A 72,089-nucleotide genomic window follows, 5' to 3' on the forward strand; every position below is an offset into this window, starting at 1 on the left:
AGACTCTTGAGAGTCCCTTGGACTGCAAGGAGATCCAACCAGTCTGTTCTAAAGGAGATCAGCCCTGGGTGTCTTTGGAAGGAATGATGCTAAAGCTGAAACCTCAGTACTTTTGCCACCTCATGAGAAGAGTTGACTCATTGGAAAAGACTGATGCTGGGAGGGACTGAGGGCAGGAGGAGAAGGAGACGACAGGGCATGAGATGGTGCGATGGCATCACTGACTCGATGGACGTGAGTTTGAGTGAACTCTGGGAGTTGGTGTTGGACAGGGAGGCCTGGCGTGCTGCAATTCATGGCGTCACAAAGAGTCGGACATGACTGAGCAACTGAACTGAACTGAACTAAAGACATCAATATAACATTATTCATGGGGATGTGTTTGGTTTCTAAATGCATTCAACCCTCCAAAGAGAGATCAAGGATACATGAGTGGGTTGCCAATCCTTTCTCCGGGGGATCTTCTGGGCCCAGGGATTAAAACTGAATCTCTTGCATCTCTTGCATTGGCAGGTGGATTCTTTATCATTGAACCATCTGGAAAGCCAATATACATCAAAATATATGGTTAATGTCTCTATATATTATACATGAAAGCTTGCACACGTGTGTTCTCTATAGCTGTAATGAACACACACCTCTTGCCATGCCAGTGATGTGGTTTCAGTGTGGCTAATAAATTTGTAGTTGTGTGATTTTCATGACACTTGATATGTGAGGTTTATATTACATTTTCAGAGTATTATGTGTGAAGAGATTTAGGAATCATGCTCATCTAGCTTCCAATATTCTCCACACCAAAAAACCCCATAAATGTTACGGATGTAATTGAAAGACTCACCTAGTTTAGCAAGCTTTGATAACTGATCATGTGGGGCTTAAACCATGTCTGCCCTCTGGGGGCGATGCGGTTCTTCCAGTGAGCCTTCACATGCTGATGGAGAGCAGGTGGAGGGTGGGGTTATTGCCATGGTTCTCCAGACCTGAGCTTGGATACTGCGCAGCTTTTACCTCGGGGTGGGGTGGGGGGAGGTGGTCTCCTCCCTCCACAGACTGGCTTTGTCCAAAGAGATGTTGGCAGAAGTGATACAAGTTGAAGCTTGAGATGCGCTGCCATTGCCAGGACCATGGCACGCTCGCTGGCCCCTGGTCCTGTAGGTCCCTGGAGGCGGAGACACAGAAGCCTCCTGACCAAGCCTGCAGCTCAGAGCCAGGCCCTGACGGCTCATCCCCAGACACACAGACACAGTAAACACTTATCATTTTAAGCCATAGGATTGGGAGCTTGTTTACTGTCGGTAATATTGGGTCAATACTAAAACTGGATAAGAAATTATTAATTACAAAACAGAGTCACAGATGTAGAAAAAACTTGTTACAGAAAGGTAAGGCCAGGAGTCGGGGGAGGAATTAGTACTTGGATTGGCATTGACATGTACATGCTACTATATATAAAATAGATGACTAATAAGGATCTACTGTAGAGCTCAGGGAACTCTGCTCAGGGCTCTGTAATGACCTATATGGGAAAAGAATCTAAAAAATGAGTGGACATATTTATGCATGTATATATGTAACTGATTCGCTTTCACTTTACTGTACAGCAGAAACTAACACAGAACTGTAAATCAACTATATTCCAATAAAACGTTTTAAAGATATGCCTAATAATTTTGAGTTTGATAGTCTATTGAATTTAAGGCATAGCATGTTTTGTATTGATTTTTCAAGAAGTTGATTTTTATGGTATCTTTTCATTATTCAATTATTATAGGACATTTGATTTCCTTCTATTTAAGTAACTGTTCAAGCCCCTTGATTATCTGTGTCAACAAACATTAGGTTTTTAAGTTTCAGCGGTATGCTGTTGTTTAGTCACTAAGTAGTGTCCAGCTCTTTGCCACCCCATGGACTGTAGCCCGCCAGGCTCCTCTGTCCATGTGATTCTCCAGGCAAGAATACTGGAATGGGCTGCCATGCCCTCCTCCAGGGGATCTTCCTGACCCAGGGATCGAACCTACATCGATCATATCCCCTGCCTTGGCAGGTGGGTTCTTTACCACTAGAGCCACCTGGGAAGCCTGGAATACTTCATAAAGCTTCTCAAAAACTAGCAAGTTAGTAAGAAATTATAAGACCAAAATCTAAGGGAAAGATCTCTGATCTTTAAGATCAACATTCAAAACTGCTTTTGCCTAGACAGAATTTATTACTATTAATCCAAAAGGAAGTCTGGAACTTTAAACGGGCATCCATATGGTTGAAAGAAAACCCATACCCCACACCACATGCATAAAATCACTTCATGCACATCAAAGACCAAATGGATCCATCAAAAACCTGAAATTCATATTGGAGCATATCTTTATGACACAGATAATCAAGGGGCTTGAACAATTACTTAAATAGAGGGAAATTGGATGGTAAATAAAGATATAAAAATGTCCCCCATCTCATCAGAACCTGGAAATGTGCCTCGAATCTACATTGAGATACCATCCCAGGGTCACGAGTTTGTTTAAAGTTAAGGAGCCTGACCACACAAAATTGTAAATTTCTATCCAAACATTAGTTACTCTTATGATCTAATATGTTTGTAATTCATTTAAATAAATATATTCCAAATCATTTAAAAACACTTCTATAATAGTTTCCAAAGAAATCTCTAAGGTTATCATTTACACATTTCAATATTTCCAGTATGTTTCTCAGCCCAACATTGTCTAGTCCTGAAATGTCCCTGCAAGCACATCTCAAAGAACAGAAATCAACAGAGCCCCAGCCGACATTCTGAGTTCAAAGCTGACCCATGTATTTCCCCAGACCCAGCAGGAGATGGGGACAATTCCAGCACTCTCCTCCCATGCTGCTGTCCTGAGAGGACTCTGGATTCTGACGGTCACTGTGCAGATTCCAAACCTGGGTGTGATCAGGACCAACTCTGTCCACTTGGCTTCCTGGAAAGGGCTAACCCTTGGAAAGGTCCTCTTTTGAGTCATTTCAACAGTTGGAATGAAATTAAATTAATTGAAACAGCTGTATGTATCCATATCTAAAGTAAACACCTGGTAGTTAATGACTTTGAAAGTTATGACCCAAAACAATCTGAATAGCATGTCTTACTGTCACCCCAGGGTTTTTCAAAGGCTTCCCAGGTGGCACTAGTGGCAAAGAATGCACCTGCCAAGGCAGGAGATGTAAGAGACGTGGGCTCTTCATCGCCGGACACCTGGTTTTACCCAATCCTCTTCCACGTTGCTTCCATAAGGATCAGATTTATTGGCAGGCCTTTTCCTCTGGAAGTATGTATGCAGAAATATGATGGCAATTTAAATACAGCCAACTAATAGACAGCATGAAATGCAATTCACACAAACACTGTTTTAAGAGAAATGTATGTTATTGTATATGTTGGATGTAAAATTTAAGTAATAACCCCAAGAATGAGATGGCTAAAACCTAATAAGGCACTTTGATTGGCCCTCTGTATGTTCTGCTGATCTGTTTTCCCACTGAAATTTTTTTGAAGGGAAATGATATTCTAGAACACTAAAGCTTGCACTGTTTGGGGGCAATTTACATGCTGGCACACCTACTGTTTATGGCTTTTGAAATTAGCTTTTGCATCCATTTTATCTTTTTAAGTATGTCTAGTATAAACGCAAAAAAAAACAAAAACAAAAACACAACAACATTGCTATTTATACCGCCCTGGTGTAAATTTCTAGTTTTCTGAAAAATATCAACATATACTTTATTTACTCTCTCTTTGCCCTGAGCTTTCAATTGCCTTGAGCATGCAATCCACTTTCTAAGGAGCTGCTCCAAAACCCCAAAGTCTTCCCTGACTTGATGAGTGAGAAATGCACATCCATCTTTTTTGAAACAAATTTTTATATCATCATTAATTTCCCCACGTTGTGCAGCTTTTACTTGTAATTTTTACCTCCTGATTAAAAATAAAATCAGGCAGGCAGGGCAGTGGCTGTCATCCAGCCTCATGTTGACAGTAGAGAAATATTGACAAAATATTCTTTTCAGGGTGTGAATTTTCCACTTTAGAGCATTATAAGAATAATGCTTGCAGCATAATTGAGACTTCACTTTTTATTACGGGCCTCACAGCAGGTGACCACAGCAAAGGATGTGTTGCCTATGAAAATCTTTATTTATATGAAAATGATACAATCATTAAAATGCAGGTGGAACATTGTTATCATTCAACATATCAGATTTTAATATAGTGAAAAATCACCTTTAACTTTTCTGCAAATTATGACCTAGAGGGACCCTTCACATAATGATTGTGCTGTTTCTGTCAAAGTCATAGTCAATTCTGATACACTGTAGAAATTAAAATGAGATCCAGAATGAACTTGTGAAGGGTTGAAAGATGACTGGAGGTGTGAAATGAAAATATCTCTTACCATATAAATAAACAAGAAATATCACAGCTATCAGTGATTCCTGGCCTCCAAATGTGAATGAGCGCTCCCGAAACTGTGACCCAGGGAATTCTGCCACTCCCTCCATGGTGACCACTAAGGAGTTCGGGGAATGTGAGAGGCAGCCACCTGTCACTCCTCCAGGCAAACAAGGAAACAGGATTGGCCCCAGATAGCTGAGGTGCACGTGAAAGGAATGAATTCAGTGAGCTTGCATATTCCATACACAGAATGTGAAATTTCTTCGCTTGATATCTGATCTTTGATATTCAGACCACCTGCTACCTTTGTTGCAAACTTGTATATAGTCTGACTCCACCTCCTGCCTCCTTGGAGCAGTTTTCTCGGAGCAACTGAGATGCTGTCTCCTGGGCTCCGAGTCCCACCAAATAAACCCTCCCACCAAATAAAATAATTCTCTATTTTCAGGTTGTGACTAATTTTTAGTCTACAGAGGTTGAGATTGCATCCCATTGGCAAGTTTATCCTCCAGGAAAGAACAAGATGCTGAGTGTCCTTATCCTTGCTTTGCTAAGCTTTCTGGGAGGGTTGAAGGTTAAACCTGGGTCTGAAGGTAGGGTCTAAATGCACATGAACATTGGAAAAAAGAGAAAATGAATTGAGATGGCTAAGCTGGAGGGAACAGATGCCAGCACATACCTTAGGCGACAAGCCTGAAGCTGTTGCCACTTCCCAGTATCAGAACAAAGCCACATGCGGCTGTAATGGCCATGTCTGGGGTCGCAGGACATCATAGATAGCTGCTTGAGTGCGGGGGCAGGGTTGTGACTGGGGCTGCATCTCACAGCAGAGGGCTCAGCCAGACCACACAACGTGGAGGGCAGGGTCCCCCCTGCCGGACAACCTTGGCTCTAGAAGCCACCATGGGCTTGGTTGGCTCATGGTTCTCAAGGGAAAGGCTGAGGTCCTGGGCATCTGACTTGTTAGGGTGCAAGGAGCCACATTTAGATGTAGACGTTGTAAAGGAGAATAAACCAGAGCCGCCGGCTCCTGGGGCCCTGTAGCCACATCAACAGGGGCAGCACAGACAGCGTGCTGCCATCTCCAGGATGTAAGTGCTTTCTGTCCTTGAATACGGAGCTCTGTCACTACGTGAACTACTGTCAGCTTCCAGCTCCTGGGCGTGAGGCCACTCCTGGGGAGAGGCAGGGTTTCCTTAAATCAAGAGGGCACTTTGACAGAAGTAGGGCCATTGAAATATGTACTTTTGAATTAAATTTAGCATGTGATTCAGACAGTAAAGAGTCTGCCTGATATTCAGGAGACCTGGGTTCCATCCCTGGGTCAGGAAGATCCCTTGGAGAAGGGAATGGTGATCCACTGCAGTATTCTTGCCTGGACAATCCCATAGACTGAGGACCCTGGTGAGCTACACAGTCCACGGGGTTGCAAAAGTTGGACACTACTGAGCGACTAACACTTTCATATCTAATATGTGTTCAAATAACCTCATTCAGTTATCTGCAGTTATGTAGATACAGAAAGAAAATGGTTTACATACAGATTGTACATGATTTTAGCAATTTAAGATTTACAATCTTACCAAAAAAATTAGTATTTTTCAACTGCCTTGTGTACGTGTGAGTGAAAGTTGCTAAGTTGTGTCCGACTCTTTGCAACCCCATGGACTATATAGTCCATGGAATTCTCTAGGCCAGAATACTGGAGTGGGTAGCCTTTCCCTTCTCCAAGGTTTCTTCCCAACCTAGGGATCGAACCCAGGTCTCCCACACTGCAGGTAGATTCTTTACCAGCTGAGCCACAAGGAACCCTTTGTGTACATGTGATTGACATACATTTATTATACTATAGAATTCCAATCCAACAGGTGGCATTTCAGATATTTGTCAAATAAACTAGCCAGCTTCAGAGTAAAAGTAGAGCAAGTCAATATTTATAGTTCTATATTGCCATAAATACAGTATAAATCCATGGGAAAAAGTTATTCTATGGAGGGCTGAATAGGAGGGGGATTATAAGAAGGAAACTGTGACTACATTTACCTCTTAGCTCTGCTATAAGCCTGAGCCTGGAACTTCAGTTGCTCAAGTTTGAGAATAGCTCTTCATTTGCTACTCATAGTTTTGCAAGTAGCTGAACCTCAGCTTTAGTGTCAGTAAAGAGAGGATGATAGAACTCAGAGGAGTGCATGACGTTTAGAAACAGCAGCAGACATAGCTATTATTACTATTACAATAATAACAATAGCCATTCATCAACATCATGATGGTTGCCTTCCTGTGTCCAGGCAGCTGTGATGTGAAAATGCCTCATGTTAAGGAACTTTACAAGAACATGGCCACTTCCTGGTAACCTACGACTTGACAAATGATTCTTGTACATCAGAAAGTAAGACTGCTTCTTTCGAAGGTGAATAAATTGAGGTGTGTTGGTCCAACACAGGCACTGAGTGCAATGCTCAAGAGAATAAACACACATCTGAAAGGCAATAAACTTTCACAAGTCATTGAATTTAAACGTCAGTTAAATTACTTCATAGTGTACCTTGTACCAAAAGACGTGCTGCTTAAAAGATAATTAAAAGTCTGTAATGTGGACGAAGCTGCATCTCCCTCTCTAAGTAATTTAAACTGTATTAACTTGGATCTCAGCAGGAAGCACGGAGACAAACCCGCGTGCTCTTATGCTCTTGGAGGCCTGCGAGCCTGCTGTGGCTTGTTTCTGATGTCAGTGTGTGTGTGTGTGGTGTGTGTGTGTGTGCACCTCCTTCAGGGTGGCACTCTGTTCTCTAGCAGGCACTGTGCTCAGGTAAGCATATGGCATCTGCGTTCTCATATCAAGGCCACACAGAATCCCTGTGATGGGAGCGTCCTACGCAGCTGGCCTCGCTAGGTGCTTCTGTGATGAAATGTGACCTGAGCTATGGGAGGCACTTCTGAAGAACAGGCTGGGACTGTTCAGCCTTGTAAGTGCCCCTGGGCGATCACCTGGGAAACACCCTTCTTAGTGGAGGGAAACAAGGTGAAAGACAAAACCCTACTATTTACTGACAGCTGTTCAGCAAAGACTTTTGGTGCAGGGGAATCACGGTGACTCTTTGTTTTTTTCTAGACGCTATTGGCTTACAAATGGCTAAGAAAAGGAAGAAGAAATGACCATGTACATGATTTTCCTACCTGCTTACACTTAGGATAGTTGCCTGACCCACGTGTTCTGAGTAAGGAACTGGTGGTGTTCGATGGGCAGTCTTTAGCACACAGGGTTCCTTTTCCCCTTAGCTGAACCACAGACATCAATACCTTTAGTGGGCTTTCTAGGTGGCACAGTGCCAGTGCAGGAGATGCAAGAGATGTGGATTCAATTCCTGGGTCGGGAAGATACCCTGGAGAAGGAAATGGCAACCCACTCCAGGATTCTTGCCTAGGGAATTCCATGGGCAGAGGAGTCTGGTGGGCTATAGTCAGTGGGGTCACTGAGAGTTGGACACAACTGTACGCACACACAGCGGCCAGAGACTCTGACAAGAGCTGTGACACTTTTATCAGAAAGATGCATGTATATGCTCCCATTCAACTTACATGGCTCATAGGACCCCCCGTGTTCAAACATTTCAAGGACCCACCTGATGCCTGTGTGTATAGCACGTAACATGCGTAGCCCCCTCCAGTGTAGACCTGCCTTTGTTCATCGTAATGAAAGCTAACCAAATTAGGAGTCATACTGACATTCACGTGACAGTCTGTATATTCAAGGTAAATGTTGATTAGAATGGAAGGTAGGTTAAGTGCAACTTCAGGGAAGTAAATAATTAGAGTTGACCAGCTGTTCTCTTGATGCGGAAATCAGGTACTTTGTGGTGATCGCTGTCAGAGTAAGCCTGAGAAGCACATTCTGAGCTTTCACAAAGGATACAGTTTCCCATTGCATCTGAGCAGTAAAGGGGACCAGACTGTGCTAGCCCAAATCATGCCAGGATGGCATGGCAATTCGTGAGAGGTGAGGGCAAGTGAGCAACGGTGGCAGAGGGGGACCCTGCCCGCCCCCGTGCTCAGTTGTGTCCATGAGATTTTCTACGCAAGAACACTGAGTAGGTTGCCTTTTTCTTCTCCATGGGATCTTCCAGCCCCAGAGATCAAACCCATTTCTCTTTCTTCTACCTAAAAGCAGAGCATAAATTCCTCTTTGTGAAGGGGTCCTTCTCTACAGCAGAAGAACAGAATAACTCTTATTCGAGGACACTGTTTGTCTCTGGACTCCTCGCTGACGTGAGTCTATAAGCAAACTTCCCGAAATAACTCTTACCTTCTATTAGCTATCCTCAAGAATTTCCTCCCACGATTCACCATCCCTCCACGCCACACCCCTCTTCCTCCTCCAGGCAGTCTCCATGATGTATTGTCCTTTGTTAAGAGGGAGTATCAGCTGCCAGAACTAAGGGCTTCTTTGGGGGGCTACTCCTTTTCTGTGGAGCCACCCACACACATGTAGCATAAACCTTTTTGTGAATCTGTGAATCTGTCTTTTGCCAGTTTAAAGAGCAGGCTCAGTCACTGAACCTGAGGAAGTTGAGGAGACTTGTTTTTCTTTCTCTACAGTAGCTGGATACAGTCCTCTCCTAGAAATATGAGACGATTAACAACACTGCAGCTCTCCCTTCTGCCAGCTTGCCCCCTTTCCTGGTGCTTTCTCCCCTTTAAAAGTTAGCACAGACAGAATGCATTGATTTTATCTGTCTATCTCGTGGCCAATAGTGTAACCCCACATCCATTCATCGAGTCAATTCACAGAAGACAGGTTGTTTTAGTCCTTCTTAGTTTCCTCATGTTTGAAGATTCCTGCTTCATTTAAAAAATGTTCAGTAATGATTAATTCAGCCAAGCTTTTGATGGTTTTGCAGATAAAATCATGCTGGCAAAGGTCAGATGGTTGAAAATTCTGTAAATTAGTGTATCACCAGTTGACTTGCCTCTGGATTTAAATTAATAATTTGGGCAAAGTCATACATTAAGTTTAAAATCCTAAATTTATTTTCCTAGTAGGGGTTATGTTAGATGTTTGTGTTTCCTTCCCTCCCTGGAGTTCAAATAAACTAACAGCTAAGGATCTGGATGAACCGTTTTGCCTGATTTAGCGCCATGATTTCTCGCCAGCACCACGTGGGCTTCTGCAAGCCTTTTCTCTGTCCTCTAATGTCAAGAACTTGAAGGGTCTGAGCATCTGCCCTCCCTGAAGCTAAGTGAGCCTGTGCACTTGAAGGATGCTGGCCAAAGATTCAAGACTGGAGCCAGAAACCAGGGGCGTTTTACCCAGGACACAGTGAACAGAAGGAGCCTTGGGTTCACACCCTTTTCTCTTGTCCTTCCGCCCACAGGGATGCTGCAGGTGGTGGGGCTGCTGCACACACTTTACACAGGGCAGGTCTGTGTTACAGTGGAGAAACTCACGTGATCCCTAGTTCATAAAGCGGCTGCAAGCAAACCCGCTCAACTTCTGCCTCCTCAGGGGGACACTGTCTTGATTATCCTGGTCAGGAAATGTCTTCCTTCCACCTGGAAGAAGGCACTCTGCCCCTCTGCATTCCACGGACATTTGCTGTGCAGACATCCTTGAAAAACTGAGGCAGGACAGAAGCTGTCCCCAGATATGTAGCAGCTCCACAGAGAAACTCCCCATCCCAACACCTACTTCCCTTTCTCGTAGTGGGGATGAAAGACACTTGCCTTTTAAATCAAAGGTGGGTGTGGGTAAGGAAGAAAGAATCACAATAATTCTTATAAAAATGTTCATTTTCTACCATCACTATGTTACTATGTTATAATTTTTAAACATACAAATTCTTCCTCATGAATATTTCTATGTCACTTCTGATCCAAAGGGACTTCTATTCTAAATGATTTTGAATTTAACATGACAGCCTAGAGCAGACACTCATGCCCATTTTTTCTATTCCAAACCATTACTTATTTGTTGCATAAAAATTCAGAAATAAAATATGTGTATAAACATATATTTGTCTCCAAAACTGGGGTAGTATTAACTAGGCTTTAGATGGAAAGTAACTCTAATTATTAGTATGAGACATAGTGTCTCTCTTCTCTGTGCATGAATTCTAGGGTTTTCTACTAATTCTTGAAAAATATTTGCTTTTCTCTAGGTAGAATGCATGGAGGCAAAATAGCAAATGTTTAAGACTCTATACAAAATTTCTACCCATGAGGCCAAGGGTCCTGAGGAGGAGATGGGGTTAGGGGGCTCACTTTGCAACATGGACTTGATTAGCTATGTTATTTTACTTATTGGATCCTTGATTTGAGGGAACTTCCTAATAATGAAATAAAGCATTACTAAAGTCTTAATTTCTTTCTGTAACTAGAGTAATTGCCATTGATCCATTTATTTTTCCCTGAATTCTTTTCTATTCACACCCTCCTGGCTATGTTTTGTGGCTGGGTGGGAAATGGTGGGGGGTGTATCAAGGCAGTGTGATGCTCTCTCACCTGCACTGTCCTTCACTGGGAACCCAGGACTGGCCCCGCTCCCTGTGGTCACTACAAACAGGTCTCTCCTCCACTGCTGCTGATTCTACACTCAGAAAAGTGCCCAGCATTATTAGTTACCTATTTTTATATAGAACAGGGAAATGCTCAATACTCTATAAAGACCTGTATGGAAAAATAATCTAAATAAAAGGGGATATATGTATATACATAACTGATTCACTTTCGGAGAAGCCTCAGCAAGAGAAGCCCCAAAGAAAGGCAATGGGAAAGAATGTTCAAACTACTGCACAATTGCACTCATCTCACACGCTAGCAAAGTAATGCTCAAAATTCTCCAAGCCAGGCTTCAACAGTATGTCAACCGTGAACTTGCAGATGTTCAAGCTGGACTTAGAAAAGGCAGAGGAACCAGAGATCAAATTGCCAACATCCATTGGATCATCGAAAAATCAAGAGAGTTCCAGAAAAACATCTATTTCTGTTTTATTGACTATGCCAAAGCCTTTGACTGTATGGATCACAACAAACTATGGAAAATCCGTAAAGCGATGGGAATACCAGACCACCTGACCTGCCTCCTGAGAAATCTGTATGCAGGTCAGGAAGCAACAGTTAACACTGGACATGGAACAACAGACTGGTTCCCAATAGAAAAAGGAGTATGTCAAGGATGTATATTGCCACCCTGCTTATTTAACTTATATGCAGAGTACATCATGAGAAACGCTGGGGTGGAAGAAGCACAAGCTGGAATCAAGACTGCCAGAAGAAATATCAATAACCTCAGATATGCAGATGACACCACTCTTAAGGCACAAAGTGAAGAAGAACTAAAGAGCGTCTTGATGAAAGTGAAAGAGGAGAGTGAAAAAGTTGGCTTAAAGCTCAACATTCAGAAAACTAAGATCTGATGGCATCTGATCCCATCACTTCACGGCAAACAGATGGGGAAACAGTGGAAAGAGTGATAGACTTTATTTTTTTGGAGGGGCTCCAAAATCACTACAGTTGATAACTGCAGCCTTGAAATTAAAATACACTTGCTCCTTGGAAGGGAAGTTATGACCAACCTAGACAGCATATTAAAAAGCAGAGACATTACTTTGCCAACAAAAGTCTGTGTAGTCAAAGCTATGGTTTTCCCAGTAGTCATGTATGGATGTGAGAGCTGGACTATAAGGAAAGCTGAGTGCCAAAGAATTGTTGCTTTTGTACTGTGGTGTTTGAGAAGACTCTTGAGAGTCCCTTGGACTGCAAGGAGATCCAACCAGTCCATACTAAAGGAAATCAGTCCCGAATATTCATTGGAAGGACTGATGCTGAAGCTGAAACTCCAATACTTTGGCCACCTGATGTGAAGAACTGACTCATTTGAAAAGACCCTGATGCTGGGAAAGATTGAGGGCAGGAGGAAAAGGGGACGACAGAGGATAAGATGGTTGGATGGCATCACCAACTCAATGGACAGGAGTCTGAGTAAACTCCGGGAGTTGGTGATGGAGGGAGGCTTGGCGTGCCACACTCCATGTGGTGGCAGAGTTTGACATGACTGAGTGACTGAACTGAACTGAACTGATTCACTTTACAGCAGAAACTAACAAAATTGTAAATCAACTATCTCCAATAAAAGTTAGAAAGAGAAAAGCGCTGGCAAGCGGTCTGCAGAGAGAAGTCACCCAGTATCATTTGCTAACTGGCTGCTGAATAAAGAGATGAAGGGACACAATGAGTGACTATCACAAGGAGCTGTTCTAGACTATTAGAATCTCACAAGAACCAGGGGCTGTTTAAATATAATAGGGATGCTGCTTATACAAGTCTTCCCAGGTGGCTCAGTGGCGAAGAATCCACCTGCCAATGCAGGACACTCAGGTTTGATCCCTGGGGCAGGAAAAGCTTTTGGAGAAGGAAATGGCAACCCACTCCAGTATTCTTGTCTGGAAAATCTTGTGGACAGAGGAGACTTGAGGGCTATAGTCCCTGAAATTGCAAGAGCTGGACTCAACTTGACAGGAGCATGTACTTTCCTTATAAAGACAAACCCTGATTATTAACATCTTTGAAACTTGAGATGGCAGAGTATGCTCTTAGCACAATTTGGGAAAACATCAGAAGGCACAGACAAATTTTGCTTTGTACACAGACATCACTGCTGGTTCTGGAATCTTTGTCTTGCTTTTTTCAGTATTTTTCAATATAGAAGAGAAACTAGAAAGAGTAAGAAGAGAAGGACGAGGAGAGGAAGAAGAAGGAAAAAGCCACAACAGAATTATGAAAATGCAGAAGAGAAGAAGGGACTGGGAGCAAAAGTAAAGGAGGAAAGACAAAAATAAAATAAGATTGAAATATAAACTTCTGGATATTACAGATGGTAAATAAACATCAGCCAGAAATCTTAGTACAACTTTGAGAAATCAGGACTCCTCTTGAACATGAAAATCTGTACTCAGAGGAAGAGAAGTAAAAAATTTTTCAACTAATTAAGAGTGTTAATAAAAACATAGAGATATAAAAACTTATAGAACATGCATTTGCTTGGCATGAAAATATTTCTCCAACTGTATTCATATACTGTAGTTTATATGTATAGTTTTTATAGAGAAACTATACTATTTAAATTACACACACACACTCTAAAATGAACTTTATTCCAAGATGATAACCACATTTGGCCTTTATTCATAAGGTTCTGCAGTGCTAGGGGATGGCTGGGCTGGGTCAGTGTTAGCTGAGAGGACCTAGCTCTACCAAACAACGTTTCTTTCCCTCTAACTAGCTTGTCCTTTTTTTCCTGGTTGGAAAAAGTTCAAAAGAAGACCAAAGGGTTCAAGGGCTCTGGACACCCAGATCTGGCAGAAACACACCATCACTTCTGGAATTATTGATAACAGCAAATCCTGAAATGACACTGATTCAAGGGGTGGAGAAATAGATCCCAACTCTTCATGAAAACTGCAGAGTATCATTGCAAAGTATGGATACAGAGGCTATTGATTAAATCTGTGAATTCAATCAATCCAATTGCTAGGTAAAGGTGGATGGATGTGCTTTATACATGGGCGTGTTTCTGAACTGAAGGTTGTCTGTGGTCTGTTGTGTAGACAGATTAGAACTCAGGCAACTCAGTTTGCCTCCCTGCCAGAGGTTGGTTTCTTTACTTAAGAGACTATGACAGGGCAACAAATCAGTGTGAAAAGACAGCAATATTTGTATGCAATCCATAGTTATGGGAATCCATCACAAATTTAAATTTTTATATGTTGTCCTTGGTATTGTGTTTGGTTCCAATAATTATGGAAAATATGTATGTATTTTAGAAAAGCAAAAAAAAAAAGACTTTTTGTTTCCTTGTCTTTTCTTTTAAACTGTCTGCTATGAAAACCTGAGTGAGTTTATGTTTGGAATGATCTTACTTAAAATAGATCTGAACTTTCCATGGAGGAACTGAGGAGAGAACTGAAAAGACATTCTGTGCTCATCACCCAGAGAAGCGTGGCTGGGAATGTGCTTTTACCTCACTCAAGTGGCATTTTGGGGGTGATTTGACTTTTTTTTTTTTGGTGTGTTCTAGCATTTACAGAACTCGCTTTTGGGGGACTGGGAGTAGACTTTGACAAGACAGATGGTTATCCTCGTGAATGGTTGAAAATTTAATATTACAAGAGGTGTGTAATGTGACAACACATATTAAGATGTGGAAAAAGCAAAAGAACAAATATAAGCCCACAGAGAGAGTCTCAAGGACTTGAAATCAGGCTTCATCTCACATTATAAACAGTGGGTCCTGGAGAGAAAAACAGCAAAGCAGCATTTATTAAATCACGTCCATGAGGTTCACGGTCAGTGATCTCCCCAGTGAGGCAGGGTGGTCAAGTAACTTCCTCTCTTACATTCTCTCTCTGTCTCACTCACACACACACACACACACACACACACACACACACACAACCACACACACACACACACGGCATATACTGTGAACCATAAAACAAGCAACTACTTTAAACCAGTATTTATATTTCTTTGGCTCTCCCATCCACAAAATCATGCAAATAATAGGGAAGGTATATTCATGAAACTCTTAATATAAATAATATAAAAATCCAGTCTATGTCCTAAAATAAAGATATGACCAATTATGTTACTTTCACATTATATGTAGCCTTTAAAAGTGAGGACAAAGATCTTATAACAACAGAATAAAATCTTACATATTTTATTACATATTAAAATCTTACAAACTGAGTATTAGTAACAATTGGAAGTAAGCTGTGATACTTTAACAGGGGTTGAGATGATGCACTGAAACATGTTTAGGAGAAAATACATAAAAATTGTGATGTAATTGGTAAGGATGTGCCAGGCTGTTTTCTTCATTCTTTCCTAGTTTTTCCATAGTCATTATACTTGCTGTTATAATAGTAGATGCATTTATAAATAAAAATAATTACATAACTATTCTTTATACAGAAACAAAAATAACAAAAGCATAACAAATGCAGAGCAAAGAGAATTAGGGGAAGGTTGAAAATAAAATCTCTGCCTATGTTCTTACTTTTGTTTTCTCCAGACAATGAATAATTTTTGTAATTTTAAACATGAATATCCATCTAGCTAATTAGCTGAAGATTGTAATTATGGAAGCATATGAAGTGAAATCTCTTTAAAAATAAATCCTTATTAAACCTTGAAAATACACCTTTGATAGTTTCAAAATAAATGAGCATATTTTTTTAAAAAGCTATTGTTATAAAAAAAAGTAACCACAGTGTTAAAGCTCTTACTCCTATAAATAACAAATATTTTGCAGTTCTGAAGAACAAAGACATCATTTTGTTTACTGTTGTACTCTTAGCAATTATCACAGAGTTTCCACTGTTAATCAATTACTAACTGTTTATGGAACACCCGCTGTGTGCTGGACACTGTTTTTCAGGAAGGGGACTCAGAAGGCACCAAGGTTTTGCTTCCCTGCTGTCCAAGTTATAGTAGGAAAGAACAATCAATATAAAAAAAAGCATTAATATGTTCCCAGAGTAGTACTTGTTATAGACCTTAAAACACCTTGATGGATGTTCAAAGGGACTAGGGGGAAAACTTGAACTGGCTGGTCAATGGAGGCCTCTTTGATCATGTGACCTCTGAGCTGAGACTTGATGGCAAAGAAGGAGACAGACTTGTCAAGATCTGTGGCAGGGGGGGTGGGTGGGGGAGTTACAGTTCAGGTTGGGCGGTGTATTTCAGGCAGGACTGAGCTTGGTCAATACGAGGACTTGGGATGAAGGTGACCAGGAGAAGGGAGTGGTTGATGAGAGCCACATCAGGCTGCCATAGCAAGGTGTTGTTCCCAGGGCACTGGGAAACCCTGGGAGTGTCTGAGCACAGGCGTGACATGGAAGGATTCATGTCGTCAAAAATGCATTCCTGCTGCTGTGCAGAGAAGGAGTCCCAGGGAACAGCGGTCATCCTGAGATCAATGAGTGGACTATGGCCTTTGGATAGATAAGAAATTACAGCACCTCGCTGCTGCTGCTGCTAAGTCGCTTCAGCCGTGTCCAACTCTGTGCGACCCCAGAGACGGCAGCCCACCAGGCTCCCCCGTCCCTGGGATTCTCCAGGCAAGAACACTGGAGTGGGTTGCCATTCCCTTCTCCAATGCATGAAAGTGAAAAGTGAAAGTGAAGTCGCTCAGTTGTGTCTGACTCCTAGCGACCCTGAGCCAGAGCAAAAATGTTATCCTAGAGGAAGGGGGTGGGTTGGAAATATTTTAGGAACAAAAGCAAAAGTCCTTGCTGATTGCTTGGACATGTGGGGGAGGGAGGACATACACTGAGACGTGGGTTGTTGACTGTGAGCTTTAACTGAGCGTGAGGGTGGGGGGTGCATTTACTCCATGAAGACTGTGGTCAGAGAAACAGCTTTTCTGGGGTGACGACTCCGTGCTGATTCAGGCAGGTCAAGCTTGAATGCTTCTAGACATCTCAAGAGATCTCAAATATGCAACTCGTATCTCTGTATATTTGGAGCTCAGTGGATGGATTTAAGAGTCAATGTCATATAAATGATATTAAGAGTGGTGGCATTTGAGACTGGATGAGATCACTTAAGCAGAGATGACAGAGTCAGAAGAGGCAAGACCCAAGAACTAAGTCACGTGAATTTCCAAAGTGAAGGGGTTTGAGCATGAAGGTACCAGCAGGGAAGACCGAGGAAGAACAGCCGCAAGTGTGAACAACTTCACAGAAGCTGGGGGTATTGAGTTTCAGGGATGTACTCACCAAGTGGGTTGGAAGCATGCTCTGGAGTCTGGTAAGAGAGCTGAACACAGTGAAGGCAGAGTGGTGACTGATGGGTTGGAAATAAAGCAAGGACTGGTGACTTTGACAGAGGAGTCTAATCAGATGGGTCCCAAAAGAAGGCAGTACAAGGAAAAGAGAAAGAAGAACAGCTGTATATGAGACTCTCTAGCTAACATTTCCAAGACATTTTTCTGTAAATGATTGGGCACCAGCTAGAGGTGTCAATGTCATATTTATTTATTCTTATCTACATATATAGACATATAGACACAGGCATGCACCATCATACAAACACACTTTTTTTTTTAAAGGAAATTACTTGTATAAAGCACAAGTGTGTGTGGGTATGCAGTCATGTCCATCTCTGCAACTCCATGAACTATTTAGCCAGGATCCTCTGCCCCTGGGATCTCCCAGACTGGAATACTGGAGTGGGTTGCCATTTCCTTCTCTAGATCTTCCTGGCCCAGAGATTGAACCCATGTCTTCTGCATCTCCTGCGTTGCAGGCAGATCCTTCACCCCTTGAATTATCAGGGAAGCCCAGTTACGCCATTAGTGGTTCCCTTGTCAGTTTCTCCTGGGCCATCATGAGTCCCCCCCGCCGCCACCCCCCTCCACTGCCCGGAGAGCAGGGCTGCTCTCCATGTATGCATGCTTATTAGAAAGAATGTATGTCACTGGCCAGTGTAAAAATATTTGCTGTTGTAAACAAGCTGAATCAGCAGGAGGCCCTTTGAAGATGGTTTTGCTTTTTGTCAGCAGTTAGGAACTTGCCACTATGGAGGATTTGATGACCTGTGGGTGATTTCCACAGCACTGAAAACCTGCCCTGCGATCTCTACATCCTTGTAACAGTTCTATTTACATGGATGCACTTCGAATAAAGCTGTGTCCCCTGCTTGATGTGAATGAACAAGAAAGTCCTCCCAGGCATTGTTTCTGTCTGTCCAAGAGGTGGGGAGGGGCATGCGCCATACCTGGAGCCCCAGCCACAGGCTATCTACCAAGGCTACTCAGTAGCTTGCATTATTTCCATTTTGAAATGAAGTATACTCGAGACAGTCTAGTATCTTACCCACGTAGCAGAAAGCAGCATTCTTTTTGAGGCAAGTCACACTGAACTTCCTGTTTTAAAAAGAAAGATAAAAAATAAAAAGCTCAGTGCTCAACCTACACTGTCTAAAATGAAATCTCCCTTCCAGGGAGTTCCAGTTAATTTCCTGAGTTTTTCTGACCTCTCTTGTGACACCATTCCCTCCCCCCTCCTGCCCCCCACACACTGAAACAAAAACCACATTAAGCTAACCAATGGATCTTCGTACTTCAATTAATCTGAGGTGAGTGGAATTCTGAAGTTATTTAATACATTCACCTTTTTCCTGTAGCTGGAGACAGCTGAGCTCAACTATCACAGAGGGAAATGAACATGAAGCTGTTAGCCAAGATCTGAGCAATGGAGACCCAGTTGAAATAAAAAGGTGTTTATTTGTTAGGACTAAAGCCCAGGAGACACAGATTCAAGAAGCATTTGAATTGTGTTCCCCTGACTTCAAAATGGGGGAGGCTTATAAAGGAAAAATAAAAAAAATTGCAAGGTTACTGTTGGTTCCATGAGTTTTTTCTCAAGAGTCATAACTGGGGCTGGCGAGGAGCAGGCTGCTTGTCAAACAAGGATGGTTGGGTCTGAAAGGCTTCACAGCCAGAGGTCACCTTGAGACAATAAGGCTGCAGCTGTCAGTTGCTGTTCCAAGTACATCTGGTGGTGTGCTGACACCTGGAGCAGTTCAGAGAATGTTCAAGTTCTCAGTGGAGGCAGGACCAAGTCTGAGCCCAGATCCTCCATGACCACCTGACTCCATGTTTGTATGTCTGATCTGATTGTTCCATCATAGTTTCAGTTTGTCATGGAAGTCCTCTAGACTTATTTGGTGATGACTCAGTAGCCTAGAACACCTTGGCTAAGTAAAGTAAGACCCCTTGAGGGAGGAGTCTTAAATGAAAAGGGGCAAAACAATGTACCCTCAGCAGCACTTCATTAGAAAACCCACAGAAGTAAATAAATAGGATCACTGTTCCAATTCAGAAATATTTAGTAATGGTTAAGTATTAATATTTAGCTGCGCTTGAATACAATAAAGAAAATCAGCTTGAAATCATACTGGCCATGTTGAAACCATGAAGTGAGAAGGATTCAGATGTGAGTATTGAATTCATGTAACCCTATCTTTCTAACAGGAGACACAAAGTGAAGCAAATAAGAAAAATATGTTAACCAAAACCAGAAACCCTAAATTTACCAATCCACTCTCGAAACTGACGTGTAGAAATCACAACCAAGGGATATTCCATAGATGATAATATAACCTATTTTTACAGAAATATATTAGGATATATGATGTTTTACACACATTATTTGCATATGGTAACTCAGTGAGGTTAACAAACATTTTATGGAGTCAAAATGGCTCAACTCAGCCAGTGTCTGAGTTTCATATAAAATGACTGTTACTTTATATCATAGCATATAGAGGTTTTGATATGCATTTCAAACTCCCTCTTCCAAAGAACTGTTTCCAAAACGTTTCACAAACTAATACAGTGTTCTAAGATTCCTACAGTGTGAAGGGTGGGCTGAGTGGGTGGCCATTGTATTCTAGTTTTGTAAACAGTGAGACTGAAGGACCTAGTTTCAGATTCACAGTAATCATACTAGGGTACAAAATTTTCTTGTGAAAATTATGCTTCATAGATTGTATTGCTTTGAAGATTTACATTCACATTTTACTATGCTTGTATTATAAAAATAATAATAAAATTAAACATTTAAAATGAACCTTAAGAAACTGCTTTAAGGGTGAACTTTCTTTAAATAGTTCATGTTCATCTCAGTTTATCTGTCCTCTGGTTTGTGTACTTTATTTATATTCATTTGGAGCATCAGATGTTCAGTTCAGTTCAGTCATGTCCGACTTTTTGCGACCCCATGAATCGCAGCACGCCAGGCCTCCCTGTCCATCACCAACTCCCGGAGTTAACTCAAACTCATGTCCATTGATTCGGTGATGCCATCCAGCCATCTCATCCTATGTCATTCCCTTCTCCTCCTGCCCCCAATCCCTCCCAGCATCAAAGGCTTTTCTAATGAGTCAGCTCTTCACATGAGGTGGCCAAAGTATTGGAGTTTCAGCTTCAGCATCAGTCCTTCCAATGAACACCAAGGACTGATCTCCTTTAGAATGGACTGGTTGGATCTCCTTGCAGTCCAAGGGACTCTCAAGAGTCTTCTCCAACACCACAGTTCAAAAGCATCAATTCTTTGGCTCTCAGCCTTCTTAGTCCAACTCTCACATCCATACGTGACCACTGGAAAAACCATAGCCTTGAATAGACGGACCTTTGTTGGCAAAGCAATGTCCCTGTTTTTTAATATGCTATCTAGGTTGGTCATAACTTTCCTTCAAAGAGTAAGCATCTTTTAATTTAATGGCTGTAATCACCATCTGCAGTGATTTGGGAGCCCCCAAAAATAAAGTCTGACATTGTTTCCACTGTTTCCCCATCTCTTTCCCATGAAGTGATGAGACCAGATGCCATGATCTTCGTTTTCTGAATGTTGAGCTTTAAGCCAACTTTTTCACTCTTCTCTTTCACTTTCATCAAGAGGCTTTTTAGTTTCTCTTCACTTTCTGCCATAAGGGTGTTGTCATCTGCATATCTGAGGTTATTGATATTTTCCCGGCAATCTTGATTCCAGCTTGTGTTTCTTCCAGCCCAGCATTTCTCATGATGTACTCTGCATAAAAGTTAAATAAGCAGGGTGACAATATACAGCCTTGATGTACTCCTTTTCCTATTTGGAACCAGTCTGTTGTTCCATGTCCAGTTCTAACTGTTGCTTCCTGACCTGCATATAGATTTCTCAAGAGGCAGGTTCTTGTGAAAATTATGCTTCATAGATTGTATTGCTTTGAAGATTTACATTCACATTTTACTATGCTTATATTATAAAAATAATAACAAAATTTAGTATTTAAAATGAACCTTAAGAAACTGCTTTAAGGGTGAACTTTCTTTAAATAATTCATGTTCATCTCAGTTTATCTGTTCCCTGGTTTGTGTACTTTATTTATATTCATTTGGAGCATCAGATGTTAGACTGCATTTAATTTCTATCATGTTAATTTCCATAACTGGTTACACAACTTGATGAGGAAATTTTGGAGTAGATATTGCTTCTCCTTCCAAAAAAAAAAAAAAAAAAAAAAGACACCAAACTAAATCTTACTGGGACTGACAGTTCAAATTAATCAACACTTTCTTTTTTCTCTTCCTGGCAGAGACAGAGGCAGGGGAAAAGACTCTGAGAGACTGTGAGTCCCCGTCAACCAGCCCCACAAAGGCAATCTCTCCCTCCAGGTCTGAATAATCAATGGCAAATGATTTAATTAGTCACATCTTTGTGCCCTGAGTCTTATTTAAATACGGTTCTTTTATCTGATGTGTTAAATTTCTGCGATTATTCTTGTTTCTACTTGTCGGGAGAAGATAACAGATGCCATCAGTCGCATCAAGCGGGTTAAATTCTGCGGAGAAAAGCGTTCTCACTCACCTGCTCCCCAAACAGTTCGAGCTCCCCAAACCTGGAAGCGATGTGTTTGTCCTCTCACAAAATCCGCACTTTGTGAAGCTTGTCTGTGGGGATGACACAGCGTGTCTCTGCAGACACTAGAGACGCATGTGTCCAAGGAAAAGAGAAACTTCGTTTACCAAGATCCCCAGCAATCCGTCTACTTTCACACGGACCCTAAAGCAAAACACACGCTTCCACATTCGCCCCAAGTAACAACGTTCTGAGTAGCTTTGCGGGTCTAGTGAAGGCGGGATGGCTCCATCTGACGCGGTGTGAGAGCTCCCTCCGTACCTGCCACCGGCGCCCCAGCCACCGGCGCCCCAGTCACCGGCGCCCCTGGTCAAAGGCCCGATAGAGGGCGGGCGACGCGCCCCTTCCCACCGAACGAGCAGGTTCCCCAGCGCAGCTCAGCGGGTACTGGAGGCCTGTAGTGAGTCGGACCCGCGCCCGCCGCCGCGCCTCCCTCAACCCGCCTCCCCTGCGCGTCTCCAGCCCCAGCGCCCCACGCGCCCTCGCGGGAACCCGCTCGAGCCCAGGCGGCGGAGAGGTGGCTCAAAGTCTAAGGAAACCGTGGACTTCCCGGGGTGAATAACGAGCCTGTCTGATTTCCATCCCAGGTGATCCCCGGTCCAGTTCCGTTTAGCCTTGAGGGAGCCAACCGGAGCCGCGTTGGCTGCCGCCTCCACGCCGTCCCCCACCCCTAGTTCCTGGGGGAGCCCTCTGGACGCGCGGCGCCAGCCGCTTAGCTCGGATACCCCGCGCCGGCGTGGAGGACCGCGCTGCGTCCACGACTCCCTCTGCTGTCGGCATCCGGCACGAGGACTCTGAACGCCCGGCCGCGAGGAGGGCCTGGGACCCGAGTCAGGAAATTCGCGTTTATCTCCAGCGCCCTCACTCCACACCTGGTCCTTCCCTCTTGAGTTCCCTCCCAGGTCTCCAACAATCTCCGGGCGCGGAAAATGACACTCGTAATCTCAGTGACTGGAGAGGTGCCCAGTGGTACGACCCTCACCCCCAGCTACACTTTCCCTCTTTTCTATGAGTCCTTGGTCGTAATTTTGATCAGCTCTCTAGCAGTTCCAACGTAGTGAATTTCGGTCCCCCGCCTCACCCCACGCGCGTCCGCACCGGGTGCCGAATGTGGGCGGCGGAGCCCTCGGTGGCCGTCCCGGGGACCCCTGCGCCGCCCCTCCTGGTGCGGGGGTCGGCAGCTGTGAGAGCCAGTGCCGCGGGCAGAGGTGGGGTCTGCGCGCCGCGGGGGCGAGGGGTCGGCGAGGCCTGGGGGCAGCGAGCAGAAGCAGGCTAAAGAGCGGAAACCCGAGCCGGGACCTGCCGGCTGCGCTGCGTTCCGGCCTTAGAAGGGCGGGGACGACCGATCTTTCCCGCTGACTTTATCGTCCCCCGATCGGTCCTTGAGAGACCGCCTCCCCCGCTGCCCTGCAGGGCCCGGGGCTGCGGACGCGCGCCAACCCGGCCTCGGGGAAGGAGCCTGCGCCCGGCGCGCATCGCTGCCTCCCCGGCTCAGAGCCCCGCGCTCACGCGTCCGCGTCCCGCCCGACCCCCTCCCAGAGGCTCGGCAAGGATTTCCAGCCAGTTAGCAACGCTTTACAAGGTATCGCGGCCTTTTCTTTCTTTTTCTTTTCTCATTTTCTGTGTTTTCATTGAACAGTAACCTGTCGTTTCTGCTCAGAGGGTCTCGGTGCTGTGTCTAACCTGGGAATTTCACAAGGCGCTTCTCAGAATCTGAACGCCCCCCACCCACCATGGGTGATGGAGATTGAGGAGTCTTCCGAAATAGCCCTTTCCATCTTATGTAATTAGAGACCCACAGAAGCGCTGGATTTTCCACGGTACATAATCTATATTTATTCTCTCTCCCCGCCTCCTTCTCTCGTGCGCGCGTGTGCGCGCGCGTGTGCGTGCGCTCCCGTTCATTTCTAGCATCAGGAAACTCGTTCGCGGCCACTGAAAAGTCAGGAGAGGCTCACAACTGATTTCCCACGGATTTCTGCTTCCAACGGCAGATGCTGTCCGGAAGCTGTGCCCCCAGACAAACATGAGACCGTTATCTTGGAAAGCCGGTTAGCCCTGCCGCGTAAGAAGCGCCGGGGGAGACGAGCCTGAAAGAACAGCTAACCGATCGCGTTCGCCGGTGGGGAAAAGTGCGGCGCGGGGCCGGGCCTGGGGTTCGGGCCCGCACTTCAGCACCGGCGGGGATGGACAGCGTCTTTGGACCGGGCCACAGCCGGGACCCCACTGCGCCGCCACGGTCCTCGCTGCCGCCGTCGTCGCCGAAGGCAGCCCGGCTCCCAGCCAGGAGCAGCTAAGGGGCTTCGTCTCCGATGCCCCGGCACCCCCCTGGCCGGCCGTGACAGACCGAAAGGGACCTTCTTCTGCCTGCTGCGACCCCTGCGCAGGGCTCAGAGAAGCTCACCTGATCCACAGATTAAACTCGGCAGTAACTTCCAGGAAAATTGTCGACAGGGGCCGGAGGAGCACCGGCGGCCCAGAGAGGCCGAAGTTGTCCGGCCTCTGGGAACCATGGGCTCCGCAGACTGGGTCCGAGCGCTCTGAGGAGGCCCGCGCTGCTCCAAATAAACAGGATGCTCCCGAGCGGGCTGCACCTGTTTTGGAAATAGCTTTGAGAGAGGAGCTTCTAGACCTACTCCCATCCTGGCGTTAGAGAAACTGGAAGATTCTAATTCCTTACTCGGCCGGTAAGTGTTAATACTATTATTACTGCTTGTTTGTAACTCAAGTGACCCCCCCTCCCGCCCACCGCAAGATTTTAACAGAAAGATTAAAACAGTATTATTTTTTCCTTGTGGATTAAGATGATAAACAGTTTGATTTTTAAATGGTTGTTCCTGTGTAATTATCTTTGGGAAAATCTTGCCTAGTAAAGTAGTTGGATGTTTTACTTATCTGAAGTCCTTTACGTGACAAGAATGTTAAAAATGATATGTGTGTGTGTGTGTGTAAGCCTATATAAATATAGTAAAATTTTAGTTGGATATTTTTATTGATGATCTAGTATCTTTTTGAATCTGTGTCCCTGTTTTCCCCCGAAAGAATACAATGTGGCATCTTGTAAGGTTTTTTTTTTTTTCCTCTTGGTGTTATGCATGTAGTTTAAAGTGATCCTGTTTGTATTACATAGTATGCAAGACTCAAAAAGTTACTAGTAGTGATGGTTTCACCATCTGGTCTATTATATTTTATATGAATATAATGTGCCAAACTGTACACCCGGTCCCTCTCTCTACCCCAATCCAGAGTGTACTTACACTTGTGGATCTTAACCTACAGAAATACACACATTTTTATGCAGTGTTGTCTTTCTAGCCTTCTAAAGACTGCTTACTCAAACCAGATCTGCCAGAAGGCAGAAAATGAGAAGCTATAGTGTGCCTTTTTAGGAGAACAGGTTTCCAAAGCATTCTTAGTCCTATGAAAATCCATTTGTCACTGAAATCCACAAAGTGGTGGGGGGCCAAGAGATTTTGGACGAACCGTAAGCTTTAAAGTGTTTATGAAATCTATTTTCTGTTGACTCTTACTTCTGTAGCTTTAGAACTGCAATCTTTCGCAGTGACCTTGATGAGCATTCTGCTTTAAGAAAAGGGCTTCACAGGGTAAAGGCACAGATTTATAGCCCACGCCTGACATTTCACTAAGGGCTCGCTGGGTTCCACCAAGCACATCCAGTTAGTGGAGAGCAGGGCTTGGCAGGAATGACTCTGACAACCCTGTGAACACATGTGATGCTGTGAGCACGACCAGCCCTGTGGGGAGAGTTGGCCCTTTTGAAAAAGCACAGTTCTTCAGGTTCTCCTTTGAATTTCATAGGGCATCTATAATCGATCATAAAATACATATCCATACTGCCCTGTTTTTCAATTTCATCACTCAAATCCTTGAAGGCAGTTAAGATGGCATTGGCCAGTATGCTGAAGGGCCCTTGTTTTGCGTTGACTGAGAACAGAAACTGCACTCTAGGGACAAATTGTTCTTAACTGTCACTTGCCACTTACCACAAACCTGCTTACTTAGCAGAAAGGGAGAGTGGTGTCAGTGTCATGGAGCTCCTTGGGGGCTCTATTGCCCTATATGGGTCAGAAACGGCAATCTCAGGAGGAAAAATGCACTATTGATTTGGAATCCTTGCCAGGAGACCTGCGGTGTGCCCCTGACAAACCTGCTTTTGTGTGTTTGTTTTTTCCCCCTAATCTGGAAGATATGAACATGAAATTGTTACATATACTAATTAATCATGTTTTAAGAGAGTTGCAGCCTGTTGCTAGACTCTGAGTGTGGTTGTCAGTTAATAGCACAGACAGACTGCCTGGTCAGCAGAGCATAAGATGGAAGCAGGCCTGTGGGCACGTGGCCGCAGTTACCTTCTCAGTGGCAGAGGGGGCAGGCTTTCTCCATGTGTGACAGAAACAGCACAAAGTAAAAGTTATCCTGGGCTCATCCCTTTAGAGATTCAATCACAGAGATAAAGAACTGATTCACCCTTCCAAGCCCAGGCAAGCTGCCTGGAAGCTCTCCTTATCTGTGGGGAAATGCCATTGCATTGAGACAGCATTTTGTAAACCAATTTAGTGCCTATGTAAATTATAATCTCTAACTGCCCCCAGTCTCTGTGACTCCACAAAAGGAGTGGGTGGGCTAATGCAATCATACTACTGTTTGCACAGAATCCCTTATCTATAAAGAAAAATCAATACTTAATTATAGGACATCCATATCCTATTAAAACAGCTCTTTTTCCTGATTTTTTTTTGGTCTGTTACCAAAAAAGGATGCATGAAGTTTGAGAAGTATCAGACACAGTACTCAACATCCCTTCTCAGAGGAAGGAGTTCTGTTGGTGGGGGTCAGTGTTTTTGTGTTGCTTCTACTTGAGACTCAGAGGAGAAAAGTGAAGTAGAATTGCATAATGAGGACAATGGAAAGTGTATATAGGAACACAGGATAATTTGAAACGAGTTCTGGAATCTGGTAAGTTACTTTTCTTCTTTTAACAAGAAATGGTCTGCATGAGAGTGGAACAGAGATTTCTGGCTTGAACCTTTATGTTATACAAATATTATAGAAACACTTATCAGTCAGTATTATTATTTAGACCATCTAATTATTAACACACGACTGAGCCACTTCACTTCACTTCAGTGTGATTATTGACCATCAGATCCTATTGGATTGGAAGGTCCACAGTTTGCCTTTGAAATTGCTTGCTTGGGTTTGAACCAAGTTATATACATGTTTACAAAAAATGTAAAAGAAGAGATGATTATTTTGGAATTTAAGAAGTCCCTCAATAATTGATTGTTATTTTCATACTGATTGAAAGATTCTAGGCAAGAAATCTGGTTATTCACTAAATTCTATTAAGAAGGCAAAAGCCACTGAAGAAAAGTGTATCCTAAGCCAGAAATTATTTCTAGAGTTATCTCACCTCCAGTGAGTCATAGACTGGCACACAAATGGAGAGACCTCTCGTTTTTATTTTCTTCCTGTTTAGCTTGGCAGAATGAGTTGTGCATGGCATGCATGGAAAGAGACAGCACCCTGCAGCATGAAGTGTGTTATACATCATCATATAGCAGGACAAGACTTGCTTGGCAGTCAGGACATGCGGATTCTTGGCATGCTGGTCATAAGAGCTTGGGCTAGCCACTCAACCCACTGCTCAACTTTTTCTACCTAACACGGGGTGCTTTATCTACCAATTAAGATGCAGTCCTCTACATATTGTTGACATCTAGGTATTTGTGGAATAAATGAAGAGATGCATATGCTGGAATATTGGAAAGTCTCAATACGGTGCTCTTGAGAGTATGTTGGAAACTTAAGTGCTATATCTTTGAATTATTATGTCATCTCTTATAGCAATCATTCCTTCACTCCTCAAAAAACTCCCTTCTGATTAGTATATGGCAACATGCTTCTTGCATTTTAAGAGCTTAAATGTAGGGAATATAGTCTTTCCCCGGGAATTCAGCATCAATTTTCTTATATCTCTCAACGGAAAAAGTATTTTAATGCAATGAGGACTTCGTTTAAAAACAGTATTCAAAAACTGACATCATGCTTTAAACCAAATAGGCAAGACTATGTCAACGTGACACCCAAGTTCATTTTAATTACCCTTGACCCTTGAGCAATGCAGAGGTAAGGAGCTCTAGCTTTCTGTGTAGTCAGAAATTCATATGTAACTTTTAACTCCTCCCAGGTGGCTTTTTTTTTTTCATATGTAACTTTTGACTCCTCCCATAGCTTTCCCAGGTGGCTCAGTGATAAAGAATCCACCTGCCAGTGCAGGAGACCTGGGTTTGATCCCTGGGTTGGGAAGATTCCCTGGAGGAGGAAATGGCAACCCATTCCCGTATTCTCACCTGGGAAATCCCATGTACAGGGGAGCCTGGCAGTCCATAGGGTCACAAAGGTGTCAGACATGACTGAGCACAACATGCATACAAACTGACTGCTAATTGCCTACTCTGACCAGAATCCTTACAAAAATATAAATGATCCATTGACACTGTGTGTTGTATATTTTATGTATTTATAATGTGCCTAAGTTTTTCTTATTTTTTTAGATTTATTTTGACTATGCAATTCTTCAGATCATCAGCGATCTCAAAAAATTTAAATGTATTTATTGAAAAAAATTTGGGTATAAGTGGACCCATGCAGTTAAAACCTATGTTGTTTAAGGGTCAACTGTACTTTCATTTTGACCTGAAGTGAATCAACCACTGCATTTTTGTCATAATTTTTTGGTCTGTAAAGGAGAAGTAATGTTTACCATTAGTTATACTAATAAGGAAGCTCATAGGATTAGTGGTCTTTAAAAATTCAACATCTGATAATACATCCAGAAAGCAATTTGTCTTGCTTCACCAACTAGTAAAGATGGAGTGGAAGGTAGACAGTGTGGGGCTGTTCCATGGGCGACCCTGGAAATGCTGTGGTCTTGGTTTAGTCCAGATTCTATTCATAGGTATTCAGGAAATCTCCAGTTAAGTAACATCTCATGATTTATTTTTTTTCCACTAGTTGCAGTTTTAAAAGTGGCTATATAGTTCTTTGGCCCATTTTTTGATTGGGTCGTTTCTCCAAAGACATATGGATGGCTAACAAACACATGAAAAGATGCTCAACATCACTCATTATTAGAGAAATGCAAATCAAGACCACAATGAGGTACCATTTCACACCAGTCAGAATGGCTGCGATCCAAAAATCTGCAAGCAATAAATGCTGGAGAGGGTGTGGAGAAAAGGGAACCCTCCTACACTGTTGGTGGGAATGCAAACTAGTACAGCCACTATGGAGAACAGTGTGGAGATTCCTTAAAAAATTGCAAATAGAACTACCGTATGACCCAGCAATCCCACTGCTGGGCATACACACCGAGGAAACCAGAAATGAAAGAGACACATGTACCCCAATGTTCATCGCAGCACTGTTTATAATAGCCAGGACATGGAAACAACCTAGATGTCCATCAGCAGATGAATGGATAAGAAAGCTGTGGTACATATACACAATGGAGTATTACTCAGCCGTTAAAAAGAATTCATTTGAATCAGTTCTGATGAGATGGATGAAACTGGAGCCGATTATACAGAGTGAAGTAAGCCAGAAAGAAAAACACCAATACAGTATACTAACACATATATATGGAATTTAGAAAGATGGCAGTGACGACCCTGTATGCAAGACAGGAAAAAAGACACAGCTGTGTATAACGGACTTTTGGACTCAGAGGGAGAGGGAGAGGGTGGGATGATTTGGGAGAATGGCATTCTAACATGTATACTATCATGTAAGAATTGAATCGCCAGTCTATGTCTGACGCAGGATACAGCATGCTTGGGGCTGGTGCATGGGGATGACCCACAGAGATGTTATGGGGAGGGAGGTGGGAGGGGGGTCCATGTTTGGGAACACATGTAAGAATTAAAGATTTTAAAATTAAAAAAAAAAGTGGCTATAATTTTTTAAAAATGTAATTGATAAGCATTTGGTCTGTATAGGTTTCTAGAGTATCATTAAAAATACATCAAGAGTAAGGTTGAGAAATCTAAACTGCCATTGGTGTTACAGTCAGTTTCCATATAGTCTGGTGGTTAAACTACTTGACTGAACTGGAAATGGAAAATTATATAATTGTCTAGTCAGTGATACAATGATGATAAGTTTTTGGTTTGATTTGTTATCATTTACCAAAAAAGAAAAAGTAAATAAACAGTAGAGAAAAAAAAAAAAGAGGAAAAAAGCAATGGTTGAAAAGTCATTAGAATAATGGCATTTGATCCAGAACCAGATTTTGGGTGAAGTCTCTTAGTTTTTACCTGATTTAATTGGAATAAAATGGACTGCAAGCTGGACTCGGCACAGAGCCGCAGACCATGACTACTCTGATTTCAGTACCATTTGTTAAAAACCAAAACTGACATATTTCGTCAGTCTTTTTCCAGTCCTTTCTGTCTCTTTCTAAAAGTGGGAGAATGAATCAGGACTTGGCAAAATAAAACTTCATATTAATATCTTTTAGAAGTTTACAAGAAAATATATCTCTAAAAATGAGGAGTGGCTGAGAAGAAATAACCACTCCATTTCTTTGGTCAAAATATTGTGGGGAAAAAAGGCCCAAGAACAGGCAGGAATGAAGCCAGATCAGCAATGTTCCATGATGTGCCTCTTCTGGCAACTATTCCCTTTCTTTGTCCTCTGATACTTGCAATAGCAGCTGTGAAAAGTGAAAGTTAGTTGCACAGTCCTGTCTGACTCTGCGATTCCATGGACTGCAGCCTGTCTTGCTCCTCTGTCCATGGAATTCTCCAGGTTAGAGTACTGGAGTCGGTTGCCGTTTCCTTCTCCAGGGGATCTTCCCATCCCCGGGATCAAACCCAGGTCTCCCACATTGCAGGCAGATTTTTTAGCAGCTGAACCATAAGGGAAGCCCACAATAGCAGCTGTAACGGGGTGAAAACCTTGGGGAACTGTAAGACCAAGAGGAAAACAGAGAACCAGCTGTTACTATGGTCTGTTAAATGCAGAGCTGCCTCCCAATACAAGTTTTGATGCAGTTTTCAAGAAAAGGGGAGAGGTTATATTATAAGGTGGAAAGAACAGCAACTGTCCACTGCAGTGTCATGAAGAATTTACCAAAGCTTTCTAGGTCAGTTTCTATATCTACCATTGATAGACTCCTCAGGTAGGTGGGCTCATAGGCTGTGGTCTCTCTAAAAGCTTGTTTTTGCAGAACGTTTAATTAACAAGATGAAATGTTCATAATGTGGCCTCAATGTAATTAAGACACCCCAGCTTTGTAGGCGTCCTTTCAGTTTGTTACTCAGAAATGACTAATATCCAGAGGACACACAAACAGAGCCAGAGACCAATGTGGATAATAGTACTTCTGGCTGGAGAGCTTTTTTTTTCTATATTAATTCCCACAGTTTTATATAATATTTCCTCATTTATCAAATGATAAGCCTATACCAATTTAGCTCAACTATTTATCCTTTGTTTCTCTGGTCTGATTTTAATCTTGAAGAAATAAAACTCCTAAGAGCAGATTAACTTAATTGCCTCAATACACCTCTGATTACAGCTCATATAAGCAAATAGTTACCTGGTCAGGACCTTTAGAGCTCAGGTAAGTAAGATGAGGGTAGTTCATCTAATTTGTTACATTCACAAACACACAGGCTGTTCATTTTTCTTTCCAAGTCCATCCTTTTTCTCTATTTACAAATCCTTTTAAGTGATTACTGAAAAATGAAACTTGCGTACTATTCACCAAAGCAATGTGTTTTTATTTTCCATTTCATATTTTGTTTCCATGGTGGCAAATTTCTGGGAAGTCCTAAAGTTAGAGTATTTCACTGTTATATGAGGTTTTTGTGGGCCATATGACTAGATTCCAGGCCACCCAACCTCCTTGAGTTCCCATCCTCAGTGAGACTCAGCAATTCTGTGGCTTCAGCAGTTTTGTAAAAGGCTAGGGCATCTTACCTAGATAGCATATTGAAAAGCAGAGACATTACTTTGCCAACAAAGGTCCATCTAGTCAAGGCTATGGTTTTTCCAGTGGTTATGTATGCATGTGAGAATTGGACTGTGAAGAAAGCTGAGGGCTGAAGAATTGATGCTTTTGAACTGTGGTGTTGGAGAAGACTCTTGAGAGTCCCTTGGACTGCAAGGAGATCCAACCAGTCCATTCTGAAGGAGATCAGCCCTCGGTTTTCTTTGGAAGGAATGATGTGAAAGCTGAAACTCCAGTACTTTGGCCACCTCATGCAAAGAGCTGACTCATTGGAAAAGACTCTGATGCTGGGAGGGGTTGGGGGCAGGAGGAGACGGGGACGACAGAGGATGAGATGGCTCAATGGCATCACCGACTCAATGGATGTGAGTCTGAGTGAATCTGGGAGATGGTGATGGACAGGGTGGCCTGGCGTGCTTCGATTCATAGGGTCTCAAAGAGTGGGGCACGACTGAGCGACTGAACTGAACTGAACTGAGGGCATCTTACCTATGAATCTCACAGCAGGACTGAGGCAAACATTCTGATTCCTGTTTTGCAAGTGAGACAGTGAGGTCTGTAATGAGTCCATAAATGAGTGTCCATACATTGAGTCAAAATTAAGATTTGTGTTAATATTTCATATTTTCCATACTTTGTAGGTGGTTTGGAAAGAAGAAATATCTTTTGTCCCATTGATTACATGCTTCACTTACTTCAAATTTTGATTATAAACAAACGAGTGATTGTATTTTACTAACTTTTGCTTTTACTGTCTAAGGAACTGGAAGGGTTTAGATTCTCAAGGATTTGAAAGTTCTTGCAGATTATCTTGATCTTAATCTCATTCAGTGGAGGAGGGAATGGCTACCCACTCTAGTATTCTTGCCTGAAAAAATCCCACAGACAGGGAAGCCTGGCAGGCTACAGTTCTTGAGTTTGAAGAGTCAGACATGACTGAGCAACTAACACTTTCACTTCCACAATCTTGTACAAATAGGAGGGTTTGTGGATGTTGTACTCGTATGTTGAATGACATATTTTAGAAGCGTTGGTGAGTCAGAAAGGACCAGGGTTGATTCTGCTGCAGCAATTCAGGTTTGAGGTGATGAGAACTTGACCTCCTGAGGTGAAGGTGAGCAGTGAGTCAGTTGAGACTGGATGGTAAGGTGATGGGTGATGGACTGGCACATCGGAAATGAATCAAGCTAGGTCATGTGCTTGGTACCTGCCATGGGCTGGATAAATACAAATGCACTTGGGCATAAAACACCCATCTTTGGAAGGAAAGGTGTCAGACCTGACTTGGGACGTGTCTGCTGAGTGGGGAACAGGTGCAAGGACCACATGGTGGGGAGGAACCTTTGGTTTCAGAAAGAGGTACAACCTGACATGTCCAGCTCAGAGCTGGCAAAATGGAAATGATTGCTGAAGCTGTGGAAATATAGCTTTAGTCTCTCAGTCTTGTCCAATTTTTTGTGACCCCGTGGACTATAGCCCACCAAGCTCCTCTGTCTATGGAATTCTCCAGGCAAGAATACTGGAGTGGGTTGCCATTCCCTTCTCCAGGAAATCTTCCTCACCCAGGGATCACCCAGGGTATCCAGCATTGCAGGCATATTCTCCATCGTGTAAGCCACCAGGGCAACCTGAAGATATATTACCAGTTTGAGAAAATGAAAGAAAATGCGAAAGTGAAAGTTGCTCAGTCGTGTCTGACTTTATGTGACCCCATGGACCTGCCAGACTCCTCTGTCCATGGGATTCTGCAGGCAAGAACACTGGAGTGGGTTGCCATTCCCTTCTCCAGGGGATCTTCCTGAGCCAGAGATTGAACCCAGGTCTCCCGAATTGCAGGCCGATTCTTTACTGTCTGAGCCACCAAGGAAGCCCAAAATATCATATCTTACATAATAAATCTAAAAGAAACACAGATAATAGTTGGGAAGAGACCTATTTAAAATCTTATTTTTTCCAATAAATTATATATTCCTTATAAGTGATCATGTAAAATATATCAAACATTCAAATAATTACTCATTTTTGTCACTTGAAGATTAACTTTCTTCCACTGGTGATATGTAACCTGTTGTTGATTTTACTTGAAAGGCTGCAATTGATCTTCAATAATAATAAAATGTCTTTTCATTATATAATTTTTATATCTCATTGATATTAGATCTTATGTAAAACTTCCATATTTTGCTAAAAGAAATTTTTGAGGGTAAAAATAAGTGCAGTGTTCTTCAGATCAATCTAAGTATCCTTAGAGCTTTTTCTCTCTCATGAGCTGAATAACTTCCATGGGAATGACTAGAATTATCAAGCCAGGCCAGGCAAACAGAAATTTGTTTTTGTCTGATTTTCAAATTCCTTTCTCCAGCCTCTCAGATTCTCCAGATAACTTCCTGACTGTATCTTGGTATAAAAGGAATACATTATCTAGTTTCTGGTGGGCAATTAAGTTTTCTAAACCAACAGTGTGCCTTTAGCCAGTTACCTTGCAGAACCCTAAAAGGCCTCTAGTAATGTGCAGGGGAGGATGTGCCACCAAACTGTGGGGGTTTCCCCTCATCACTGATGCAGTCAGTGGTTTGGTACATCCACGGGAGCTACTTTAACTCAAGGAGTCACATTTGCATCAACATGGGGGTTGAATCAGTGAGTCTGTGCAAGGCTGGCCCACAGAGGTTAGGAGATATGGACAGGGGAGCAGAGCAATGCGAAGGGGTGCCCCACCCTTGAGAAATGCAGCTATGCTGTCAACTGCTATCTGCGTGGGATCTCTGTGCCATTGTCTGTATACTTGGCAACCATTGGTAAGTCAGTCACTCATGGCTACAAGAAATTATCTGATTATAGATTTGTAAAGACGTGTTCTTTGTGAAGTAATCAGCTACTCTGCAGCTGTGAAATTAAAAGATGCTTGCTCCTTGGAAGGAAAGGTATGACAAACCTAGACAGCATATTAAAAAGCAGAGACATCATTTTGCTGACAAAGATCTATATAGTCAAAACTGTGGTCTTTCCAGTAGTCATGTATGGATGTGAGAGTTGGACCATTAGGAAAGCTGAGCATGGAAGAATTGATGCTTTCGAACCACGGTGCTAGAGAAGATTCTTGAGAGTCCCTTGGGCAGCAAAGAGATCAAACCAGTCAATCCTAAAGGAAATCAACCCTGAATATTCATTGGAAGGACTGCTGCTGAAGCTCCAATACTTTGGCTACCTGATACAAAGAGCCAACTCATTGGAAAAGACCTTGTTGCTAGGAAAGATTTAGGGCAGGAGGAGAAAAGGGAGACAGAGGATGAGATGGTTAGATAGCATCACCGACACAATGGACAGAAGCTTGAGCATACTCTGGAAGATAGTGAATGACAGGGAAGCCTGGCGTGCTGCAGTTCATGGTGTCGCAGAGTCGGAAACAACTTAGTGACTGAACGCAACAACTACTCTAGTATTAATGTAGTGACCATGGCTATTTTTGTCCTTGCCTTTTTGACTAATGGAGTAATTACTTTCTGCCAGTTATAAAATTCAGTGACCTCAGTGTAGATGAACAGTCAACACAGCTCTGTGGTGAGAACGCTTCTGGTGTTTCTTAGTAGTTGCAGTGATTCTACTTGGCTGTTTACTCTTATGTTCTGTCACTGTTCCACCTGAAATATCCTTTGGAAACCTTTGTCCTTGTACCTCTAGGTCATATTCTGGGCAGTATATGCATACAAATTACATACTGTCCTACCCACTAAATCACAGTTGCCTACATTTTTCAGGCAACTGTCAACAGTATTGATGGGTGTTGATACATTGGCCACACTTATGAATGTATAAAACAGTTTTGAGAAATAAGCAATTCTCTTACATAGAATTCAGTGTGTCTTTTTTTTTCCAGTGAAAATGAAATTTATTTAAATCATATCCATACTTAATTTTTCTGAAGTTTTCTTTTTTTGGTTATGTATAAAAGCAGTAAATCATAAAATAATCAGTTAAATGGAGGCTAGAAATAATTTGGGCTTCCCAGGAGGCTCAGATGGTAAAGAACCTGCCTCCCAGTGTGGGAGACCTGGGTTTATTCCCCGGGTTGGGAAGATACCCTGGAGAAAGAAATGGGTACCCACTCCAGTATTCTTGCCTAGAGAATTCCATGGATAGAGGAACCTGCTAAGTTACAGTCCATGGGGTTGCAAAGAGTTGGACACAACTGAGCATCTGAATAACAGCAACAGAAATCATTTACATTATTTTTACAAGCATATAATTCACCCCACTAGGCTATTTTCTCCTGAACAGAATTAACCAAACTCCAAATGAAACACACTCTCTTCCTTCCACGTGTGTCTCCAGATTATTTGCATGCGAGCTACACTTCAATATGCTTAGCTTTGCCAAATCACTGAGCTTTTTCAGGCTTATCAAAGATACACATTAAGAGATTGGATGACACACCAGTGGGTAGAAGTCCTGGGCATGAATCTGAGACTATGTTATCAATATACCTATTCTTAATGAACATTGAAGTTGACCACTTGGAACAAAGCCTAAATGTGACCAAAAAAAAAAAAAAAAGTGTTTGGCATCTGATGAATTACTTAGCATCTCTTTTCGTAAAGAATAAAAGCTCTCTGGCTCCCAACAAAGAGTTTGTGAGCTGTATGGCAGTGTTTTGAACAAGAAGATCATTTATAAAAGCAGTCTTTATATTTAGGAAATAATTAGGGATGCAGCTGCAGGTTTTAATGACTTTTAATAAAGCCTGTTATAAAGTGAATTAGCAATAAATGCTTAGCAGAATGATACTGAATCAGGACATGATAGAACATTATTAGGTCTGTTTATTGGATTGTTAAGGCAATATATGTTTATGTAATACCAGTGGTTTTGTCATTTTCTAGGAAATTTTGAAGGAACGTTCAAGGTGGGTTGAATTTTAATGAATGGGAGGAATATATCAACTAGCCCTGATAAACCAGTAAATGTTTTCATTTATAACTAACTGATAAAGTGAAAAATCTGAAAATTTCTTAAATTTCTGCAATATTTGGAATTATAGAACAATATTTATGTTGAAGATACAGTATTCTGATCATTTAAAATATTTGAGTCTTTCATAAAGAAAGTTGAATGTACTTTGTAGAAAATAATACTTTGTTAGAAATAATCTGTGCTCAAAGCTTGCTTGGTTGGCATTGCCGAAATCTAACTTTCAATGTCAAGTGCTCAGAATACTGATGAGTAGATGCACATACAGCTCATAACTCACCAGTTCCTGTATACCCAAGTATTTTTATGCAGAATGATACAGGGTAGATTCCTTTTAAGGATCAAGTGTCATCTCTGACCTCAAGGAGGCCAGAGTCTAATGAGGCAAAGCAAGGGTATCTGAAGTCATGAAGTCCCTGGAAGACAGAGCTGGAGATATAGTCACCGATCAGCAGCTTAGGAAGCTGACCCTCAGAACATTCTGGAAATTTGCAAAAAGGTTCAAATTTGGCTCATGGCTGAATCAACATAGAACCATAAATTATGGTTTAATCAGTGATGATGCTCCAAGGATGGTAAAGGAAGATCAAATACTGTTTATGGCTCCTCCCTGAACTATCCTTCAGAGTAAATGAGCAACCCAGGATGATGAGAAGCTAGGAAAGATGTAAGTCTTACAGTCTCAAGCAGGTGAGACTGAATGTCCATTGGAGACGCTGCTAGCATAGCGATGCTGTATTTGAATAACCACCTTTTAAACTTCTTGTTTATTTTTAAATAATTACAGACACAAAGGAAATGGCAGAGATAGTTCTTGTGAAGTCTTCCCCCAGCTTCCCCCAGGGGTAAGATCTTAGATCATTATAGTACTGCACCTCGACCAGATATTGATATTGCCACAGTACTGTCAAACAGATTATAAATCTTATTTACAGCTCATTTTTAAAAAAATAAATGAATCAGCTTTTAATCACCTGGCTTTGTTAAACCCACAAGATCAACTTCACAGCTTTTTCTAGTCTGTTTTCCCTAATCACATGACCTAATGTATTTTCTGAAACCTTTCGTGTTTTAAGAAAAACATATTCCACCTTTCGTTTTGCAACCCCAGAGCTGATTTCCCTAACATTCCCTGTAAATGGCCAGTGTTCAACCTCAAAGAGACACTGCTGGAATGCAGCTAAACTACAGTCTCAAAGACCTTCAGGATAGTTTAAAAAAAAAAGAAAAAAAAAGTTATTAAAGAAGATAGCCTCCAGTGTTCCCTGGAGAGGTTCTTCCTGAATGTTCCACTCACTGAAATCTTCCCTCTGGAAACTGGAATATTCCATTCCTTCTGTCACAAGTTCTTCAGTGCTTAGACAGTGTTGCACAGATGGGTCTGAGCCGTGTTTCCATAGGCGGTCTATGGGGTCCATACCCACACCAGGCCAGCAGCAGTTCTCAGCCTGTGTGCCCTGAGCCAGTTGAGAGCCATGGCAGAGTGAAGACTCACGACATGCACCACGGAGTGCCTAGAAAAGCAAAACTAAGGGTTTCATTTGCTGTATTTCCCACTCTTCCTCTGGAAAGTCTCCCTTCGGTGATCAGTTCCCCTGGAGCTGACCCCTCCAGCCCTGCAAGTGACAGGCACTGAGGCATCTGGTGCCTCGCATTTGCATGCTTTCCCGCCTACCATCTCAGGTAACAAACTCTAAGAAATAAAAGTTTCTCCACAGTAATACTAGTGCAGAAATCTCAGGATATGATCAGTATCAATGGCCTACATAGGGAATTCCTTTGTTGTTCAGTTGCTCAGTCATGTCTGACTCTTTGCCATCTCATGAACTGGAGCACACCAGGCTTCCCTGTCCATCACCAACTCCTGGAGCTTGCTCAAACTCATGTCCATCGAGTTGGTGATGCCATCTAACCGTCTCATCCTCGACCACCCCCGTCTCCTCCTGCCTTCAGTCTTATGTTAGATGGACCACCTTGATGATCCAAGAGTGTTTCAGTCCTCTCTGCTGCTGGCAGATGGGACTGCTCTGAGTGGCAGGTTTCTGCTGATGCAGTGCTATGATTTGCTCCAGCCAAAGAGCTTAGAATGCTAAAGCCTTGGTTCCTCTCATTCTTCACCACTACCAGCCATTGGCATTCAAGGCTTGAACAATTTGCTTTACTCCTGTAGTTCTTGGAACTCATCCTCCTCAGGCAACTTTTCTGGACTAAGTTCTACCAATTCAAAGCCATGTTTGACCACTTGAGCTTTCTGTCGATTTACACCATTTTCAGGCACTCTGTTGCAAACCAAGATCATCACCTCAGGTAACCACTATTCTGCCAGTGGAAGCCAGGAGGAAACACTATCAAGACCAGATTTTTCTGTGCTGTTGAAGTAAACCATAAATGCTTGGCCAGACTGCAGTCTCTGCAGTGATGAAAAATTTGTGTGGCCCCACACGCAGATTGATATCGGCTGAATACTGTTTATTATCAATGGTCTAGGGATAAAACCTCATGGCGTCATTGGCAGTCACCTCCACAGTAAGATCTTCTGTTCCAAGAATATGTTGTATCAGCTGGTCTGTGGATAAGGTAGAGGAGAGCTAGTGATGAGTGTGTGGGGAACACCAACAGCCATAGCTCGTTCATCCATGTTCATCTGAACTCATTTGTGTGTGTGTAGTTCTATATAATATACCCTGTATGTTGATTTGCATCACTACCATCACAATCAAGACATAGTTCTTTTTAATGTCTGCAATAGAAATTCCTCATCTAACCCTCAACACTGTGACCACTCCCCACTCCAAAGAGATCTACCCAGGTCGCTGCTCAAGTTAGGTGTTTATCTCTTTTAATTTCTAAGTAGTATTTCACGGTGCACTTGCACCAGCTTTTTGGCCATGTACTATGTGAAGAGTATTTGGGTTGTTTCCAATTTGGGGCTTCTATGGATGTTACGAACATCCACATAGAAGTAATTTGTTATGTAGTAATATGTAAACTGAATATATCTATATAAGTTCATTTGAACTCCTAATAGGATATATTAATAGTATTTCGAAGGCAGGCAGTAAGCAAAGGATTTGAAACAAGTAATACTGTTTAAAAGTCTGGCTTTCCACTGATAAATGATGACAGCTTTGTACTCATTACTTTTGCTTTGTGAGCATTGGTTTCTGATATGTAATAGGTGTAAAACTGTATTTTCTCTAAGACAATGCAGAATCTTAAACCATTCATTAATGGTCCCACATAATTATTCATTTTTAAAGAAGAGATTTTAGTTAATGTCATGTTTACTTCATTTTGTTAACACAGAATGGATTGTAGACCTAAATGTAAAACACAAAACTATAAAACTCCTACAGGACAACATAGGAGAAAATCCAGGTAATCGTAAGTATGGTGCTGACTTTCTAGATACGTGACCAAAGGCACGATCCATTAGGCAAAATAATCGAGAAGTTGGACTTCTCTAAAACTGAAGACCTCTCCTCTGTGAAAGACAACATCAAGACACTGTGAAGGCAAGTTGCAGATTGGAAAGACTTTTTTTCAAAAGACATATCTGGTAAAGGACTGTGATCCAAAATATGTAAAGAACTCTTAAAGCTCAACAATTAACAAAATGATCAACTCAATTAAAAAAATGGCCCAAAGATCTAAACAGAGACATCACCAAGGGTGATATACAGTTGTCAAATAAGCATGTGAAGAGATGTTCCCCATTTAGGACTAGTCCAGTGCTGTAAAGGTTGAGGGAAGCAAAAATTAGTCTAGATTTGTGGTTAATAAAACTGGCCAAGGAGTTCTGAGACTTTTGAAAGTACAGATTCTAGACCCTACTCCAGGTTTGCTAAATCCTAATCTCGTCTCTGGAATGAAAGAGTGTGTGTACCTGTGTGTGTGTGCACATGTGCATGTATATGCATGAACCTGCATGTATGTGTACATGTATATGCACGTGCAGTACACACACGGTCAAGCGCTCATGTCTATATGTGACATGCATGTATAAGTACACATGCATGTGCACATAAATGTGCACACATGCCTGTATATGTGCATGCCTGTACACGTGTATGTGTTCATGCACGTGCGCACGTGTCTGTACATATGTGCTGCAGGCATGTGTACATGTGCAGGTGTGCCTATACACATATACACACATGTGCAAGTGTACAGGTATGTGTGTTCACATACACATGTCTGTATATGTGTCCAGGTACATATGTGTGTACACACACCTGTGCACATATGTGCACACATGTATATGCACGTGTCTCTGCATATGTGCACATGTGTGTGCACATGTATGTTCACATGCAAGTGTGTATCTGTATCACACGTGTACGTGTGTGTCTGTATGTATGTGTATGTATGAGAGAGAGACAGTACTCTGGGGTATTCGAATGTCATCTTCTGAAATGAAATGGCTGGAGAGCATCCTGATGAAATGAGGAACTAGAAGCATTCCCTCAGGGACTCCTCCGTATCATTTCCCTTACTAAAGGCACTTGAAGTCATAATTCCTTTCTTGGTGTTGGGCATGGGCAGGTAGAGATGTGCAAGTGGAGATGTTGAGTGACTGGAAGAGTGTGTGCCCATGACGAGGGGAAGCTCGGCCAAGAAGGAATCGTCACAGTGGAGGAGGTGGATCTGTCTGAAGGCGTGCTGGTCCTGTGTTCCTAGTCCACTGGAGATAGGCCGAGGCATTGAACCAAGAAGCACCCAGCTTGGATGCAATCACTGTGGCCTCTCTGTGGTGCACCTGTCAGGATTCTTTGTTGTCCACCTGCAGCTCTGGCCCAGTGGACTCAAGCTCGCATCCCCACACCTCTGCCAACATAAAACCCAATACTGCAGTGCACCAGAGCCTGGCAGGCGCCCTCGTTTCTGGTCTTTAGAGTTTATGTCCTCATCTCAATTTTCCATTCATTTTTCCTACTGGACCATGAGACATGGTTGTACCATCTCAGGTTTTTAAATACCCTGCTTCAGTTCCCCTGATTTTTCAATGGATATGGATGACAATGAACTTTAGCATTCACAATTTTAAGGAACTAATTGATAATATGAAAAGGAACCCAATGAAAGCCAATTAGAGTTGAAATTAAAAATGTCTCTAAACACTGAATTGTATCCTAATCAGAATGGATTGTATGAACTAAGTTGGCAGTGGCTGATGTTGTTTCTGAAATGCAAGACTCTTGAGGTCAGAGCAATCTAATGAATGTAATTCAAATGCTTCATGCAAGGGTAAGGGCCATTAGCAGGGTTGGCCAAAATCATGTCAACCAAATTGATACTTATTTAAAATAAATTTAAAAATTGATTTAAGCACAAAGAAGGTTTTCCTTTATTTTTATATGTGGCTTTCTTAATTTTTTGCCTTGAAAAATTCAGGTTGCTGAAAGCATCAAAGCTACTTTGGCTATTTATTAGTATGAATTAATTTTACAGTGAACTTAATATTCTTAGAAGAATTATTATGCAACCTGCAATTTTAGGGAATTGTAGAAGTATCATTCATGTTTAGTAATTTAAATATAAATTGCCAGTTGGTTGAAGTGAATTTTTCAGTATCTTGATTGTGGTGATATTAAATACATGCAGCTTGTTGTATGTCAGTCATCCTCACAAAAGGCTGTTACAATTAATTTCATCTATTCTTCGTACTTTGGAAAGGTGACTCAGGAAATTTGAGATGATCGATGTGGCTTGTATTACATTCCGGTTGGAGAGCGCTGGCTGAGGAATCCATCTTTCAGGAAATATGGGAACGAAAGGTTCATTAAACATCATCCCCGGGGTCCAGGGAGCTACGTCCAGAAGTACGTCCAGAAGATGGAAAGTGTAGGAAGAGGGATGGGGCTTTTTCAACAAATAGAAGACTTGAGAAGCCATAGCTAAAAGCGTTTATGAAACTAGCCACCAAATGCAGGGACATGGTTAGACCTGGATTTCCCATTTCTCTTTAGAGTTGTTCTGCTCTTGGCGACACTGTCATCTTTCCCCCTCCCTCTTTTGGATCACCTCCCCTCTTCTTTCTGGATCCTCTGTTTCTCATCCTCCTTCTGAGTCCACAGCCTGTTTCTCTGCTCCCTTTCATATCCTGCCAAGGACCCATATGTTTTTAAAAAACTGAAGTATAGCTGATTCTCAATGTTGTGTTTGTTTCATGTGTACAGCAAAGTGAATCAACTTCACACATACACATACGTCCACTCTTTTTTTTCACTCTGTCCCCATATAGACCATTAATCAGAGCTCTGCGTAGAGTTGCCTGTGCTATACAGCAGGTTCTCATTAGTTACCTATTTTATACACACCATCAGTAGTGTATATGTGTCAATTCAAATGTCCCAATTCATCCCCTTGGTGTCCATATGTTTGTTATTTATGTCTGTGTCTTTATTGTTGTTCAGTTGCTAAGTTATGCCCGACTCTTTGTGACCCCATGGACTGCAGCACACCAGGCTCCTCTGTCCTCCATTATCTCCCAGAGTTTGCTCAAACTTATGTCCATAGACTCATCTGTACTGGTGTTCTAGATTCCACATGTATGTGTTAATATCTGATATTTGCTCTTCTCTTTCTGGCTTACTTCACTCTGTATGACAGGCTCTAAGTCCACGTCTGTGCAAATCACTGGTCTTACACTCTTGTTTGATTGATGTTTGAATCTGCTTCTCTCCTCCACGGCTGTACCTGTGCCCCGCTCACTGGCCCCCAGACTCCTTCCAAATACATAGGACTTTCAGGTTGATTTTCTCAACCAGAAACCCCACTGTTCCCATGCCCTTGCTTACTACCTGCACTGCTGCTCACAGAGTGACTCCTCAGCCAGATTTGCCAAGCGGTTCACAAGCTGCCCACCTGTCTTTAGTCCCGTGTGTGGTCCTTCCCCAGGGTGTGATCCAGTACCGTGGGATCAGCTCAGCACATGCTGAACACTCTGCAGGCCATAGCTCATTTAACCTGTGTAGGGAAACTGGAAGTCAGGTAGCAACTGTAATCTTCATTTTATGGGTGAAGAAACAGGATGCATGTTCATTAGATCAGGTTCTCAGGATGCAAACCTGATTCATTGTCATGATTCACATTATATTTGCACCATCCGGCCAGACTTCACATCTAGAGGGCTCCTCCGTCCCTTTCTCCCTTTCTTCCATTATTTTCTTGGATCTCATGGCAGGACTTTAATTAATTATACTACTTATTATCAGTCAGTGATTCAGCAGAAGCTGTGATCATTATAGGTAATTTGAAGGGAGTTTAATAAATGGGTTATTTACAAAGTGTGGGTGGGACTTGGGGAAACAGCAGGCACATTGAGCATCCTCCTGAGGTGCCCAAAGGGGTAAAGGACCGAGGGCAGGGATCCCACCTGGCCCCAGAGAAGGGACTATATGAAAGAGCCACCTGCCATGACCTGCTTTCTTTAGAAGGCATTTTGCCACCTCAAGGACTCGACTGGCAGAGACTTGAAAACAAATACCTCAGACACTTTTCCCCAGCCCCCCATTTCTTACTGGCCCCTTCAAGCAGAAACTAGAGGAAGAGAGATATAGTCTATGCAGGTCCACCTCCTGTGGCCAGAAGTGATGAAGAATACAGGTCAAAGAGTTTTTAAAGATGGGAATAGCCCTATAAAATAGGTGACATTTTGTGTGAGTTTTAAATTTATGCTATAATCCTCTTCTGTTTATGAATTACTTTCTCCAGTGTATGCAAAGATTCCATTATGTTGTTTATGTCCTTGTAAAGTTCAGTACTCCTAATGGTAAAGAATCCACCTGTAATGCAGGAGACTCAGGTTTGATCCCTGGGTCAGGAATATCCCCTGGAGGAGGAAATGGCAACCTACTCCAGTATTCTTGCCTGGAAAATTCCATAAACAGTGGAACCTGGTGGGCTGCTGTTCATGGGGTCACCAAGAGTTGGACATAACAGCAATGAACACTTTACACTTCAAGTGCTACATAGGATTCCTACTAGTGAACTACTGCGTTAACATGCCTGTCTACTAGTGAACTACTGTATTAGAGCTGCCTATGTACTAGTGAACAAGTGCATTAACCTGTTTACCTACTAGTGAACTGTCTGCCAGTGGACTACAGTGAACTGTTACATCACACCCAGATTGCTTCCAGTGACCAATCTGATTCTGTGGGCAGTCGTGGGGTAGAGCCTCTGTCTATGTCTCCTATTGACTTACGGGTTTGCTGGGTCAGAAGGTTTGCACATTTTCAATTACATTAAGTACTGTCAGACTATTTTTGTTTGAATTTTTCCTCTCTTCACTTCTGTGTGAGGACTTCCAATTTTGTACATTCTGAACATCCTTTGGCATATGCCAGTCTTTAATTTTGCTCTTCTGTTGGGTAAAAATTAATAAGTTGATATTTAAATTTGTATTTCTATTATTACTAGTAAATTCTAGAATCTTTTCAAATTTTTCAGTCATTAAGATCCCATCTGTAAATTGTCTGTTTATAGGCAGATGCTAATGAGTAGTTTAATTGAATGAAAATGACCTTAGTATTCATCTAATCACAGCCTTTTAAGAGCCCTTTGCCACTGACCACTTAGCAGAGATGCAGTAAATTTTCATTTAATAAAATGCAATGTACCGCATTTTATTTTCTGTACATCTAATTTCTGCCATTTGCCTTTTGAGTTGGCTCAGTAACCATAGGTAACAAGTCATGAAATGACTCTTTTAAGCTGTCAGTCAATAGGCTTTTAAAACACACAGACTGACAACTTATTCTCTGGCTGTTTCCTGTGCCCCCATCCACCCCCAGTTCTCCTAGTCTGCCAAGTGCGTTGGGTTTCGGAGGAAATTCAGAGCACAGGGCCTGTTTGGGAAGACAGCAGCTACTGAGAGGACCTGCTGCATGAGGGCCGTGCGGGAGAGATGCAGGCTGCCTCCCCAGACCGTCCTGATCTGACATGTCAGGAGGGAGCCTCCTGAGGCAGTGATCTTGGACTGATATACATATTTTAATGAACTTGAATTGGCTAAACCAGGGACCTTTGATGGACCAATATTTAATGCGCTGTTGGGACCACCCTGGGCATTTAGAGTCTAGAACATCACCTAGATGGAATTCAGCAATAAAATGCCCCTTGGTGGTGTATATCTGAGTGAACATCTATCTTTCTAAGGCAGCTCTTCACACCATGTTCCTCTGCATTCCAGGAACTATTATTACTGCTTTTCCTGAAGTGGTAAAACTGAAGAACAAGATTACCTTCTAGAGCTAGGAATTATAGACCATCACTCAGGGTAAAAGGTGTGAATGTGGGAGCATCCCCATCCCACCCCCTTGCCACCTCAGAAGGCTTGAGCCAACGTTGCTATGTGTTTGAGTGACACTATTCTGTCCAACTTGTAGAATTATAATCCTTGCCTCTGTCACCCCATAACCCATGTTTTTCAAATGTCACCGTGAACCCCACATTAACTATGTCTTATTTGGATGAAAATATCTCTATGTTTCTTTCCAAATTATGTTGTGTGCTATATTTTTCTATTAAAATGAGTTTTTCCCTAGACAAACTTTTGCTTCACTCAATGTAGCACATTTGAATTTTATTTCCGTAAATATTTTTAAAGCAATCACATAAGTTTAACTGCTTAGTTTTTGTTATCATATTAATTTAGCTAATGCATTTATTATTAATAATTTTACAAAGTTTTAAAAAATTAAAGCAGGAAAATTTAATTTCACAAGGTCTCTGAAGCATATCAAAAAGTTATAATGTAAATGTAGAGTTAAGAAATTATTAATGGCCTAAAATTTATGTATTATAATTTTTGTGTTTACTGTTTAGTAATTTAAAAAGTGATCTTTCTAAATGTCCCCTCCCAAATTATTTCAGCAATCACTCTATCCACAGTTCATGCATCTCCAGATTCTTGTCTGATTTAACCTAGTGCCAGATCTTTTCAGGGTCCCATTTCTGGCACACATTACATTTCACAACTACTTCACTGGGGAAAGAATATCTCCTCAAATGGTTAAACAGGGTATCAGGTTTGACTTTGCAGAGTTCTCTGTGGGCCGTGAGTCTAGAATTCTGTTTTAAGGATTAATGGAATTTAGACTTGTTATTCTATAATCAGTAGACTCTATGTTAGGAAGAAGTAATTGGAGAAAAGACATTTGTGTCAGTTTCATAATATATGTTCATAATTCTTTAATCTGAATATTCACTGCTGTTTATTACTGTGTTTGTCACAAAGTTCCCCAATAAAACATTAATTGACATGAAATTTGCTCTCGTGGTGTGATGAATATTCTGAATATATATTTAATAATTATGTATGTAGTGTTCAGCTTAAGATACCATCCATTCAGTTCGTCTTTTGTCTTTGGACTTACAATGATCAGAGCAGTGTCAGAGTTTCGCCAAGTTACTTTGGTGCTGAAATGCACACACATTCCTGGGTAGATAGGTTGATAGAATCTGTGGTTAAGGACTCACATCTGACTGGAGGACCCTTCTGAGGAGGCCCTGGCAGATCAGCGTCACCCCTATGCTCTGCTGGGTACCTGGAGGCAATAGAGAAGTTTTATTTTCAGGGGTATATATTCTGTTATAAGTGAAAGTGAAAGTGAAGTTGCTCAGTCGTGTCTGACTCTTTGCTACCCATGGACTGTAGCCCACCAGGCTCCTCCGTCCATGGGATTCTCCAGGCAAGAATACTGAAGTGGGTTGCCATTTCCTTCTCCAGGGGATTTTCCCGACCCAGGGATCGAACCCAGGTCTCCTGCATTCCAGGCAGACGCTTTAACCTCTGAGCCACCACATTCTGTTACAGGACTGCTCCGAACGTTTGAGCATCCATTTCAGCTATTTCAGTGGTCTTGTTAATCGGCTCTTCCCTCAGTAATGCTCACTGGGGACATAGTGACACATGACCTGACCCCAGCAAGCGTTTAGCTCACATCCCTGAGTCTGCAGGTGACCCATGTTCAACTCACTGTGCTGGGCTCAGCCTTGCTCCGGACTCCGGTAAGGGTAGGTCTTGTTGCACATGTGTGCTGTGCCTTCTGGGTCCTGTTCTCATACTGACGAGTGGAGCATGCCAGGCTGGCAAGGACACAGATTCACTTATGGCCTCCGTGGCACTGGATCACGAGCGTCCACTCCCAGCAAAAAGCCCCGTCCAGCCCAGTGTGAGTGGAGCAGGAGGCCAAGTGCTTCCTTAACAATAATTCAAAAGATCTTCCCTTTTAAATCTGATCTCTGCATGAAAGCGGGTCATTATAAGCTTCCCCTTTCACTGCAGATATAGTAGCTGAAAATCAGAAAGATTAAATGTCCCACCCTGGTGAGAGTAAGGAGAAAGGCCAGCAGGCTCATCCAGTCTAATTGAGTCCAAAGCTGCTGTCTTTGCATTATTCCCATGGCTTCTCTCTGGCTCACCATCCAGACCATAAATACATCAATTTGAAAGAAAATTTCATACTCCCCTTAAGATTTCCCTTTTCCAACAACGCTACTGTTCCTCCCAGTTACCATCAGAATCTTTTAATTTTCCAGATGAATTCCAGCTGCTAAATACTGCAGTCACCATTATTTCATACTCACAGTCACATTAAAATCTGCTACCACCACTAGACAAAATATTTAAAATAATTTTATAGATAAGATAAATCAATATATGTCTGACCAGTTTAGGCTTCAATAGGAATCTTTGAATAAAATCTTGAAAACTCTGGGAGGTGTGTGTGTGGTTGTGGAATATATATATATATATATATATATCCTAAGAACTTCAGTCCTTTCTGAATTTTACTTGGGTTCTGGGAAATTATTTTATAAAGAGTTTAAAAAATACTCACTTTAAAGTGGTTGTGGTAGCTTTTACTTTATAGAATTCCAGAGGAAGAGATTTCAGGGTTTCTTTTTATTTATTCATGAAATAAAAAAGAGAATATTTCTTAGTGAAAAAGGGGAAAGAGAGGCTTACTAGTAAATAAAGTCTCACAGTGCATTTCTGTAGTCAGACTAGGCCTTCAAATGTAGTCTGAGTCAGCCCAGTTTTATGAAAATCTGCTGTCCCTTGACACAGTGCCTCCTTTAGCCTGGACAGGATCTAAACCTCGGAATGATGATCCTTATATCTGTGTTAGATAATTCTTAACAGATGTAACTTGTAGTTGAATGCAAATTTGGTATGAATTGCATACATTTTAAAATCTTTACTTAAAATGAACATGCCCACAAATGTTCATATTTTCACTTTTTTTAAATTTTACTTTACAATACTGTATTGGTTTTGCCATACATCGACATGAATCCACCACGGGTGTACACGTGTTCCCAATCCTGAACCCCCCCTCCCACCTCCCTCCCCATACCCTCTCTCTGGGTCATCCCAGTGCACCAGCCCCAAGCATCCTGTATCCTGCATCAAACCTAGACTGGCGATTCGTTTCTTATATGATAGTAGACACGTTTCAATGCCATTCTCCCAAGTCATCCCACCCTCTCCTTCTCCCACAGAGTCCAAAAGACTGTTCTATACATCTGTGTCTCTTTTGCTGTCTCGCATACAGAGTTATCGTTATCATCTTTCTAAATTCCATATATATGTGTTAGTATACTGTATTGGTGTTTTTCTTTCTGGCTTACTTCACTCTGTATAATCGGCTCCAGTTTCATTCACCTCATTAGAATGGATTCAAATATATTCTTTTTAATGGCTGAGTAATACTTCATTGTGTATATGTACCATAGCTTTCTTATCCATTCATCTGCTGATGGACATCTAGGTTGCTTCCATGTCCTGGCTATTATAAACAGTGCTGCGATGAACATTGGGGTACACATGTCTCTTTCATATTTTCACTTTTTATATTAACATCTTCAATATATTGGTTTCCCAGGTGGCACTAGTGGTAGAGAACCTGTCTGCTAATGCAGGAGATGCAAAAGATTTGGGTTTGATCCCTGGGTTGGGAAGATCCCCTGGAGAAGGGCATGGCAACCCACTCCAGTATTCTTGTCTGGAGAATCCTGTGGACAGAGGAGCCTGGCGGGCTACAGTTCAAAGGGTTGGATATGAATGAGTGACTAAACACACAAACGCATAATACTCAAGATACATGTTTAACACATTTACTAAAATTAAGTACTCCTTGATTGCTGCACAAGATTAAAGTGAAAGTGAAGTTGCTCAGTCGTGTCCGACTCTTTGTGACCCCATGGCCTGTAGCCTACCAGGCTCCTCTGTCCATGGGATTTTCCAGGATTTACAGGAGACTAAAAGCCTGTCCTCAGTACAGCTATAAATTATCCTCAATGAGCATTACAGGCACAAACAGGACTGGAGGGGAGGCTGGGCTTGGATGTGGCTCAGAACTACTGTGTCCCCAGAGCAGGGCCCTTCCTCGGTGTCCCCACACTTGGAAGTAAAAAAAGTCATAATAATAATAAGACATCTAGAATTTGAAAGACATAAATGAACTAAACATTTATGCAAGTTCTGTCCTGTGGAGGCTTTGTGAGTCTTATCCTTCTATAAGCACCGTAGTTCATATGTTCTCTGAAATAAAAAACTAGGGATATTGATACAAAAAGGTAAAATTTTAGCAAGTGTTTGATATTTTCTAGTACATTCTTATATTCTTAATATGTATCTTAAAAAGTTCTTTAAAAGTCATTCTAAATATGAATGTAACTATGTAATGCTTGGATTTATACCTTAACTAGAATTGGCATAAATATTTATGCTACTTTTGTCTCTTTGTATTTCAATGTGTGAAATATGATCACAACATTTGCCTTTAAAATGCTTCATAGAACATGAAAAAAACAGAAATAACTGGCAATGGGATATTTGATCTTATTCCATATTTACAAAATTACACGAAGAAATAATTCCCCAAATATCTATTTTATCTCTTTAAAGTATTTTGAGCATTATGCAAAGGCTTCTTAGAATCCTAAAATGATTACTGGAAAAAATAAGCTAATTCATTATTTCATTTAAAAAAACTTAATAGCCCATATAAACAATTAAACCGAGAAATAACAATATAGTGATATATTTTTTTAAAGTTTTGACCAAAAATTCGTTGCGTTACTCCTTAATCTAGGAATGCCCTTTCGCAATTATTTGGTCCTTGTGATACTCAGTTTCTTCTTCTCTTTTAAAAATTATTTATTTATTTTTTTATATTTGGTTGTGCTGAACTCCGAGAGTTGGTGATGGACAGGGAGGCCTGGTGTGCTGCGATTCATGGGGTCGCAAAGAGTCGGACATGACTGAGCGACTGAACTGAAGTGAACTGGACTGGGTCTTTGTTGCTATGGGGGCTATGCTCTAGCTGCGGTGCACGGGCTTCTGACTGCGGTGGCTTCTCTTATTGGCGGAGCACGGCCTCTAGCGCACACGGGCTTAGTGGTTGTGGCTCCCAGGCTCTAGAGCACAGGCTCAGGTTGTAGCTCACAAGGCTTAGTTGCCTTGTGTCATGTGGGATCTTCCTGGATCAGGGATCCAACCTGTGTCTCCTGTGTTGGCTGGCAGATTCTTTACCACTGAGCCATCAGGGAAGCCCGACACTCAATTTCTTCATCAATAAATTAGAAATGATGCTTTTGATGATACCCATCCAAGGCCTCTATAAATTTGAGATGAGGGGCTTCCCTAGTGGCTCAGCAATAAAGAATCCTCCTGCCAAGGCAGGAGATGTGGGTTTGATCCTGAATTGGGGAAGATTCCCTGGAGAAGGAAATGGCAACCCATTACAATAATCCTGCCAGGAAAATGCTATGGACAAAGGAGCCTGGCAGCCTACAGTCCATGAGGTCACAAAGAATCAGACATGACTTACCAACTGAAAAAAAAAAAGTGCGTGAAGCACCTGGAAAACTTTAGCGCACTGGCAAAACCATCACCATCACTGACACATCGTCTTTATCAGGAGAGTAAGTAAACCCAGAGGTTAGCTCCGCATGTTGTTTTTTTAATGAAAAGGATATATTTTGCTTTCTCCAATGATAAACTTGGTCATGTGGTAAATGTCTGGACAGTTGGTTTTGATTTGGCATGGAGAAAATCTGTCAGTTTTCACCCTCACTGTCTGCCAAGTGTGGGTCTTACCAAATGCTTCCCAGGCTTCATTCATTTCTCAGAGCTCAGTGACAAGTGAATCTCTCCTGGGGTTCCAGAAAATATTGTCATTGTTTTGAAACTCTGCATTTCTCCAGCCGTGGGAAGCTCACATCATACTTTTTGTTAACATTAAATGAGGTAAATCTGCTGTCTAAACAATGCCAAAACTCTTTTTTCCTCTTTGATTACTCATAAAACCCTTATAATCTTAAGGTTATCAGGTCACATTGAGTTTATCTACTCAGACACTTTCATTTTTGAGGATAGTGAAACTGAGACCAAGAAAGATGTCTTAATTGCCATCTTACACAGCTAATTAGTGGTCAAAGTAAGACTAGAAATTAGGTTGCTGATATCTAGTTCATCTTACTATTATGTGATATTTTACTAGTGAAATGAGAAATAAAATAATCAGTGGAGCAAGAAATAATAATAATAATAATGATAATAATAATAAATAACATAAAAATAATAAGTGTAATTAACTGAATGCTTGCTATATCCAGGCTTTAAATACACCATCTAGATGGGTTCTCCCAAACTTTAATGGCAGGTATAATTGGCCGGTTTCACTGCTGGCCACATCCAGGCAGAGAGAGAATCCAATGATCACGGTCACATGAGCAGGAAGTGGCAGCAACTGTCATTGGAAAGTGCAGATCTTTATTAATAGCCATGTAAATTCTTGAGGCCATTTGTGAACATAGGGAGTGGTGACAGGAGTCATCAGTAAAACCATCACCTGGAATATTGCTTGTTGTGTTAAGAGAATAATTGGAACTGAGTGGCTCTCAAGACAACTTCAGAGTCTAGAGAAAGGTTCCCACCAGCAAGACCACTTTACACTTGTCATCACCATGAACAGACTTTTCATACAGCAAACTATTGCTTGTCTTCATTAAACTACTGTAGACTGTCCCTTGCCATGATGAATAAAACAGAACCCAGAGCAGACTCAGCCTCATTCCACAGAGCTTCCCAGACCAGGGGAAATTCTAGCAGTGGGCGATGCTGGGTTAGTGGTAAGTGAGGGGAGGGAAGACTTCCTCCAGCAGTGAGAAAGGGAGAGGAGGACCCGTCCTGCACAAACAGTGTGCGAGACGTCCACAGGAGAACAGCTCACACACGTGGGGAGGTGGGAAGGATCTCGGCTTGTCCAGCGAACCAGAGGTTGCTGTGGCCTTGGCTTAGGGGTGAGGGTGATGGTTAGGATGAGGTGGAGAGACAGGCAGGTGAGGGGTGTAGCTCATCCAGTGTTGTTACTGCTGTTTTGATCGGTGACCTCTGAGAGATGCCTGACCTGGGAGGGAGGAAAGGCGGGGTCAAGCACAGTTGATGCCCCTGCAGGGTCCAGGTCACCATCGGATGACTGGGCTCGGATCATAACCCACGCACGGGCAGATGGTGAGTGTGTTGTTGGTGTTGAGTACAGTACTTGACAGACTTGATTCGAGGGCTGAGAATAAAGAAGGGATCAAGGAGAAATTCTTAGGGATTTTCCTCGGCCAACCAGCTGGTTGATTCCATTTGCTAAGAGTACCTTGGTTAGGAGCACGTTTTGGATGGTGCAGTGGGAGGACAGCGAGTTGTGGTGGGAGGACAGCGAGTCTTCAGTGTCAGGCTTATTCCTGTTAATAAAATCACTTCTTTCCAGATGGAGGTGTCAGTGAATGGGTGGATACAAGAAGCTGGAGCCAAGAGGAGTCTAAACTTTATGTGCATGGCCAGAAGCTTATCGGGGGATTTTATCCATGAGAATGGATGAGACGACCAATGGCGCCAAGGAGCCAGAATTCTAGGAGGAGCCTGAAGGGCTCCAGCATTAGCAGGAGAAACCAGCAGGGAGACCATTTCTGTCAAGGTCTCGACAGCAACACGTGGTGGATCAAATTGGAAGAGTTTACCCTCTGGGGGACCAATAGTCGACGAGTCACAGCTCCTCACCCTTGGGGATGGCAGACCAGTGGGCAGGAATCACAGCTGTCCAGGGCACTCCTGTCTTCCCTTGATATGCCTATTGGACAAATAAGCTGGAAGCTGGAGGTCCAGAGCCTGTGGATGGCAGGTCAGGCAGGAGAGTGCCTCATGGGGGAGAGGGAGGGTTGGGCATGGAGAACAGCAGGGTTTAAATCAGGGGGATGGAGCCAGCACGCTCTTTCCTCATCTTTAATGGTATATAGTGCAGGGGAAATGTGGAAGTTTTCTGCTTTGTTATCTCCCCAGGATGTGGTGAGAATTAAATTACTTTAGATGCTGGAGACTGCCTTGAAAATTTGAAGCCTTACGTAGTGGTTTAGTACTTGTTGTCGCTGAGGCCAGGTCTCCCACTGAGGGAAGGAAAACATGGCCTGGGTCACAGAAATGAATGCAGTTTTGCGGAAGCTCAGTTCATTTCTCGAAAAAACCAGATCCCTGAACAAAAAGACTATTACAGCACCCGGGTAGGAAAACTGAAATTATTTTAAGTGGCAGCTACAATTTTCTGCTTTTTTCTCCTCCTTCTTTATTTCTCAGGTACTTCTAGTATATTTCTAATAAAAATTTTCTGTGATTAACAAAGAGGTAGAAATGCAAGCATCATAGTGTATTTTTACTATATTTCTTCAATGATGAAGTTTAAGGATTGAAATCACTTACTGTGTTTTCTGTTACAGTCCAAGCCTGGGAGTAGAAGATAAATATGATTAGAAACGTTATGAGAGTGCCTTGATAGAAATAATTGCAATAATTTAACATCTATTTTCATTTGATCTTCATCCTGCTAACAATTGGTATTAGATGGGTAATATTTAAAAGAAACCCAGCTGGGAGAGTGTGTGGAGAAAAGGGAACCTTCTTACACTGCTGGAGGGAATGCAAACTAGTACAGCCACTATGGAGAACAGTGAGGAGATTCCTTTAAAAACTGGAAATAGAATTGCCATCAGTTCAGTTCAGTTCAGTTGCTCAGTTGTGTCCGACTCTTTGCGACCCCATGAATCACAGCACACCAGGCCTCCCTGTCCATCACCAACTCCCAGAGTTCACTCAGACTCACGTCCATCAAGTCAGTGATGCCATCCAGCCATCTCATCCTCGGTCATCCCCTTCTCCTCCTGCCCCCAATCCCTCCCAGCATCAGAGTCTTTTCCAGTGAGTCAACTCTTCGCATGAGGTGGCCAAAGTACTGGAGTCTCAGCTTTAGCATTATTCCTTCCAAAGAACACCCAGAACTGATCTCCTTCAGAATGGACTGGTTGGATCTCCATGCAGTCCAAGGGACTCTCAAGAGTCTTCTCCAACACCACAGTTCAAAAGCATCAATTCTTCGGCTCTCAGTCTTCTTCACAGTCCAACTCTCACATCCATACATGACCACTGGAAAAACCATAGCCTTGACTAGACGGACCTTAGTCAGCAAAGTAGTGTCTGCTTTTCAATATGCTATCTAGGTTGGTCATAACTTTCCTTCCAAGGAGTAAGCGTCTTTTACTTTCATGGCTGCAGTCACCATCTGCAGTGATTTTGGAGCCCCCCAAAATAAAGTCTGACACTGTTTCCCCTGTTTCCCCATCTATTTCCCATGGAGTGATGGGACCGGAAGCCATGATCTTCGTTTTCTGAGTATTGAGCTTTAAGCCAACTTTTTCATTCTCCACTTTTACTTTCATCAAGAGGCTTTTTAGTTCCTCTTCACTTTCTGCCATAAGGGTGGTGTCATCTGCATATCTGAGGTTATTGATATTTCTCCCGGCAATCTAGATTCCAGCTTGTGTTTCTTCCATACGACCCAGCAATCCCATTGCTGGGCATACACACTGAGGAAACCAGAACTGAAAGAGACACATGTACCCCAATGTTCACTGCAGCACTGTTTACAATAGCCAGGACATGGAAGCAACCTAGATGTCCATTGGCAGATGAATGGATAAGAAAGCTTTCGCACATATACACAATGGAATATTACTCAGCTATTAAAAAGAATGAATTTGATTCAGTTTTAATGAGGTGGATGAAACTGGAGCCTATTATTACAGAGTGAAGTAAGTCAGAAAGAAAAACACCAATACAGTATATTAACACATATATATGGAATCTAGAAAGATTGTAACAATGACTCTATATGCGAGATAGCAAAAGAGACACAGATGTAAAAAACAGACTTTTGGACTCTGTAGGAGAAGGCGAGGGTGGGATGATTTGAGAGAATAGCATTGAAACATGTATTTTGTCATATGTGAAATAGATCATCAGTCCAGGTTTGATGCATGAGACAGGGTACTCAGGGCTGGTGCACTGGGATGACCCTGCGGGATGGGATGGGGATGTGGGAGGGGGGCTCAGGATGGGGAACACATGTATACCCATGGCTGATTCATGTCAATTTATGGCAAAAATCACTGCGATATTGTAAAGTAATTAGCCTCTAATTAAAGTAAATAAATTAAAAAAAAAGAAAATCATTTTCCTATCAAGAAAAATAAATAAAAGAAACCCAGCTGGAGAAAGGATTCCATGTAGCCAGAAAGTACAGTTAAATGTGTAGCAATGAAATTTAGTAGAGCGCGTTCAGAGAGATGTCAGCTAACAGTTCACACACGATTAGAGACTGTGTTGTCGTTCAGTCGCTCAGTCGTGTCCGACTGAGTATACTGTTAATATACTTCGTGTCCGACTCTTTGCGACCCCAGTGACTGCAGCACGCCAGGCTTCCCTGTCCTTCACCACTCCTGGAGCTTGCTCAAACTCACGTCATTGAGTTGGTGTTGCCATCTGCCCATCTTATCCTCTGATGTACCCTTCTCCTCCTGCCCTCAGTCTTTCCTAGCATCAAAGTCTTTTCTAATGAGTCAGTTCTTCGAATCAGGTGGCCAAAGTATTGGAGCTTCAGCTTCAGCATCAGTCCTTCCTATGTGACCATGTTTAAGACACAAAAATTACTAACATGCTCCTTGGAAAAGGTTATTTTAGGCTGCAATGTCTAGTGAGCAAGGTGAGTGAAACCCAACTTGTAAAGGCTGCTATTTTGAGGGAGAAAGGTGACCCAGTTTCTATTGCCTTAATTCTTGTTAAAATTTAACAGAGAAATATGAAGTCAAAATAAAATTTAAAAGAATTAGAATGTTTATTTTTTTCCTTTCTTTTAATCTTTAATTTATGGTTCTAATAAAATCTGCTATTTTCTTGGTATTGTATAGGATAGAGCTCTTTAGTTAAATTAGTAATTCTCCTCTTCATAACATATAGAGCCAGAGAATAAATGACCAAGTTACTGTTAAGTTTACAGTATTTCTCAGAAGGACTAACATATTTCCACTATTAGTTTTTCCAGTTTCCTTAGAAAAAGACAAAAGCCTATTGACTTTTTAGGATGCAATATTGTGTTAAATATATACATCATTGATTGCTTCAAAGGATCAGAAAAACAGTATTTTTAGTTATCAAGATGCATTTATTGCAAATATTTATCCAGCTTTCTTTTAAGCAGAAGTATTTATTAACTGGCATCTGTATAATTGGCAATGTAATATGACTCAAAAATAGTGAAAATATTTCAAGTGTTTTCATCAACATCAAAAGGATATTTTGGGACTTCCCTGGTTGTCCAGTGTTGAGTCCATGCTCCCAATGCAGGGGGCATGGGTTCAATCTCCGGTCAGGGAACTAAGATCCCACATGCTGTGTGGTGCAGACGAGATTTTTCTTACAAAGAATAACTATTCTGTCATCATTTTAATATTATATCTCTTGTGTTCTTATTTCTTAAAGGTTCTTGATCCATAAATGTTATAAGTGAACACTTGCAGGCCCAGTGTTTGGCATCCTTCTTTCATTGACATCCAAAGCATGTATTTCAGTGCATATTCAGTTATTTTAAAAATCTTTTGCTTGTAGTAGTAATTGGACAAGTCACTTTTCCTCTTTCAGCTATTTAAAGTAATTTTTAACTTAAAAGGACCTTGGTAGAGTGTCTGCAGCAGTAACGTTCTTACAGCAGCGCCTTCACCCACCCCGCGGCTGGGCCTTGGTGGCAGGCGTGGTGAACGCCCAGCCAATGAGTTGAGCTCAGGCCCTGCCCACAAGAGCCGGACTGTTTCAGGTTCAAGTGCACAGTTGGGAGGTGAAGCTTTCAGTAACAGATCAACTGGCAAAGACCCACGGCCGCCTGTCGTCATTTCCTTCACTGTCACGGGAAATGAATGAGTGTGACGTGCCTTTTCCATGTATTCAGTATTCCTGTGATTGGAAAGGACTTTCTGCTTCAAGATGTCATTAACTCCCATGGGAATCAGTCTCTGCTCTAAGAGACCCAGGCCCTGCAAGAACGTGGTGGTCCCCACACTGCTCAGGGATTTTCCACAGCTGCATCTCGATATCAGTGCAGAGATAAACACCAATCTATGGGCTTTTCTCAGACTTGCCACCTCGAAGGCCAGCAGGGCTCTGGGAGGTCCCTGGCTGGATTCCTAAGTCCTTGGCAAAACAACTCTAGGACACTGTATGTCATCTCATCTTCAGTACCGCTGTTCTTTGGCTTTCTTTTGATTGACGCCTGTCTCTTTTCAGTGTCATATTTGCCTTATATCCAACTAGAAAGATTTCCTCATCAAAGAAATCTCCTGCAGTGTTACATGGATCAGTTGCTATTTATTTCACAGACAACACACAGACTTAAAATTCATATTTGGTTGATTTTACATTTTGCAGGCAGAAATTTTACTTCTTACATGGACAGTGATAAAAACATATTTATGAGCAAAATGCCTTGTACAACTAATGAGTTGAAGGACCCCAGTGAGCCCGTTTGTGCAAGAAACACAAAACCTAAAACAAAAACCCCAGACTGTGTCTAGAGGTGGGATTCTCTAGATTACAAAACCTGCTCTTTCCAAACAGCTGTGTATCTCCCACTTCATTTTGCTTCCTTGTAAGTAGAGTCCCATTACTCAATAGAGCTGAGTAATACAGCTCATCAACCTGTATTAAAACAAGTGTAGTATGAAAGCTGGGCTTCCCTGGTGGCTCAGTGGTAAAGGATCCACCTGCCAATGTAGGCTCAGCGGTAAAGAATCTACCCACAATGTCAATTCGTTCCCTGGGTCGGGAAGATCCCCTGGAAAAGGAATTGGCAAGCCACTCCAGTATTCTTGTCTGGGAAATCCCATGGACAGAGGAGGCTGGTGGGCTCCTCTTTGCCATGGGGTGGCAAAGAACTGGATATGACTGAGGCACTAAACAAGTATGAAAGCTGGTTCAAAGTGTGATGATCCCGTGTACTGCCCCGGGTGGTGGGCAGCATAGCTTGACTCTGAAGAGATCATTACTCAAGTTTATCTTCAGACACATCCATGAAAGTGGGAACTCAGGAAGTAAGGTTAATAAAATGCTGACTTAGATAGGTGATGACAGATTCAAGTCTTTTAAAGATATCCCTTCCAGATCTTTAATCAGTGCCTATTAGAGACAATGCTTCTGCAGCTGGACTCAGGTCTCACATGGGGCTTGTGAACAGGAGTGGGGTTGCCTCATGCTCACGCTTTCTCAGAAACAGTGATATTTTGTAACTAAGAGCAGGAACAGCAGAATGAGCAAAATGCTGTTTTCCTGAGCTCATTTTAGCTATGGTTGTCCCATCTATAGTACCTTTTTATTGTATTAAGTGCATTCATTTTTCAGTGTGAATATTACTGATTGTGATTGTCACTCATCTTTTTGATCTTTTTGTCATTACTGATTATTAATCTTTTGTTTTGAAGTATTTCTGAGCAGTTGGAGCTGCTTCAGCCACGTGTAGGAGGGTGAGAGCCTCATAATTTGGACGTTCCCACAGGGGTTGGGAGGGCAGATAAGGGAGGAGGGGCTGCCAGGGGAGCCGGGGCATTCTTCGCAAGGATATGCTGCCTGGAAAGAACGTTTTCCAGAAGACCAAGTCCCCCAGTTCCTGTCCCACAGGATCCTGATGAAGATAAAACCTGGAATATTGGCCAAGTCTGAAGGAGGTGATGCATCATTGCTTTCATCTTTCATGTAATTGGATTTGGAGAACTGGTTGGAAAGAAGCAGGGGCTTTAAAATGATGAGCATGACGTGGGGCCCATGGACCTTGATGCTGGAAGCCTTGCCCTTAAAAACATCTTTGCTGCCTTGTGTTTCAGGCTGAATGTCCACAAGTCAGGCTTTAGCTCTGGTCTAATAAGAGGTCATGGGGAGACCAGGGAAGGAAGGTGGATGAGGGACAAGGCAGTTGCTGAGGGCCGTGACAGACACTGTCCAGTGAGAGGGCTGAGCTATTCTTGAGGGGCCACAGATGCACACTCATCCTGGAACCAAACTAAAGGCAAAGCCCCCAGAGGGTAGAAGGGACCCACGGTGTCCACTCACGTAGGGAGGGACTCTGATGAGGTACAGAACTGCACCCCCAGGCCTGGTTGGCTTGTGACTGTTTTCTTTCTGCTCTGAGGATTTACTGCCATGAAGCCTAATTAAGATCATTTTAGGTGAAAAAAGTGAAGCATATAATCACAGGTGAATCATTACTCGTCACGGAGTAGAAAGGTGACACTTAGCACAGAAATATTTCTCCATTTGGGGCTCCAAAGCAGAGATTACAGCCCTCATAAAAGTGAAAATATAGCTTCAATCAGACCTGAAATGATCTCATGGTTGAAAACGTGCTTCAAAGCCTCCGCTTCATCCTTCCTGGTCTTCCAGTCAGTGTGAATGCGATGAGCCTCCTTGCAACAGGGAACTGCAGTTCATCTACTTAGAACTTTGGAAAATTTGTCTGGTTCAACATTTCTTAAATACTAAAATGGGGCATGTGGATTGGAGATCAATTTCTTGTGAACATAATTTTTGTAGTCAAAGAACATCTGCAATGTTATTTAACAATTACTAATAAACATATTGGACTTCCCTGGTGGCTTAGATGGTAAAGCATCTGCCTACAATGTGGGAGACCTGGGTTCAAGTAAACTGAGCCACCTGGGAAGCTGCATAGCAAAGTGTACACCTACTTAAAGTGTGCACTTCCTTGATTTTAGAATATATACAGAGCTTTACAACCATTCAGTACTTCTGTGTATTCTTGCCACTTCTTCTTAACATCTTCTGCTTCTGTTAGGTCCATACCATTTCTGTCTTTTATCGACCAAGATAATCACGATGGGATGATCACTCACCTACAGCCAGACATCCTGAAATGTGAAGTCGAGTGGGCCTTAGAAAGCATCACTATGAACAAAGTTAGTGGAGGCGATAAAATTCCAGTTGAGCTCTTTCAAATCCTGAAAGATGATGCTGTGAAAATGCTGCACTCAATATGCCAGCAAATTTGGAAAACTCAGCAGTGGCCACAGGACTGGAAAAGGTCAGTTTTCACTCTAATCCCAAAGAAAGGCAATGCCAAAGAATGCTCAGACTAACACACGATTGCACTCATCTCACACGCTAGCAAAGTAATGTTCAAAATTCTCCAAGCCAGGCTTCAGCAATATGTGAACCGTGAACTTCCAGATGTTCAAGCTGGTTTTAGAAAAGGCAGCGGAACCAGAGATCAAATTGCCGACATCCTCTGGATCATCAAAAAAGCAAAAGAGTTCCAGAAAAACATCTATTTCTGCTTTCTTGACTATGCCAAAGCTTTTGACTGTGTGGATCACAATAAACTGTGGAAAATTCTGAAAGAGATGGGAATACCAAACCATCTGACCTGCCTCTTGAGAAACCTATATGCAGGTCAGGAAGCAACAGTTAGAACTGGGCATGGAACAAAAGAATGGTTCCAAATAGGAAAAGGAGTACATCAAGGCTGTATATTGTCACCCTGCTTATTTAACTTATATGCAGATACATCATGAGAAACACTGGGCTGGAAGAAGCACAAACTGGAATCAAGATTGCTGGGAGAAATATCAATAACCTCAGATATGCAGATGACACCACCCTTATGGCAGAAAGTGAAGAGAAACGAAAAAGCCTCTTGATGAAAGTGAAAGAGGAGAGTGAAAAAGTTGGCTTAAAGCTCAACATTCAGAAAACGAAGATCATGGCATCCAGTCTCATCACTTCATGGGAAATAGATGGGGAAACAGTGGAAACAGTGTCAGACTTTATTTTCTTGGGCTCCAAAATCACTGCAGATGGTGACTGCAGCCATGAAATTAAAAGACGCTTACTCTTTGGAAGAAAAGTTATGACCAACCTAGATAGCATATTGAAAAGCAGAGACATTACTTTGCCAACTAAGTTCTGTCTATTCGAGGCTATGGTTTTTCCAGTGGTCATGTAGGGATGTGAGAGCTGAAATGTGAAGAAAGCTGAGTGCCGAAGAATTGATGCTTTTGAACTGTGGTGTTGGAGAAGACTCTTGAGAGTCCCCTGGACTGTAAGAAGATCCAATCAGTCCATTCTAAAAGAGATCAGTTCTGGGTGTTCTTTGGAAGGAATGATGTGAAAGCTGAAACTCCAGTACTTCAGCCACCTCATGAGAAGAGTTGAATCATTGGAAAAGACTCTGATGTTGGGAGGGATTGAGGGCAGGAGGAAGAGGGGATGACAGAGGATGAGATGGCTGGATGGTGTCACCAACTCAATGGACTTGATTTGAGTGAACTCCGGGAGTTGGTGATGGACAGGGAGGCCTTGTGTGCTGTGATTCATGGGGTCGCAAAGAGTCAGACACGACTGAGTGACTGAACTGAACTGAGCTGTACAACCACTGGGCATCCTCGGTGACTCAGATAGGAAAGTATATGGCTATAATGCAGGAGACCAAAGTTTGATCCTTGGGTCAAAAAGATCCCCTGAAGAAGGAAATAGCAACCCACTCCAGTATTCTTGCTTGGAGAATCCCATGGACAGAGGATACTGGCAGGCTACAGTGCATAGGATCGCAAAGAGTAGGACACAACTTAGCAGCTAAACAACAACAATGAGGAGGCTCAAGATAGGTGCCTGTCACACATGTTAGCTGAGCGTCTCTCTACAGACTCTCCTGGGAATCAAACAGGAGACTGGACAGTAGGGTGTGATAGTTCCTCTGGCACTCTGCCTGCTTCTCATCTCGGCAGATCTGATTTTGTTTTGGTTTACTTCTTGAGCTTGCTGTGTTCCTTTATAGACTATGTCTCACAAGTTTATTATCTTTTTAAAGTCATAGTTTGTAGGGACTTAAATTACTGTTTCAATGCAACAGAGTTTCTTTGTTAATGTTCACTATATTTTCTGAAACATTAAGGATCATTTAAGGGGATGACCGAGGATGAGATGGTTGGATGGCATCACTGACTCAATGGACATGAGTTTGAGCAAGCTCTGGGAGATGGTGAAGGACAGGGAGGTCTGGTGTGCTGCAGTCTTGCAGAGTCAGACACGACTGAGTGACTGAACAACAACAATGATCTTACTTCTTTATCTTGCAGGCAGGCATTGTTCCTTGCAATTCTGTAAGTGAGGTAGGATTCAGGTCTGCTGCTTATGGGCCTGGGATTCCTTTTCTATGAGCAACTGGTCTTTAATACCTTTGGATGACTATCTGAGCTCAAATTCATGCAGCACTGCTATGAATAGCTCCCAATTTATTTCAGTGAGTTCTGAAAACTGTTAAAAATAGGACCTTGCTGAGACTTCATATTCTCCTGTTTTTCATAGCTGATCTGACAAAACATGTTTTTGTAAATCTTTTCAATTTAGAAAGAATTTTGCTTTACCTCCTCAATAGTGTCTGATTTTTAAAATTTATCTCTAAAACTCAACATAAAAAAAATGGTATGAGCCAAATCTGTTAAATTTTCCCCAGTTATTTTCAACATAACACAAGTTAGCTTGAATACCTATTTCACACATCCCAGGGTTTATACATAGTAGGGCCTCAGTGGGATTGTTAATTTGTATGTCAAGACTGAAGTACCCAGATAATTGGTCAAACCTTATTCTTAATGGTTCTGCAAAGGCATTTTAGGTGATGTGTGTGCACGAATGCTGTTATCTCAGTCATGTCCAGCTCTTTGGGACCCTATAGATTTTAGCTCCCCAGGCTCCTCAGTTCGTGGGATGCTCCAGGCAAGAATACTGGAGTGGGTTGTCATTTTTTCCTCCAGAGATCTTCCTGACCTGAGGATCCAATCCACAGCTCCTGTGTCTCCTGCATTGCAGGCAGATTCTTAACCCACTGAGCCACCGGGGAAGCCTTTTTTATACGCTATTGACATTTAAATCAGTAGACTCTGAGGAAAGCAGAGTGCTCTTCCTATGCGGGTGTGCCTGACTGGTCAGTAGAAGACTGGCCTCCCTGAGTGAGAGGATATCCTGCAGCTGATGGCCTATGGACTCTGCTCATCCCCAGGTCTCCTGCCTGCTGGTTTACCCTGCAGACTGCCATGATCATGTGATCCAGTTAAGCTAAATCTTTCTGTGGACACATGTGTAGACACACACACACATACATCATCTGGTCTGTAGGTGCTATTTCCCTGGAGAACCTTGACTGACTCACTTAGTGACAATGGGTTTACTCCTTCCTTCCTTCTCATAAGGTTGCAAATTCTGGTCCAGTTGTGCCCTGCTCAGCTTTGCAATCTTCCTCCTGAGCACAACCCCTGTACAGGGAAGAAGCAGTCATGTTTGTTGAAAACAAGGTTAGGATGCTCTTTTTTCTTTTTTTTTTTTCATTTTTGTTGTGTTCATATTTTCTTCTTTTTGACCAGAATTACTGTATTTATCCAGGTCAATGACAATCAGTATTTATTTGCGATGTTCTTGATGCAGTGAAGTTTTAAATATTATCTCAGAAATCTGCAGAATAGAAGGAATTATGCTCAGTGTAATTGTGAAGTTGTGTCTGTGTTGTTTCTTCTGTAATTGGGAGTCATCGGTGACACGCAAAGTGTTTCCCAGGCATTTTGTATAAATTGGAGTTTATCTGTAGAGTATTCATGGGGGCAAGTGGGAATTATTAATGACATATGAAGCAGGAAAGGGCATGGGGTTTCCGACCTTCGTTTTCAGTTAGGCCAGCACTGTTTTTGTGAAGTTCAGGGCCATGCACCAGTTCCTGCTGAAAGTCTGTGTTTGTCACTGTCATCCTGGTAAATGAGATACCAGAGCTGAGACTACCTGCCTCAGGTAAAGAGCATGGGCTTTGGCCGCTTTCCTGAATGGACTAAAGTGCTATCATTTGCCTGGATGGATTTTCATTTAGTAAATGCTGACAGGCTACACGCTGTCAGCTCTGAGAGCGTTATTTTCTACTGCAGAGTGTAACGTCTTGTCAGAGAGCAAGACAGTTAACAGGTGACATTAATGTGGTGGTTAACAAGACGGTTAACAGGTAATGGTAGATCCCAGGGCCCCTTTTTCTACTCCTGAGTATGTACTTGTATGCAGTGGACATGAGTGTACATGAATATGTATGCATATGGTGAGGTTCGGAGGCCCTAGTGTATCTGCCAACATAACAACTTGCTGTGCAGTCAGTCTGTTCTCTCCCCAAGAACATCTTGCTCTGATTGTCATATTTATTCACCTGAACAGGGAATGCGTTCACAAATGGAATAATTTAGAAAGAACATGAGCATTCTTGTCCCAGACCCCAGGACAATGATCTCTGTAGAGATTTGAAATCTAGATAACCAGAAACTTTTATTTCCTTGAGGTGGATTCCTTGTCATAGATCTTAGTCATTGCTCCCTCCCTCCATGAGAAGGATTCAATTTTCAGATAACAGAATTTTTTAATGAAAACAGGACAAATAGGCACCACTTTGGCTTTTGTCATCTTGAAGATATTTGCAACTAAACATTATATTACAAATTTTTAGTTTTTTTCCTCTCTATCTTTTTTCTCTATATATGTTATTTTTACTAATTCACTGAGATTTTTTTTTTCCCTATCTTTGTTCTGAGGTCATTCATCATCTTTTATTTGCCCTTTAATGACTACTACGGTTGTCAATGTGTTGATTGTTGTTTCAACTTCTGTCAGCCCTTCTCATTTTTCTGCTTCATCTGCTCACCTAAATGTTGGTGAATCTTCCAGACCGTGGGTTTCTTTTCCAGTATCTTCAGCGTGTAGTATTCATTCCAAAAATGTGTTTGGTTTCTATTTGATTGAACTTTTATTTGTTCAAGTCTCCAGTGTTCTATTTTTCTTAACTCTGTTAGGAAAACGCACGTCTGCATGCGCGGTTGTGTCTCACTCTTTGTGACTCCATGGACTGTAGGCTGCCTGGCTCCTCTGTCCATGGAATTTTCCAAGCCAGAATTCTGAAGTAAGTTGCCATTTCCTTCTCCAGGGGAGCTTTCTGACTCAGGGATCAAACCCACATCTCTTGCACCTTAGGCACTTTCAGGGGAATTCTTAGCCATTTGCCACCTGGGAAGCCCATATTAGGAGAATGGTGGGGGTGAAAATGGACCTTGGAGTCTGAGTACTTGGGTCTGAATCTTTGGGCAAATTGCTTCTTTAACGTCCCAGCTTGGATTTTAGTGCATAGAGTTGTTAATTGTGGGTTTGCACTTGAAATGTAGTCAGTATTTTAGATGTAATAGTTACCATTATTGTTTTTCTTGTTTAAAACAGTGCTTATTTCAGTTCTTTTTAATAAAACATAGATTTTTTGCCTCTGAAAATGATTTAGTTTTATTTCACATTTTCCTAGCAGTAGTTAATTTGTGATAAACAAAGGGTATGATGACTTGTGAAATCATTTTCATTATTTTATAGGCATATTTTGTATGTACCACTCTATGTATGCCTAACACATAATTAATGGTTAATAAATATTTTTATGATTCTGTTGTAATGCCAACAGCTATATTACATTTTATGTAAATTTAGTGTCATATTATTAATTTGCCAATGATACTTTTTTCAATCTTTTTATAAACAGTGCCAACAAGTATTTTTATGCTTTGTTTGGAGTGTGCAAGGCTAGACAGTTCCGTAAATAATGATAAAAGCCAAGGCTTCCTAAACACCCAGTACTGGCAAGCATTGCTCTAAGCTCTAAGTGCTTATTGGAGTCCTCACAATAACCTCGCAAAGCTAGACCTTTTCTCATTTGTATTTTGCAGATGAATAAACTGACCACAGAGAGGTTAAACAGCTTGCCAAAAGTCACATTAATATAGTGACATAGCAGGGCTTCGAGCAACGCCTGCTGGCTCTGGATTCCATGCCTTTACTAATTATTCTCTGTTTCCACCAAAATGATGAGGCTCTGTCCTTAGAGAATTTTCTGTCTATCCTTTTACTGTGTTTTAATCTCTTCCAGAATCTGCTTATGTAGACATGAGCCTGTGAAGTTTCCTGCCTTGGTTTACATTCTCCTATACACATTTGCTCAGAGCATATATGGAGATGACTTTTTCATCTGATAAAATCTTCCCTATTCATCCATGTTCTGTTTTTCAATTTTTGTGTATTTAGTATAATGTGTATACTGTGTTTAAGTTCTAGTGGGTTGATATGGATAGTTTCCTTTTTAAGTTCAGTAAATGCAATCTTACCCTTTTTTCAAACCATCTTCACTATGACAGTGCTGGGTCTTCTGAGTTCCGCCCTTTCTCTGAATTATCTTTTTCATTTATAGTGAGAATTGATAGGTGTTAATTATCACTGAAAGCGAGATTAAAGCAATGAAGAATCCATTAAGCAGAATTAATTACTAGGGTGGCATTTTACAGAAAGTTTTTAAAGCAAATACAAAGATGTTATGAGCATGTATGCCTTAGGAGTGACATTTATAGTTCAAGATAATGATAATCAAAATAATGTGTCTTTCGAGCATCCCCCTCACTGTGCTCCAGAAGTGTGGGTATCAGTCTGTGAAGGTACAGATGTAAGCATGTTCTCTCTTCACAGTTCATCCTGTCCTTAATCCTTTGCAAGCAGCAAAAACTTCCCTCCTCACCTTGTAAACCCAAGCATGTTTCCGCTATACACTGGTGGCCATTCTCTCTTTTTTTTTTTTTTTTTCCTGCAAAGAAGTACAGTGGTAACTGTTCAATCTATATTTTTGTTTATATGTAGCTTTTTGAGAGAGAGCAAAGATTTTTGCAGAGAATAATGGATTTGTTTTCTATTCTTCCATTTCTCCTGTGTCCAAAGCCATTTGCTCACATACATCATTGAGTCTGATGATATGAAATGAGCCCCATATCCCAGACGTTAGTTTATGGGGTTTCAGCACCCTGTCCCCCTCCTAGTCATTCTGTATTTTGTCTCAAGAATAAAGATGTTGATTAATTCTGTGTATCAGTTTAATGGGTCACACGATGCCAGGAGTAAACCTAACTCCTGTTATGTCTGTGAGGGTGTTTTGGGTGAGGTTGGCATTTGAGTTGGTGGGAGGTCCTCCCCACTGAGGCCGGGTACCGTCCAATCTACAGGGACCCTAAACAGAACAGAAAGTGGAGGAAGGAAGGAATGTCCCTCACTGTTGACGTGGGACGTTCTGTCTCATCTTTCCTGCCCCTGCATTGGGAATTTCACCACTGGCCCCTGGTTTAAGGTCTTGGACTCAGACTGAAATGTGTCATCGGCTTTCCTGTGTTTCCAGTTTGCAGAGGACACATGTGTAGTGTTCCATAATCACGAGAGCTGATTTCTCACAGAAAGAAAGTGAAAGTATTAGTTGCTCAGTCGTGTCTAACTCATTGTGATCCTATGGACTGTAGCCAGCCAGGCTCCTCTGTCCATGGGATTCTCCATGCAAGAATACCGGAGTGGGTTGTCATTCTCTTCTCCAGGGGATCTTCCTGACCCAGGGATTGGGTCAGGAGTCTCTTGCATTGTGGGCAGAATCTTTACTGTATGAGCCACAAAGGAAGCCAACAAATACATACATGTATATATATATATATACATATATACACACCCTGATTATCTAGAGAATCTGACCAATAAATAGATCCTTTCTCTTACTTTTGTTTGTTGTGACTTGAGAGGTGACTGTAAAGAACACATCCATTTTCCTGCAGAAGGTGACTCAGAACCTGACTTTGAGCTTATCTTTTAGTCCCTGAATTTTCACAGGTATCTGAAAAGGAAAGATTACTACATGAGGTACTAAAGGATATAAACTAAATCTGATGTGATCCTTGTCCTGGACAGACTTATAATAACATTCCCAGGTTACCATGAGCAGAGGTGTCTTCTCATTCTGAGAAGATCACATAAGACTAGGAGGTCAGAGGCAGCTTCATAGTGAAGGTGATTCTTGAACCTGGGGAGAAGGAGCATGGGTCCCTTGGGCTCAAGGACATGCACATGTATGTACTGTGCTCCAAGTTTCAGAAAATGGAATGGCCCTGGATGGCAGGTCTATTCAGAACACATCTAGGGACATAACAGAGCATTCTCTTGTTTTGGTGTTTACTCAAGGAAAATGCCCAATACTCTGGCCACCTGATGTGAAGAGCTGACTCATTTGAAAAGACCCTGATGCTGGGAAAGATTGAGGGCAGGAGGAGAAGGGGACGACAGAGGATGAGATGGTTGGATGGCATCACCGACTCAATGGACATGAGTTCGAGCAAACTCTGGGAGATGGTGAAGGACAGGGAAGACTGACGTGCTGCAGCTCATGGGGTTGCAAGGAGTCAGACACAACTTAGTGACTAAAAAACAACAACAACAATGGGGAAAGTGCCAGTATCCAGGAGGAGGAATAAAACCAGGTGGCATCTAAATAGAGGGGCTTGAATGCAAGTAAGGGAAACTTGGTAGAGTCCCTTGGTAGAGGAATGGGACATGAATGAACGTTTCTGAGCTTCAGAAATTTAAATTTAAGAATAGTGTGTAAGATGGATTAGTGAAAGAGTGAGAGAGAACCCAGGTGACCACACATCCAGATCCAAGGTGACTAATACATCAGTGGTGGCTTGGGTACCCGCTGCTTAATTCAATTAAAGTCTTCTGTTCTGATTATTTTTTTAATGAGGTAGTTGAACTAATTTATTTAGGAGGCTTAATCCACTTTTTAAATTTCCTCCTTTTGATTGATTATGAATTTGTGAGAACTCAGAGAGAGACATTAATACAATGAAACCTTGGATATATTTCACCACAGGGTTCATAAATCACATTACGGAGAATTATAAAATGTAGGAAAATTCTTAGTGGCGAATTTATTTTTGTTCACCTAGTTTTTCAAACTACATTTGAGAAGTGGCATGCCGTTGGGGCATGTTATAAAAGAGAGATGGCTGCATTTATCAAAACAATAATTCTGCAGTTTCGTAAATTCCTGTTTACAGAAGATGAAAAGCTGTGTCTTCCCTCCTCCCTTCCTCAGCCAATACAGGCTGGGTTTTGATGATGGAATTAAGGACCGCTTGTGTGTTTTCTTCGTCATGGTGTACTACTGAATCTTGGCGAGAGCATCTCATGATCTAGTTATTTATTTTAATCAAATGGCATGATGCACAGTGACTTAAGAGAATAGTTAGACCAATCTTGGGATGATTAGCAAGGGTTGGTTGCAGAAAATGCAAGAACTAGGCAAGCTGACGTCTGACTAGGAAAAGGTTTCAGTGATTTGAAAATCCAGTAATATCTCTACTTCATCTTCTTGCAAAACGTCTTTCCTTGTGTGGTGAGGAAGAGGCTCTACAAGGCCATCAGTAGGCAATTGTCAGCCCAACAAACAGTTTCAGTAACTTCTGTGGGCAGCAGGCAGTGCTGCAGACATGCACTGACACGCTGCATTCTCCCTGCAGTGCACACAGGTCCAACCTTGAATATTCATCGGAAGGACTCATGCTGAGACTGAAGCTTCAATGCTTTGGTCACCTGATGTGAAGAACTGACTCATTGGAAAAGACTGATGCTTGGAAAGGTTGAGGCAAAAGGAGAAGGAAGTGACAGAGGATGAGATGGTTGGATGGCATCACCGACTCAGTGGACATGAGGTTGAGCAAGCCCCAGGAGATAATGAAGGACAGGGAAGCCTGGTGTGCTGCGGTCCATGGGGTCCGGAAAGACTCAGACATGACAGAGACCAAACAACAACAACATATTTATGCAACATCTGGCACTTAGTGGCCTTGTCTGACTTGAACAGTGATCCTTTCTCAGGACACAGCCACTTGTTTTAGGTGATTGTTTCTGTTTTGTAGCTTCCAAGATAATAATAAAGTATCTATTTCATTAGAGAAATAGGCATTTACTGCCTGAATCCAAACTAGTCAAATGTTTTCTTTTTTCTTTTGTTCAAAGATTCCTCCCAAGCTGAGAGTCAAAGATGTCAGTTTTGCGGTTCTGAGCACCATGCTCTAGAGAAGCATCCTTTTGCTGCCTTAGACCCTCGGGCTACTGAGCCTGACCAACAGCTGTCATATCAATGCTAGGGACCCCTTTTCTCCTTGTTGGCAGTCATGGTAAGGGAGGCTCCCATTTCTAAGTCAAGGAGACTTTAAGGTGGAGAGGGTGTGAGGGCTGTGGTAAATGCATATTGGATGTCCTCCAAGATGGAGTCTGTTTCAGATGAGATGAGATTCACTGCTCCAGCCTGGTGACTCCTGGGTTTCAGAAAATGTGCACCAATATGCTCTAAAAGTTAAGAATAATTCAAGCAAGACATGAAGGTGTAAAAGGAAGTATGTTATTGTGGTTATTTATTCACTAAGTTGTGTCTGACTCTTTCTTTAGCCCCATGGACTGTAACCCACCAGGCACTTCTGTCCATGGGATTTCCCAGGCAAGTGTACTACAGTGGGTTGCCATTTCCTATGCCAGGGGATCTTCCCGATCTAGGAATTGAACCCACATATCACTTTATGTCTCCTGCATTGGCAGGCGAGTTCTTTACTACTAGCACAACCTGGGAAGCCCCAGATGAAGTATATGGTGGGACAAAAGAGTATTCTTTCAATAGATTTAGTATTCATTCAGTGTATTTCAATATGTAGGTCAAATCAGTTGAACTTAGGACTTCAGAAAAACACTAGAGATGCATAGGGCGAGAAAGGAATATCTGGAAGAAAAAATGATGGCAGCAACGGTCACTCGGATTCTATCTGGTAGCATATATCTCATTTCCAAAAAACAATATTTCTGCAATTACTGGAACAACTTTTTAGGTCC

The 72,089-nt window shown here is 42.1% G+C and overlaps 1 pseudogene; it reads right to left on the minus strand.

Annotated features, from left to right (window-relative positions):
* Positions 1–23,923: 23,923 nt before the first annotated feature.
* LOC128059169 (alpha- and gamma-adaptin-binding protein p34-like) lies at positions 23,924–39,518 on the minus strand (annotated as a pseudogene).
* Between the last annotated feature and the right edge of the window lie 32,571 nt (positions 39,519–72,089).

The sequence above is a fragment of the Budorcas taxicolor genome, chromosome 14 (genome assembly GCF_023091745.1).
Source record: "Budorcas taxicolor isolate Tak-1 chromosome 14, Takin1.1, whole genome shotgun sequence".
NCBI lineage: Eukaryota > Metazoa > Chordata > Mammalia > Artiodactyla > Bovidae > Budorcas > Budorcas taxicolor.